Genomic DNA, 59,613 nt, shown 5'->3' on the forward strand with positions numbered 1-59,613 from the left:
GTGCCCCCCACCCCTAACTCTTCCAGCAGGTGCAGCATGATACATGGTCGATGGTATCAAAAGCCACTGAGAGGTCTAATAGGACCAGGACAGAGGAGCAACCCCTGTCCCGAGCCCTCCAGAGATCATCAACCAATGCGACCAATGCCGTTTCTGTGCTGTACCCAGACCTGAAGCCCGACTAGAACGGATCCAGATAAGCCGATTCATCCAAGTGAGGGAGCTGTTGTGCTACCACACTCTCAACAACCTTCGCAACAAAGCGAAGGTTGGAGACTGGACAGTAATTAGCCAACACTGCCGGGTCCAGGGAAGGCTTCTTGAGGAGAGGTCTCACCACTGCCTCTTTCAAGGTGGCAGAAAAGACACCCTCACTCAAAGAAGCATTTATAATCCTCTGGAGCCAACCTCGTGTAACCTGCCGAGAGGCCAGCACCAACCAGGAGGGACACGGGTCCAATAAACATGTGGCAGCATTCAGTCTACTCAGTATCCTGTCCACGTCTTCGGGAGTCACAGAGCCAAACTCTTCCCAGATAATATTCTCAATACCTTCCTCCATCCTCCCCCCTGAATCTACCCACTCAGGCACTTGTCACTTCCCGCCTGGATTACTGCAACGCTCTCTACATGGGGCTCCCCCTGGGGTGCACCCGGAGGCTCCAGCTGGTCCAGAACGTGGCCGCGCGGGGGATTATGGGGTGCTTCCATGTGACACCTCTCCTGCGCGAGCTGCACTGGCTCCCGGTGGTCTTCCGGGTATGCTTCAAGGTGTTGGTGACCACCTTTAAAGCGCTCCATGGCTTAGGGCCGGGGTATTTATGAGACCGCCTTCTGCCACCAATAGCCTCCCACTGGCCAGTACGCTCGCACAGAGTGGGCCTCCTCAGGGTGCCGTCTGCCAGACAATGTCGGCTGGCGACCCCCAGGGGGAGAGCCTTCTCTGTGGCGGCACCCACCCTCTGGAACAACCTCCCCCCAGAGATATGTACAATAACAGACCTCCAGATTTTTCATTGGGCCCTGAAAACCTATTTATTTCAACTAGCTGGGCTGGCTTGAGTTAAATTTTAAATTGATTTTAAATTGGATTGTTTTAATTTATGGCCAAAATATTTAATTATTTTAAACTGTTTTAAAATTTTGTATGTTCTGTTTTTTACTTTGGCTGTTCACCGCCCTGAGTCCTATTTGGAGAAGGGCGGTATAGAAATGGAAACAAATAAACAAATAAATAAATAAATAAATACCCCATCAGAGTCCAGATGTTCCCGAATCTGAGCGATTTTATCATACAGATACTGTACAAAATCCTCGGCTCTACCCTCCAAGGGGTCCTCCTGTGCTTCCTGAAGGAACAGGGAGCGGGTCACCCTAAACAGGCCAGCTAGGTGATTATCTGATGATGCAATAAGAGCAGAAAAATAGTTACATTTTGCCGCTTTTATCGCCACTAGTAAGTCTTAATATGAGACCTTACCAGTGTTCAGTCAGATTCAGACCGGCTGGCCCTCCAACCGCTCTCCAGGTGTCTTTTCCGGTGCTTCATCTCCCTCAGCTCCTCGGTAAACCAAGGAGCCGAGCGAGATCGGCACCGAGTCAGAGGCCGCAAAGGCACGACCTGATCCAAAGCTCCAGCTGCCGCCCTGTCCCAGGCAGCCACCAGGTCTTTGGTCGAGCCGTGAGCCAGAGCCTCAGGAAACAGCCCAAGCTCCGTCTGGAACCGATCCGGGTCCATCAGGCGCCTGGGGCGGAACCACCTCATCGGTTCCACCTCCCTGCGGTTGGGTGTAGCGGTTCGAAGGTCAAAGTGAAGGAGAGAATGATCTGACCACGACAAGGGTTCAGTCACTATATCCCCAATATCGAGATCATTCAGCCACTGACCAGAGATAAAAACCAAGTCCAGAGTGTTTCCCCCCGTGTGAGTAGGGCCATGCACTAACTGGGTCAGGTCCATAGCTGTCATGGAAGCCATGAACTCCCGCGCTGCCTCAGACGCTTCACCAACGGATGGCAGGTTAAAATCCCCCATGACCATAAGCCTCGGGGTATCAACTGCCACCCCAGCTATAATGTTGAGCAGTTCGGGCAGGGCCACTGCCACATGGCAGGGAGCCAGTTACATGATCAGCAAGCCCACCTATATCCCATGACCCCACTTCACCAGAAGGGACTCACATCCAGCAATCTGAGGAACAGTGGCCTCCCTAGGACCAAGATCTTCTTTTATAACAACCGCCACCCCCCTACCTGTGACCTCAGTTGATGAAATGCGCAGAAACCAGGAGGGCACATTTCAACGAGGTGGAACCCCCCTCTTGGCCCAACCAGGTCTCCATAATTCCTGCCAGATCTGCTCCTCCCTCCTGAACAAGATCACAAATGAGGGGGGCTTTATTTACTGTGGATCTGGCATTGCATAACACCAGCCGAAGGTCCGGGCCCTGAGAATCTGGACCACCTGGGGAATGAGAGGAGCTTTGGGGGCCGGAGCGTGCCACCGCTTGAAGACAGCAGGTGCGCACTCCCACAACCAGCTTTGGCTCCCAGCTCCCGCCATATCTGCCCCTCCCACTCACAGTACTGATGTACTGGCCCTCATCATTACAAACTCTAACCCCCTCATTGACCCAAAGCCTTCCGCCTCCCGTACCATGCCCCCCAGCCAGGCCTGGTCCCACCCTCAGTGGGTTATCCTCCAAACCCACAACCCTAGTTCCAATCCAACCCTCCCCCCCAGAACTCCTTAAAAATTTAATTAAAAATTTGGATAGAAAACTCCTCAGCCTCCTTTTCGCTGCATGCCAGTTCCCTGAGCACAGGACTCTCTTGTCTATGGGGATTCTTCAGTCATCCAGATCATGGCTGTCCCAAAGGTACTTTTTTCAAGAGGCAACTGGACTTTCTTCATTTCCAGAAAGTCCAGTTGCCTCTTGAAAAAGCACCTTTGGGACAGCAGTCTCTTGCATTGTTTCGGAGTGAGCAAGGCACATAAGTGGATCCTCCTTCCAATTTGTTTTATTTTTCTCTCATGATATGGCATAGTAACATGGCCTCAATTGTAGACCCACCCCTCTACTAGAAGTATGAAATATTTTGAGCAATATTAAAAAAGAAGAATATATTTCCCTGAATGAGAAATAGAGAACATGTTTTCTTAGGGAGAAAGCAGCCCCCACTGTAGTGTACTGAGCCTGCTCCAAGAGCTGGCCCCCTAGAGGAGTTAAAAGTAACGTTCTTGTTTATGATTGATTGGCCGCCTTTTGACAGCCGGTATAAAAGGCTGTCAGGCAGAGTTGTTGTTGTTAATGAGCCCAATACATGGAGTAGAAATAAATTACCTGTTGATCACTTTGTGCTTCAGTCTCATGAAACCCGTCCAAACAGAAGTATTTTATACCCACCTTCCTTAATAGTGCACAGAAGATTTCAGTACTTAAAAGATAAAGAGATAGATAGCTACCATGTTTCCCTGAAAATAAGACCCTGTCTTATATTTTTTGAAGCCCAAAATAAGACCTTGGCTTTATTATCGGGGCGGGTCTTATTTTGGGGGTGCAGGAGGTGGTGAGCGTGGCCACCTCATGGCTGCTACTGTGTTGCGCTGCTGTGGCAGCACAACACAGGTGCTCATCAGCTGTTTGCTGGGGCAACCAAAGGTGGGAATCTCCCTGGTGTAGTTGGCACTCACCCACCTCCCATCCACCCATCCATCCCTCCCTCATCTGTAAACTCCCACCCCACTCCACCTCTCTGCCAGGCGACCCCAGGCAGCCCCAGATGCCCAAACCCTGCACCCACCCGGCGACCCACATAGCCCAGTATGGTTGGGACGAAATAAAGGTTAAAAAATTGTGGATACCTTCTGCTACAATACCATTAAGAAGGCTGGCGCGAGGCACATGAGGTGCATCACTTGGCCTCCTGCTGCAGAAGTGGCCACAATCCATGGCAAAAACAGCCATGCTTGCTGGAGGCAGCGGCCTGAGCAGACCCGCGAATCAACTGCGAATGGCGGCCTGGGCTGTTCAGCTGATCCATTTAAGGGGCTGAGAAGCCCTGAGGTGACCGGGGAAGGGAAGGGCTGTCTCCTATGCTGGCCATGCCCACCCTGTCACTAGGGCTTATTTTCAGGGGAGGGTTATATTTACACCCACCCCAAAACTCAAGCTTGGCCTTATTTTCAGGACATTTCCTATTTTTGGGGAAACATGGTATATTCATAGGCAATTCCCTGCAGCAAGGTCTGAACAAAGACAGAATGGGATAAGCCCTCACTCAAGATGTTAATTTGTTAATTTTGTCTCTTTAGCTTGGCATTTTGTAGCCCAGATATGCCCACCCACTTTCTGGAGAGCTGAATGACCTCTCTGCTAAAGGGTTCACTTTATGAGCAAGAATAACTTGACTGCTGATAGTTATCCTTGTATTTTAACTATCTTAATTCCTCAATGTGCTCTGGCAACCTGCCTGATTTGTAACTCTGGGTTGCAGGTATTGCTGAGGAAAAGGAAGGCATTCAGTCAGAATGGTTTAGGTTTCCATGACAGCTGTGACTCATTGATCTTCAGTGTGTATTCCCCCATTTCTAATCTAATGACTGCTATTTAGGAAGCTTTTTGCAAGTGAAGAAGCTTTTTATTATTATCCCTCTAGCATAGGCCTTCATTGTATCCCAACGGTTTTGTATCAATGTATCTTCTTTTTTATTCTCCTTAAAGAAAAACTCCAACTCTCTTTGCATTTTCTGTACAAATTCTTTTTCTTTTAAAATTGTATTATTCAAAGTCCATCTAGCTTTCCTTTTTTGACCTTTCCAAGTTACTATCACTGGGTTATGGTCAGCCCATAAGTTAGTGTCTATTTCCACCTGTTCAATTTTCGGAATTAAGTCCATTGTTGTCCATATCATATCTAACCTGGACCAAGATAGTGCCTGTTTGAATAGAAAGTGTATTGTCTATTCTTCCCATTTCTAATTCTCCATATATCTTTCAAATTTATTTTCTCTGTCATTTTAAAGAAAGAGTTTGGCAGTGTTTTTCTATTATGCTTTCCTGTTTTTGTTGTTTTATAGTTCAATTTTTCATCTGCTATTCCATTAAAGTCTCCCATCATGCATATATTATCATAGTCCATTTCGATTATTTTCATATGTAAATTTCAAAAGAAGTCACTCTGGTTGTTATTTGGCGCGTATATTGCAACTAGAAGTATCTTCATGTTATTATCAATTATCTCCACTATCAAAACTCTACCCTCTGAATCTGCATATATTTGTTCCATTTTTATTGAATTTTTAATATATAGAACAATGCCTCTCTTTTTGTGTTACCATAATGATGAATTTTTTTCCCCCAGTTTGGTTTGTGCCAATAATTTTTCGTGTTGCTTTTTAATGTGAACATCTTGCAAACAAATTATATCAAAATTTAGCTTCTCTAATTTATGAAAGACTTTTCTTCTTTTCACAGCCGAATTGAGTCCATTTATATTTATTGAAATTAATTTCGTTGTATCCATATTCATATTTTATATGTAGGATTTATTGCTCTAGTTGATCTTACTTCCCGTTGTTCTTTGGATTCCACAATCCCGCCAACAGCGCCTTCCGTTGATTCAATCATTAACATTTCCTCTTCTGTAGGTTTTGTCGACATCAGTGTAGCTTGTGTTTCTGTTTCCATTGCCACTTCCTTTTCCTTTAAAAAATCTTCATAAAAAGCTCTCGCTTTTTCAATTGTATCTAGCCTGTATCTTTGCAGTTGCCATGTTAAAATCAATCTTTCTGGTAACAGCCATCTAAAATTAACACCCTTTTGAATTAGTATCTTAGTCAAAAATTTATACTCTTTTCTCGCATCTCTCACTTTCCTTGGTATTTGTTTCAAGACTACTACTTCCTTCTCCTTGAATTTCAATGTTTTTTCTCTCGCCACTTGAAGGATTTGTGCTTTGATCGATTTCTTAGTAAATCTTATATGAACTTTTCTTGGTAATTTATTGCGCATAGCATATCTAGTGTGAACTCGATAGATCTCGTCCACACCGTATGCCATCTCCTCTCTAGGTATCTCCAGAGCATCAGCAAGCATAGAAATCATGACATTCGCAAGATTTTCTCCTTTCTCTTCCTCCACATTTTGAAATCTAAGATAGAATTCTGCTCTATCCATTTCCAATTCCACTACTGCACTTCTTTTGTTTTCCACCTCTCTTAGTCTATTGTCAAAATCTTTCATTTTTTTCCCCCTTTTGGTCATCCTTCTTCTCAAGCTTTTGTAGTCTTCCTTCAAATTTTGACATTGCCTGTTGTATGCTAACCACTTTTTCATCTGTCTTTATTAATTGTTGTTCCATCCGTTGAACATTCTCATCTGTCTTAAGTAATTGCTGTTCCATCCTCTGAACTGCACTCAAAATTGCTTGTAGTGACGCTTCTTTCTCTTTCTCTTTCTCTTGTTGTGTCATGGTCTGGACCGGACGTTTGTCCTCCAGATGGAGATGCAAAAGATGTGGTTGCTGCTCCCACTGTTACTGTTTTTTTACTCATTTTATTATAATTCACTAGTGTAGAGACCAAAAGAGGAGATAAAAAATTAAAAGACAAAAAGCAAAAAGGAGGCCAAAAAGGGAAAAAGAAAAAGGAGAGGCAAAAGGGCAAAAGAAAAAGAAAAAGAAAAAGAAAAAGAAAAAAAATATGGAAAAGGAAAAAAGAGAAAAAAAAACCCACCAAAAAAACAAAAAACAAAACCCCAACTCTTCAGGTTCTTCCAAACCCTAATCCAACTAAGATTCCCTTAAAAAGGGAAGAGGAAAAGAGAAAAAAAAGGAGAGGGAAAAAAATTCTTGTATAAGCAAAATATCAAGGAGATAGAAAAAGAATGATGAATTACAAAAATATAGAGGTCCAAAATCAAAAATCCACAATAGGAAACAATATGAAGGGGAGTAAAAGAACCATAGGAAATAAAAAAAAGAAAAAAAAAGGAAAAAGAGAAAGAGAAAGAAAAAAGCTTCAGGCTCTTGAATGCCTAAATCCAATTCGATTCAATCCTTAAAAGGTCTTAAAATAAAAAAGGATCTTTCCTTATATTTTCCCGGAAAGTGTACAGAGAGTTCTCTCTCATACAAGCCTCAAGAATAGAAAATAATAGTAGCTGCCCAAAAGAATGATGATAATAGAGAGGAAAAATTCCCCTTCACACTTTTCCAAGACTCCTACTTCAAAGTTACCAAGAACACCTGAATCAACATTGCAGATAGATACTGTCTCAGATGCTCTCTTCACTTATGCTAAACAAGCTGGAGCTCAGAGCCACTTTGTTATTGTTTTGGCTACAATATATCTTTAATCTTTCTGCCTGGGTACATTGCAACTGAGTTTCTTCTCTTCTTTTCTTTTCCCCAGTAGATGGCAGCACTTCCACTCTCTTAGCTTTCCTACTTTAAAAGTCCAAATCCTCTTTATTGAAAGTTAAAATTGAAAGGAAAAGTTATAAAAGAAAAAAAAAAGAATCAAAAGAAAGGGAAAAAAAAGGCTTCACAATGGATCAATCACAATTCAGACAAAATTCTTTCTTTTCCTTTTTTTAAACAAAACACAGTCCCAAAGATCAATGCCTTCCCTCCTCTTCTCATTCAGTCCAGCCTTGGTCTTAGAAAAAACAATTAGTTTAAAAAGTTTCAATCAGCAATCGGGTTTCAAATAGTCTATTTCAAAATAAATTCGCCACTTAGCTTCCTTTTAATAATCATCCACTCACTCATCCCTTAAGGTGAACTTGTCAGTCAAAATAGAGCTCTCTCACCAGGTCGAATAGCTGTTGTTCCTCTTTATTCCTCCAAAGCTGCCCCAGCCTTGGCAGCCGCAATGGCTGCGTCCCCGCTGCCGGAAAAAGGGCTTTCCTGGATCAATCAGGGACTTTGCGATGTCCCTGAGATCTACAGGAGGTGCCCTCCACTACCACAGTCAAACCTAGACTGTGGGGTCCAAACTGGACCGTCTGGCAGCGGGGCTATTGGGGGCGATTCTGGAGCCCCAAAATCGCGTGTCCCATTTTGCTGGGGCGTCAACTTCCGGTTATATAAAGAAAAGGAATGTGAAAAAAAGACAAACTTTTACAATATTAAAGAATGAACATAAGAGATTTGAAAAGGAACTCCAGAAAGATCCACATAAGAAAGATGTTAAAATGAAAGTGGATATGTTAAAACATAAAATGGACTTACTGGAGAAGGAAGAGCTAGCCCAAAAAATAAGAAGTACTAAACAGAATTATTTTGAAAACGCAAATAAACCGGGAAGGTGGCTAGCATATAAATTGAAAAAAGAAAGGGAATAAAAAAAAATAACGCAACTGATTGATGACCAAGGACAAAGTAAATTTGGAAATAAAGAGATGGGAAAAATAATACAAGAATACTATAGGCAACTTTATAAAAGAGAGCAGGTTGAAGAGGGGAAAGTTAAAAAATACTTACAGAATGCAAAACTACCTGTGATCCCTAAGAACATTGAAGAAATGCTAAACGGGCATATAAAAATGATGGAACTAACAGAAACAATTAAGAAACAAAAAAATGGAAAGACACCAGGACCAGATGGATTGCCTGTTGAATATTATAAGACATTACAAGAATCCTTATGCCTTCCACTTTTGGACGTCATGAATGAAGTAATGACAAATAAAACAATACCCCAATCATGGACTGAGGCTTATATTACACTGATTCATAAAGAAGACACAGACTCACAGCAAGTTAAAAACTATAGGCCTATATCCCTGCTGAATTCGGATTATAAAATCTTTCCCTCAATACTGGCAGAAAGACTTAAGAGATACTTGAATAACTTTATTCATTCAGATCAAAATGGATTTCTTCCAAAAAGACAAATTAGAGATAATATAAGAATAATTTTGAATACTCTAGAATATTAGGAAGCGCACCCTGAAAAACAAATGGCTTTGGTATTTTTAGATGCACAAAAAGCATTTGATAATGTGAACTGGCGATTTATGATGTTACAAATGGAAGAGATGGGTTTTGGAAGGAAATTTATTCAGGCAATTGAAGCTATATATACGAAACAGACAGCAAATGTAATGATTAATGGAGAATTGACCGATGCTATTGAAATAGAAAAAGGTACTCGACAAGGATGTGTCAGAATTCGAGGATCTTGCCCAATAATTACTCAGAGTCTGCTATGATATTAATTATCATTTATTTTCATCTATTCTCTTACAGGAGATATAGCAGAAGAACCAAGAGTCAGGGAGGAGTCGGTATATATACAGAGGAGGAGTGGTTAGAGGTAAGTAGGAGTGGTTACGGGGGTGATGTAGGCAGAATGGGAGGTAACCATAATTATATACACAGGCAAATATATATTAGGCATTTACATATGTAACAAAACCTCCTCTAAATGCCTAAGATAGTTGTATGTTGAGCTTTGACCTTAAATATGAATGCTGCTTGTTAGATAAGGGTTTTGTAAGTATGTCTGCTATTTGCTCACTAGTTTCACAATGAACAGTTTTTAGAAATCCAATATTAGACAACTGCCTTACATGTTTATACTTAATATCAATGTGCCTGGATCTTTGAACCACTGCATCTGATTTGGAGATTTCTATGGCAGCTTTATTATCTTCATAAATGACGATGGGATAATTGGGTTCTTTCCATATTGTAGTTAATAAATCATCAAACCATATGAGGTTATTTGCTGCTTTTGACAAACATACAAATTCAGCTTCAGTAGTAGATGTAGCAACTAGATTTCGTTTTCCTGTATACCAATGGATGGGACAACCATTGAGAAAGAGAATATAACCTGAAGTGCTTTTTCTAGTTTTTACATCACCTGCCCAATCAGCATCAGCATAACATGAGAGTGTGGGTATAGATGAGTTATTTGGCTCTAACCTTAAAGATGCTCCTGAACTATGTTTCAAGTACTTAATGATTTTTTTAACCGCTTCCCAATGATAAATAGTAGGATTGCTTACATATCTGGATAGTAAATTGACAGGTAATGCTATATCAGGTCTGGTCCAATTAGCTATATACAATAAAGAACCTATTGTTGACCTATATAATTTGTTGTTAGTGAAAGGATCGTTTTCATTATGCATGTTCTTTACAAAGTCAGGATGGGGAGGGGTTTCGCAGTACTTAGCTTCATTCATATTACATTTTTTCACTAATTCTAATATTTTTTCTTCTTGGCATAATTGGAATCCCTTTTGTGTTTGTGTGATGTGAACTCCTAAGTACTTGTTTATTTTCCCTAGGGATTTTAGAGAAAAATGTTTGTTCAATTCCTGAGCCAAGATCTCACATTTTTGTTTCTGATTCCCTATATATAAAATATCGTCAACATATATGCGGACATATTCTGTAGAATCCTTATTTTTCTTATAAAAGAAACACATATCAGCATGTGTGGGGGAGAATCCTATTGATTTTAGTATGGTGGACAAACAATCGTACCATTGTTTTCCAGATTGTTTCAGTCCGTATAGGCTTTTATTTAATAGCCATGTGTTACCTTCCAGTGGGTGTATACCTGGAGGAGCTTTAACATATATTTTCTTGTCCAGTTTGGCATGCAGATAGGCAGTTTGAACATCAAATTGATATACATCTAATTTCAAGATTGAAGCAATCACTAAGGCGCATTTTACACTTTCTGTTCTTACTATAGGAGAGTAGGTTTCCATATAATCTTCAGGATATTTGGGGGCAAACCCTTGGGCAACTAATCTAGCCTTATATATAGTTTCATTATTATCTAGGGTCTTTATTTTATATATCCATTTTGTTCCAATTGGAGATTTGTCATTAGGTACTGGTGAAGGGGTGTATACATCTAGTTCCTTTAGACTATTTAATTCCTTTTTCATGGCTATTTCCCATTTATTTCTCTCCTCATGAGGTAGTTTTGTGACTTCTTCATATGAAGTAGGGGTATATTCTCCAGTATGTATTGACATGACAAAATCATTGTATTTGCTAGGTTTTTTGTTTCTGCTCTCCCTGATAGGTCTGTTCTCAGGTGTTATAGACTCATGTAGGTATCTTGCTTCTTTATCAGAGAGAGTGTCTAATTTCAATGATGGGTGATTTTCTTTCCAATCTTTAGTATCAATCTCTTTGTGTTTGGGTTTGATTACTGATTGTGTGTCATGATTTGTACTATCTGAATCTAATTGATTGTTTGTGTTGTGTGATGCGTGAGTTATCTCATTTAGGTGAATCTTGGACCAATTAGTGTGTTCATGAAATGTGGGTGACCTGGAGATTATGAAGTTGTTTTGGTTGTCAATAAATCTATATCCTTTGGTGCCAGATTCGTACCCCATGAATCTGAGTCTTTTAGATACTTTGTCCCCTTTCCTCCTAATTTGTTTGGGGATGAGGACGTCAGCTGTGCCTCCAAAAATATGTAAATGAGATATGCTGGGTTTTCTTTTATACATTAACTCGTAAGGGGTTGAATTTATTGTGCTGGACCATAATCTGTTGATTGTATAGTTAGAATATAGGACGGCTTCTGACCAGAATGCCTTTCCTAGTCCAGCATCTTCTAGTATGCATCTCATCATTACCTGTAGTGTTCCATTCTTTTTTTCTACAATACCATTTTGAAAGGCCGAAAATGGACAAGATGTATAATGAAGTATTCCCTGTTCCCTAAGCCATTTAGAAAAATCCTTGGATAAAAGTTCTGACCCTCTGTCGGTCATAATTTGTTTTATTTTTGTATTATGTTGAACTTCAACCCATTTGTAGAATTCTTTAAATTTGTGAAAGACCTCACTTTTGTGTTTAATTGTGTATACAAATCCAGAGCGACTGTAGTCATCGACTATGGTTAGAAAAAATCTTTTCTTGTATTTTATGGAAGGTTTGAATGGTCCTACTAAGTCCATATGTATCAACTGAAAGACTGAATCAGTGGTACGTACTGATTTTTTAGGTCTGGGTTTTGTTTTTAGTTTGGCAGACTTACAAATTAAGCACTCGAGATAATTGTCACAATTCTTTATTTATAAGCCATTAGTATATTCTTTCATTTTTTGTACTGTGGGGAAACTTATATGACCTAATTTCCTATGTAGGAGATGTGCACAATCATCATGTAATAGCTTCCCTATAGAGGGCTTATCATTTTGAGTTTTTGGTTGATTGTCATTGTTTGCATTGTCATCAGTTGTTTAATTTGGTGCTGTGAGTGTATTGGTGAGATGTTGATTGGTGTATGTTGTGTTGAGATAAGGCAAACCATCAATAATGGTGGTTCTTCCTATACGCATCCCGTTTCTGTTCATGTAAGCTTGGCCTGTCTTAATTTTAATTTCTATATTTAAATCTTGGCTGAGTCGAATCGGAGCCAGTATATTGTATGGAATGTCGGGTGTAACCAGGACCCCCTCTATTTTGCCAATTTCTGGTAAGATTATATCTCCTTTTCCAATTGCTTTGACATTAGCCTGATTGGCTACTTTGATTGTGGAATCTTCATTGACAAATGAAGATAATAGACTAGCATCATATGTGGTGTGGTTGGTTGCGCCCAAATCGATTAACCAGAGGTTTTCCTTTTTGATGTATTTGTTATTGTATCCCCGCTTTGTTAGCCTGTATAGTGATCCTGAATATCTCTCTTTGGAGGTGTCTCTACGTTCTTTTCTGTTGTTGGGGTTTGGAGAGTCTCTACGTCTAAATCTGTGTTCTGGAGAATGTCTATATTTATGTTCTGCTCTGTCTCTATGATAATTATGATCTTTACTTTGAATGGCTTTGGGACAATCCCTTCTATAATGACTCTTAGATCCACATAAGTAACATTCAGGGTGATGATTGTATCTGTCTACAGTGAGTGGCCTTTTATCTGTTTTGTATTCTTTACGAATACATGTTTCTATCCTTTCTTAAATTGTCTTCTGTAATCAGTTTGCTAGCTAGGTTTTCCACTGTCAAGTGCTCTATGTTGAGACTATCTAACTGAGATATGAAATTGTCCCAGCTTTGATCTAAGGAATTAATAATTATACTTTTCATGCTTTCATCTGTTATATTCTCACCTCTTTGAATTAATTCTGCTCTAGTAGTGTTAAGTGCAAGCAAGTGTTCACTCATAGACATACCTATTTTCAGTTTTGAGGAATAAAATTCTCTGGAGATTCTGGTAGTTGTTGCCCTACTTCTGCTGTAAAACAAATTAAACAGTTTTTGTATCATTTCAGTTACAGTTAGGTGGTCACAGAGACTGGGGTAAATACAAGGAGATATGTAGCAATTAACAGATAGAAAGCCCTGTGATGTAAACAATCTAACTCAAAAGACCAGGGTTTTTTGGGTGGATTGTTGATTAGAAATAAAATGTTTTCCTTTAAAAAAATAATTTGCAATTGTTGGTTCCATTCTAATAAATTGGTTCCATCAATTTTAAGTTTGGGAAAGTCAGATGGTAGAGTTCCTGTGTTATATGGTGTACTACTTACAGGCAGGCGCTGTCCATGGTTTACAATATGAGGAAACTCACAATATGGCATTGGAATAGAGTTAGGCAGTCTGTAGTGACTTGCTTCTATGTCTCTCTCTTGTTTCACAGGAGGCAGCTTCTGCGCATGCTCAGCCCTCATTTGAGCTCTGCAGTCGTTGGGGAAGGATCTCTCCACCAGAGCTCCTGCCTGTAGGCCCCACCAGCCTGGGTAGATGGTCGGATCTGGTCCGGAGGCCTCTGGGTGGTCGAAAGGGTCCCGAATCATTGTGCGGTTCTCCTGGATGTCTCTCCAGATCGTTGCTTGAGGCAGAAAGTCTGCAGCGAAGTGTCTGCCATCAATGAAGCTCGGCTCCGCATCGTGATTATCGTTGGGGGGTGCATTGAAGACATCGCCAGTTGCTGGATCGGGATGCCTCTTCGGTGTCATCAGGACTGGTAAGTATTTTTCCTGCCTTTTGGGGATCGGCGCGATGGCTTTTAGTTGTTTAGGTGCATCCCAGCGGTGTAGCGTAGGCATGGTAGTATCGATAGGGTCGTGATAGTCTCTTGAGCAGGCTCTGTTAGGATTTATTTCAGTGTGGTAGCTGTTTGTTGTGCTTTTAAGGATGTTTGGGTTTTTATTTGCGATTTTTATATTTTTACCGAAGGCAGCTGTTAAGACTTGCATTGCCTTCTCTATTTCTTCTCTGCTGGGTAGGTTTTCAGGAGGGTTGTGATTTTCTTCTTCGCTTTTATCGTCGCTGTCTGATAGGTTTTCTAGTGAATAGGCCCTCGTTCCCGCTTTAGTGTTTAAATCTGGGGATTCCCTCCCTGATTGGTCAGCCATTTTAGTTATTATTTCTGGGCAAGATGGCCACTGTGAAAAAGGCGCGAAAGTTGTTTCTGCCCGTTTGGAGGGTGTGAGGTAAATGGAGAGCTCCCTTACCGGATCGAGGTCTTCATGTTCAGGTTCGGGGTCAGGTTTGTTATTCTTAGTCGCTGCTCCACAGTCTTTTATTAGATCTTGGAGTTTTGCGATTAAGTCTATTTTAAATTTTGTATCTCTGTGTTTTATCTTTTGGCTGTTCACCGCCCTGAGTCCTTCGGGAGAAGGGCGGTATAGAAATTTAATAAAATAAATAAATAAATAAAATAAGTCCCCTTCGAGAATAGCCAGGATGTTTAAGAATAAATCGGAGAAATGTTGGAAGTGTCACCAAACTCCAGGATCGTATTACCATATGTGGTGGACATGCGTGGAAGCAAGGAGATTTTGGACTAAAATACATTTGTGGTTAGAAAAAATGACAAAGAGACATATTGACTTTAAACCAGAAATATTTTTATTAGGAATCTTACCAGAGACATTTAATAAAGAATTACAATACTTAATTGTGAACATTTTAACAGCGGCCAGAATTGTATTTGCCAAATACTGGAAAGGAGAGAAGATAATTACCGATGAAGAAATTATTATGAAAATGTTGGACTGTGCTGAAATGAGTAGATTGACATTTGAAATTAGAGAACAGGAAGATAAACAATACTATTTGATATGGGAGATATTTTATCAATGGTTTGATAAAAAAAGTATGGAGATGAGATAGCATATATGAATTGTTTAAATATGTATTTTTAGTTTAAGAAAAGAATAATTGTGATATGAGGAGATTTGGAGAATTGTAAGCTCTCAGTGTACAAAAGGAGAATAAAATACATTCATCAAGAATAAAAAGATACAACACTTAATGATAGTCAAGGTTACTAATAAGATATCAAATCATACTACAAAACAAAAACAATATAATTGAAAGATACAAGCAACATGGTTATGGTAATAAGTGGGAAGAGATAGATACTAGTAAGGAAGAGAAGAACAATAGTAAAAATAGTAATACAACACTGTCAAATAAATTATTTGTGGGAATTAGTTGTTAAGCAGAGTGATAGAATTCCTTGTTTCCAAGAAACTGTCCTTGTGTGTTGTTGTTTTGGTGTGTATAACATCTTTTTGAGGGTAGAAGTTGAAACAATTTATGTCCAGGATGTGAGGGGTCTGCAGATATTTTCATAGCCCTCTTTTTGACTTGTGCAGTATACAGATCCTCAATGGAAGGCAGGTTGGTAGTAATCATTTTTTTCTGCAGTTCTAATTATCCATTAAAGACTGTGTTTGTCTTGTTTGGTTGCAGAGCCAAACCAGACAGTTATGAGGTGCTGATGACAGACTCAATAATTCCTCTGTAGAACTGAATCAGAAGTTCTTTGGGAAGTTTGAGCTTTCTGAGTTAGCACAGAAAGAACATTCTTTGTTGAGCTTTTTTAATGATGTTTTTCAGGCTATGTGTCCATTTTAAATCTTGAGATATGATAGAACCTAGAAACTTGAAGGACTCTACTGTTGATACTCTGCTGTCTAGTATTGTAAGAGGTGGTAGTATAGGAGGTTTTCTTCTAAAATCTACCACCATTTCTATGGTTTTGAATGTATTTAGTTCAAGATTGTTCTGGTTGCACCACAAGGCCAGTTATTCAACCTCCTGTCTGTATGCAGATTCATCCTTGTCTTGAATGAGACCAATCACTGTTGTATCATCTGCAAACTTCAGAATTTTAACAGAGGGATCTTTTGAGATGCAGTCATTGGTATATAGAGAGAAGAGAAGTGGAGAGCGCACACAGCCCGGGGGGCTGCTGTGCTAATTGTGCAGGTATCTGATATGATTTTGACTAGCTTCACCTGCTGCTTCCTGTCTGTTAGAAAGCTTATGATCCATTTACAAGTGTAGTCAGGTACAGCTAGCTGATTTAATTTAGTTAGAAGAATATCTGGAATGCTGGTATTTTTTTTTTTATTTGAAAAGTTTTACAAATACATTTTCTCCCCAGTTTCCCCCCCCAAACCCTCCCCTTTCCCCCCCAAGTCTTCCACAAGATAAAATCCTAATCAAAAATACATTTTATGAAACTTAAACCCCTCCACCCCTGTATACTATTTATACCTTCATAAAACTCAATTAATCTATCCCTACATAATACATTCAGCTAAAAGCTATCTGATATTTCCTGGTTTGATATTTATTCTGCACATAATCTATCCACTTTTTCCACTCCCATACATAAGTCTCTTGAGTTCGGTCTTTTAGATATGCTGAAATCTTCGCCATCTCTGCAAAACTGGCCATCTTCAAAGTCCATTCTTCAATAGTGGGCATAGCATCATTTTTCTAATATTGACCTATCAATAATCTTGCTGCTGTCACCATATGCAATATCAGCTTTGTTTCACCCAATGTAAAACCCTTAACTATACCCAATAAAAACAGTTGTGGAGAAAACTGAAGTTTTTTCTTCAAAACATTTTGCATAACCCACCAAATTTTTATCCAAAAAGCCTTCACTTTCTTACAAGTCCACCACATATGATAATATGTGGCATCTAAGCAATCACATCTCCAGCATTTCGGTTGAACATTAGGATACATATACGATAATTTCTTAGGATCTAAATGCCACCTATAAAACATTTTATAAAAATTTTCCCTCAAATTCTGCGACTGTGTAAATTTAACATTCTGGACCCATATTTTTTCCCATGTTTCCAACATCACTGGTTCTGCAAAATTTTGTGCCCATTTTATCATACAATCTTTAACCAGTTCATTTTCCAAATCTCTTTCTAACAAGACATTATAAACCCTCTTAATATGCATTGGACCGTTCTCTTTTATATGTCTAACCAATTCTTCTTCATGCATCATTATACCAGTTTTTTGATCTTCTTTCCATCTCAGTTGAAGTTGATTATACTGTAACCAAATTAAATTAATCCCTTCTTCCAACAGTATTTCTAATGTCTTTAGTTGCCATCTGCCCCCATCCATAAAAAGAACTTCTTTGTATAAAAACCCCCCAAGTGACATTATATTTGTATTCCACATGATATGACCAAGATCCAGCCATAACTGTATTTTGTAATCCCATTTGAATCGGTGCTTCTTCCAAACTCTCATCAAAGAGTTCCTAAGTATGTGGCTTTTGAATACTTTATCCACTTTGTTCTCATAGAATAAATATACATGCCAACCAAATTCAAGATCATGACTTTCTAGGTTCAATATTCCAGTCTTTATCCTTCCAAACCAGTCACTTGCTTGCGTCAAAGCTGCTGCTTCATAATACAATTGTAGGTTTGGAAGTTTAAGGCCTCCCCTTTCTGGAACATCTTCCATAATTTTCAGTTTAACTCTCGGCTTTTTCTCATTCCAGACAAACTTATTCAGTCCATTTTGCCATTCTTTCAATTGCTTATCACTTTTAAGCACCGGAATCATTTGGAACAAAAAGAGAAATCTAGGCAAAACGTTCATCTTAACTGCTGCTATTCTTCCAAGCAACGACAGCTGCAGTTTTTTCCAGATCTCCATATCCTTTTGTATCTCTCGCCACAACACCTCATAATTATTTTGAAATAATTTTATATTTGAATCTGCAACTTGAACTCCTAAATATTTAACTTTTGATACTATTTCAAAGCCTGCCTTTCTTTCAAGTTCCTGCTTACGATCTTGTGTCATATTTTTAACAATCATCTTAGTCTTTTTCTGGTTCAGTCTAAATCCTGATATCATACCATATTCTTTTATAATGTCTTTCATCTGAATTATTGATTCCATCGGCTGTGTTAGGGTAACAACCAGATCATCTGCAAATGCCCTGGTCCTATAATCCTCATGCCTAATAGCTATGCCATGTAATGAGTTTGAATCCCATATTGTATTCAACAAGACTTCTAATGTTAGAATAAATAACAGTGGGGATAGCGGACAACCTTGTCTTGTTCCTTTTTCAATACTAAAATTTGTAGTCAGACTTCCATTAATAATAATTTGAGCCGTTTGTTGTTGATAAATTGCTGAAACCGCCTGTATAAACTGATCCCCAAAGTCCATTTTTCTCAAAGTCTTTAATAGAAAGTTCCAATCCACTCTATCAAAGGCCTTCTCCGCATCCAGAAACACCAGCACTGCAGATATCTGTTTATTCTTCTCAAGATAGTCCAATAAATTTATTATTTGCCTTACATTATCCTTCATATATCTGCCTTCTATAAATCCTGCTTGGTCATGATGAATCACCTCTTGAATAACTGGCATTAACCTGTTGGCTAATACTTTTGCAAAAATTTTGTAATCATTGTTCAGAAGAGATATTGGTCTAAAATTCTCAGGTTTTTTAGGACCTGCTTGCTCTTTCGGTATCAATGAAATATAAGCTGCTTTCCATGAAGGAAGTATTTTACCCCCTTGTTGTATACTACAAAATACATCTTTAAGATGTTCAATCATTTCTGCCAGTAAAGTTTTATAGTAAACCGCAGTTAAACCATCCGTCCCTGGTGCTTTAGCTGTTTTCAATTGTTTAATTGCAGCAAAAATCTCCTCAACTGTTATTGGTTGACTCATTCTTTCCTTTTGATCACTAGAAATTTTCATAACTCTTCTTTCTTCTAAATATTTATCTATAAATCCAGTCTTTATATCATCTTTAGCATATAATTTGGTATAGTAATCTAAGAAAGCTTCTTTGATTAATTTTTGTTGAAAAATTTCCTTCCCTCCACTCTCAATGCTACCAATGACCCGTGTACTCTGACGCTTCCTCAATGTGTAAGCCAGCCATCTGCCCGGTTTATTAGCGTTGCAAAATGTATTATGTTTCGCAAATTGTAAGTTAGTTGCTGTTTGTTCCGCCATAAGCATATGAAATTGATCTTTCAAAAGTTTTATGGCTCCTCGTATTCTTTCATCTGTTGGATTTTTTATAAGTAGCTGTTTTTTCTTCTTTATCTCTGCTTCCATTTCCAGTCTTTTCTGTTGTCGGTTTAATCTATGTTTAGAATTCATATAAATGAGTACCCCCCTCATATATGCCTTACTCGCATCCCACACAATTTCGATAGGGGTACCCTTATTCAAATTCATTTCAAAAAATTCTTTCATTTGCTTTTTAAATTCATTTACATTTTTTTTCATATCTAAACAAATTTTTATTTACTCTCCATGATCTTCTCTCAGTCTTTCCCATTTCAATTTCTATCCATACCGGGCTATGGTCAGTTAGAGTCCTTGGAAAAATCTTTGGTTTTTTTGTTTTTACAAGTAAATCGGATGATAATAAGATAAAATCAATCCTAGAGAAGGATCTGTGCCTGTCTGAGAAGAAAGTAAAGTCTAAATCTTTTGGGTTATGTATTCTCCAAATATCTTTTAGTTCCAAATCTTCTTTCATATCAAAAAAAGTCTGTGGCAATTTAATCCTTGACTTTGCCATACTCTTTTTTATCTATTTTGGGATCAATTACTCCATTCCAATCTCCCATAATTAAAATAGATCTGTAATCCCATTGCAATATTTTAGAATACAATATTTTATAAAAATTTTCCTGTTGTTGATTAGGAGCATAAATTCCAATCACCAAAATTGGACCATTTTCTGTATAAAGTTCAATTGCTATAAACCTCCCAAAATCATCTGCTTCTATAATTTTAGCCGACAGTCTTTTATTTATATAAATCACTACTCCATTCTTTTTTTCCGAGTTAGAAGCTATAAATTGTGTTCCTAATCTAGAATTTATTAAGTATTTTTGATCTTGTATTCGAATATGAGTTTCTTGTAGGCAAATAATATCATTGTTAAACTGTCTCAGATAATTAAATAATTTCTTCCTTTTCTGTGGTGAATTTAGTCCATTCACATTCCAAGATAAAAACTTAATTGTCATCTGGAGCCTCTTGAAGCGATAAGAACATTTGCTGAAGGCTTTCTTCCAAGTTGATAGTCTTCGGCTTAGCTCCCCCCATGGCTTCATGTGCTTGTGTACCCTTAGCTCCCTTCTTGTCTTGTTGTGGCTTGGACCTCTCCTGTTGTTGTTTTTCTTTGAATTGCTTATAAACTGCTCGAGTTATATGCTGATCTTTAGCTTCACACATCCGGACCAGGTCCAGAGCCACTTCTCTTGTATTCTTAGGTGATCCAGTTACAGTTTCCAGAGGGAGATCTAACAGGGGCTCATCCAGAAATCCCCCTGTAGCTCCCTGCATTTCCATTGCCTCCCGCTCCATCTGTTTACACTGCTCTTCAGTCTCTTGTTCAAACTGCTTCTCCTTATCACTCTCCTTTACTTCCAACACTGAAGATGTACGTGGGGATTTTGTGCCTGTTTTAAAAACTGTAGAATAAAATTCTTCTGCTTTCTCAACAGTATTTAATCTATATCTTTCTCCTTCAAACCTCAATATTATGCCGATTGGAGCATCCCATCTGAATGGGATTTGCTGTTTCTTTAGTTCAGACACTAAAAATCCAAAGTCCTTTCTATCTTTTAACATCTTAGGTGGCAACTCTTTATAAACTCCAATTTCCCTTCCATCCACTTGCACAGTAGAAACAAAGGACCTTTGCAGAATATCATTTCTTATTCTTCTATCTGTAAAGTATATCACCACATCTCTAGGCAATTGTCTCTGTTTAGCCACCCAAGAATTCACTCTGTAAGCTTTATCCATCTTACAAAAAATCTCTTCAGGGCTAGTCTTTAACATCACAGCTAAAGCATCAGCACAGATCCTTCTCAGGTCTTCTCTAGTATTCTCTTTTATACCTCTGAGTCTTATAGCAAATTCCATAGACCTGAATTGCATCATTGTCACCTCATTTTCAATCCTTTGCATTTTATTGTCAACATTAAAAATTTTATGGTCAGCCTCCTTCATTTTAGCATCTACTTCAGATTTGTATTCCTCCACTTTTTTATCAGTTTGCACAACTGCAGCTGACAGACCAGTCACCACTGTCATTAACTTTTTGGTCACCTTGTCATATTGTCACCTCTTTGATTTCTTTAATCTCCTGCTTAATTTCCTGTTGAGATTTTTTAAACTTCTCATCCATATTTTCATCTTGCCTCATCAAAGCCTAAGCAATAAACTCTTTCAAGCTTTCAAGATCAATCTCCTTTCTCTGGCTCTGCTGGCTAGAAGGCTGTTGTTGCAGCTTATGCGTGGGGGATCCCCCCCGTGCCACCTTCGTTTCTTGCTTAGACTGTTTAGAGGCCATTCTGCCACGTAATCTAACTTTTTCAAAGAAGGAAGTCTTTTTTCCCCTTCTTCCTCCACAGAATCCTCTAAAAAATTCCCCCAGGTTTGGTCAAATTAAAGATGAAATTAAGTCAGAATCAGGCTTACTTTAAGAAAATTTCCCTTTCTCTTCACTTGTTACAAGCAGTGATACTTTGTAGCGTATTAAAATAACTATGCAAATCCACTTTCACTTTCAGCTTTCCCTAGCGCTGAAGCCGGGCGCCATTTTCATGAAACTTTCAATCGCTCACTTAAATTTAATCACAGGGCTAGCACAGTACAGCACAGATACTTGCGATTTTGAGGTTCAAGTCCCGATTTCACCCTGTTCAATTAGGAAATTCTCTTTGTTTTCACTTGTAAGGATGGTCACGCCGTCTAGTTCTACAGATGTAGAATCGTCCCCGAGCTTCCGGAGCTTCGGCGAGCTGGATAGGGAGCCTCGCCTGTTTCCTCCCCCAGAAGCAAAAACAGGGGCTCAACCTGTTCTCGCCAGCTCTCCTCGCAATTCCTTTTGGATTTGGAGTTTTCCAAGACGCTTCTCCTTTCTCGAAGCGGCTCTTTACAGACGACTGGGCTGGTGGTCCGAAGAAAGACCATCTGGCGACGACGGGAACCAAACCGGAAGTCTGGAATGCTGGTATTGAATGCTAAGCTGAAGTCTACAAAGAGGACCCGTGCATAGGTCTTTGGAGATTCAAGATGTTGTAGGATGTAGTGCAGAGCCATATTAACAGCATCATCTATTGATCTATTTCAGTGGTGGGTTGCTACTGGTTCTCGCCAGTTCTTGCGAACCAGTAGTGGAAATTTTGATTAGTTTGGAGAACCGGTAAATACCAACTCTGCCTGCTCCACCTATTCTCGGGAGGCATCTATTCGCTGCCTCCCGAGTCCCAGCTGATCGGCTAGTAGGAAAAAATTAGGGTTCAAGAAGAGGAAAAAAACATAAGACACCATAGCTTTAAATTGAGAAGCCAAGAAGCCTCCCAACTGATTGGCTAGAACCGATCTACTCCTTGTAAACCACTCAGTGGTGGTAGATTGGCAATTGAGGTCAAGCTGCCTGAAAGCAGTTTCCAATGCTCTCGGTGGTGGCAGAGTGGCAAGAAACTGTTTAAACTCTTGCCACAGTGCTTCAAAGGGCCACGCTACAGCTGATCAGCGGTAAAAGGCAGTGTGGTGGTAAACCAACAACAAATAGGTAGACCGGTGCACTCCAAAAACAAATGGGTAGACCGATACGGCTCTGCAAGCAGTTAAAAGCCTGGTAGACCAGTATCTCTGCTAAATCCTAAAGAATTGTCATATGACCATTAAACCACACCCACAAAATAAACCACGCCCACAGAACCGATAGTAAAAAAATTTAGAACCCACCCCTGATCTATTTGCTTGGTAGGCAAATTGCAAGGGGTCTAACAGTGGGTCTGTGATTGTTCTCAGGTGGCCAAGCACTAGCCTTTCAAAGGTCTTCATAACTAGAGATGTTAGAGCAATTGGTCTGAAGTCATTCAGTTCCTTGATGGAGGGTTGATGGAGGGTTTCGGCACTGGGATGATAGTAGAGCATTTGAAGCAGGAAGGAACATAGCATATCTCTAGTGATTTATTAAAGATGCGGGTGGAGATAAAGCACAGGCTAAAAAGCAGGAGACCATGAGTTCTAGGTCCACCTTAGCATGAAGTCAGCTAATTGTTCTTGGACAGTCATTGATAGGAAGGAAGAAATGGCAAATTAGTTCCTAAAAAATATGTGCCAAGAAAACTGCACAAACAAGTTGAGGCAGTTGCAATGAGTCAACTTTGACTCAAAGGAACTAAAACAAAAAAAGTATGCTCATATATTGGTTTAAAAAGAAGATTCATGGAGAAATAATGCTTTGGGTTTTTTATTGATAAATCAGATTAAGACATTTAAAAGAGCAACAGAGCAGAAGAAGAGGGAAGAACAAATGTTTTCATGGGTTTGTTAATGAACAAAGTGTCAAGATTGTGGGATATTCTCTGGCAAATGCTCTTTAATCTTCTGCATCTTCAAATTCCACACATATTCCAAGATATCTCAGCTGAAGTCTTCTACCGCTTTCACTGATGGGGAAAACAGAACCAAAAATTAAAAATAAGAACCATAGGAAGTTCATCCACCATCAGGGCCCAGCCAAGCAAAAAGACTAAAATACTTAGCAATATTATTTGTGATCTCCTGAAACTGGCAGGTAGTTCACCCTCTTTAAAATTACTAACATTGACACCATTACATAATCTATCTGGGACACTTTTTTCTGAGGGAATTTTGTAGCCTACTTTAAAGAAGGATCAGTTTTCACATTTATTTTATTAAAACCTAGAAATCCAGGGTTGCCAATACAAAGACTATCTTTTCCAACTGTACGGAGTGAACCATATACTTACACATATATATTGCAGAAGTTACATTTGTTGAGATAGGTGTTGCCATCAGAGCCACAGTGGGGTTGAAACACCAGGTTGCAGATATCGATTGGGTAGTCCTTACAATATTCCTATGGGAAGAAGCAAATGTTTCATTTCATAGGACTACCCTGTTAAGATAAGTTGAATAACCTGAGCGAAACTGATTATCTCTTATATTGTTAAGTTGTAATTCAGCAGCGTTCACTTCTGCCATCATGTATCAACAATGCTGGAAAATGGATCTGGGGTTTTTAGGAATTATAATTTACAGTGTTTATATTGCTATGCAGATAAATTCTGCATGGTTTGCAATGTTCCTCTCAACATTAAATACATATATACATAATATACACTGAAAGAAAAAGCTCCACAACGGTAATATAAAACAGTAACATAAAATTGTTTCATTTATTATGGTTTTGGTTTTATAGTGCATATGTTTTAATTGCATGCTGTGCCCTTAAAGAGTTTAGGAGGGTAAGCAGGTTGGGAGAGGGAGTGGATAAAAGCAGAAGACCTGGCCTGAAATATGTTATTGTATCTGAGGATACAATATGTTGTCCATAAAGGTTGTGGTGGTAAAGAGAGAGAGGCATGAACAGGGGTGGGCTCTACTTACCTTTACTACCAGTTTGCAGTGGGGCCACACGGGCGTTCTTTGCTCATTTGTGTGTGCTCTTCTGCGCATGCGCAGAAGTGTTTTTATGACATCAAGGTTTTACTACCGGTTCTATAGGACCGGTGCGAACTGGGGGCAACCCACCACTGGGCATGAGGTTATTATGCATCCACATTTCTGGGTCCTACACAGGAACTTCATTTAATATCTAAAATCTGATACTCACCCTTAAATCTTGGGCAGCAGTGTCTGTATAAAAAATATGAATGAAAACATTTTAAAGAACTCCATGTTATTTCATATTTTTTATTTTCAATTAACTTGTGTTTGTATGTGCCCTTCTCCATCCCTTCCATTTAAAATCCTTAACCAATTTTAATAATAATAATAATAATGATAATAATAATAATAATAATAATAATAATAATAATAATAATAATAATAATAATGCATTAATGCAAAAGTCCAGTTAAAAATCAGTTGTACCAGTGGTACTCGGCACACTGGGTGTTGTGCCTAAAAACCTAGGTAAGCACTTAAAAACAATTGGCGCTGACAAGATCACCATTGGTCAGCTGCAGAAGGCCATCTTACTGGGATCTGCTCGCATAATCCGCCGATACATCACACAGTCCTAAACGCTTGGGAAGTGTTCGACTAGTAATCTGTGATATGAAACCCAGCATGGTTATCTTGTTTGCTGTGTATACTGTCATTTTTGTGTAAATATTATTATTATTATTATTATTATTATTATTATTATTATTATTATTATTATTATTATTAATGGATTCTGCCACTGAACAGGCAGTTAGGCCTCTTTCCTACCCCCCCATTCCTGATTCTGCCATTCAACGGGCAGTTCGGCCTCTTTCCTACCGCCCCCCTCATTCCTGATTCTGCCACCGAACAGGCAGTTAGGCCTCTTTCCTACCCCACCCCACCCATTTCTGATTTTGCCACTGAACAGGCAGTTAGGCCTCTTTCCTACCCCCCCATTCCTGATTCTGCCATTCAACAGGCAGTTAGGCCTCTTTCCTACCCCACCCCACCCATTCCTGATTTTGCCACTGAACAGGCAGTTAGGCCTCTTTCCTACCCCCCCCATTCCTGATTCTGCCATTCAACAGGCAGTTCGGCCTCTTTCCTACCCCCCCCCCCCATTCCTGATTTTGTCGCTGAACAGGCAGTTAGGCCTCTTTCCTAACCCCCCCCCCCATTCCTGATTCTGCCATTCAACAGGCAACCCCAAGGGTGTCATCTTGATGTGGCGGGAGGCTTAACTGCTCCACGTCGGGTGTTGGGGAACCTGGGCATCTGTCGACAAGTGGGCTACAGGCCACAGGTCCCATAGCTTGAGCAACCAGAGCATGGGCCTGCAGAGCTACTGGAAGCTGAATAACCTCAGAAGCAGCAGAAATACACCATGTCAGAGAAACGCACAGTAAGGAAATGCTACTACAAAGCAGAACCAGAAAAATGAGGCTATCAGAAAAGGATGTACAAATTATGGAAACAAGAATACCCAGACTCAAGGATAACTGAATTATGATTAGCCAATCAGCGATGATTCATCACTCGGAACAAAGTGCTCAGTGAAGTCAAACTTGAAGAAATTGTGAAACGGGAACACAGATTACTGAACAGCAGTCTGCTGAAGTGGCAGCAGAAAATACTCCAATAACATCTGGAACAACTGAACAACTGAATTCGAAGAAAATGCAGATATTTTGCAAGATCAGGATCAGCAAGGGTCTGAAGTCATCATTGACGCACCAGGAGTACTCAATGCGAGGCAGCAAGAACTGAAAGCTAAAATCTTGGCACATGCTGCAACAAATGCGGAAAGAAGAAGGCTTCCAACATTAAAGACTGTGCCTAGAAAACATTTGGTGCCATTGATGATAGATGCGAACTATGCACTTGCAGTAGTCCAGATAACATCAATTGAACAAACAAATCAGCTTGCCTACAGTACAGCAGTCATAGTAACAGAAGAACTGGGGATTCAACAGCTGCAGCCCCCTAGAAAATTGACTGGAAAACTTCAGTGGAAAATCAGGTTGGAGCTGAAAATCAAGAGTCTGCGAGCAGATGCAAACAACTTGAAGAATTTGCAGGAGAAAAAGCTGAAGAACAGCAAGATCAGGAAACATCTGATAAAAAAATATGGACTCAGCACAAGAAAAATTGTTGAAGCATTGGAAATTGTGAAGCAGCAGATAACAGTGACAGCAAGAAAAATTGAAAGATACGAAGTCAGAGTCATCCAGTACAAACAAAATCAATTGTTCCAATCAGACCAAAGACGGTTTTATCAGAGCCTGAATCAGACGGGGGATATGAAAATTGAAAAACCTGAGAAAACAGCAACTACTCAGTTTTGGAAAGACCTGTGGGAAACTGAGAAATGTTACAACAAAAATGCTGGGTGGATCAGAGATTTTGAGATGAAATTGTCCAAGAACAAAATGGACCAACTGAGAATAACTACTGAAATGCTAAGCAACAGAGTGAAAAAAGTCAAGAACTGGACATCGCCTGGCAATGATCAACTGCATGGCTTTTGGCTCAAATACCTGACCAGCCTGCATGGAAAAATGGCCGAACAATTCAATGAGATACTGCAGACAGGAAACATTAGAGAATGGTTAACAGCTGGAAAAACCTATTTGATACAGAAGGATCCAACAAAGGGGCAACACCTGCAAACTACAGGACAATAACGTGTCTGCAAACCATGTTCAAGCTGCTGACCAGCATTATAGCTGACAGGATCCAGGACTACCTAGAAGCAAGTAACTTCTTGCCAGTAGAGCAGAAAGGAAACAAACGAGGAAGCAGAGGCACAAAGGATCAGCTCCTGATTGACAAACTGATTCTAGAGAACTGCAAAAGACGAAAAACAAATCTGCATACAACTTGGATTGATTACAAGAAAGCATTTGATTCACTACTGCACAACTGGATCATCAAGTGCCTGGATGTCATCGGAATATGCAAATGCATTGGTGTTGTGGCTCCATTACCTGAGCCAGTGTCATCGGAAGGAGAGGATTCCGAGAGTGAAGGAGAGGAGTTGGAAAGGCCTCCCTCTCCAGGACCCTCCTCTCTGGCAATGCCTTCGGTGTCCGCTGAAGGGCAAGAGATAGGGCTGGGGCCAAGCACGTCCACGCAGCCACAGATGGACAGTGATGAGGGTAATGAGTCTTGGCTGGATCCACGCCAGAGTCGCAGAGATAAGCGCGCGCAACAGAAGAAAAGGCGTGTCCGAGATTAGGCTGAGTCACTGGACCACACCCACAGGATATAAAAGGGAGCGTGGTCGCCAGTCAAATCTTGTGACGAACAAAGCTGAAAGCTTCCACGCCATTCTGCATTGCCGGACTTTTGCTATAGACTTTGCTGGATTATCTCTGGACTTGATTAACTCTGTAATTATTGAGCTGTTTCTTTTGATGTATCAGAAGTGGGGAGAAGTTATCTCTCCTCTTCGTAAATAATAAACTCTTGGCAGGCAGCCACTAGGTTGTTGCCAAGTTCCATTATCATAAGGAAAAGGATTTTGCCGGCTGGTTTGGTCTTTAACTCTTGAACGTCTGTTGGTGTGTGTGCGTGTGGTTGGGGACAGAACAATTGGTACTTTCATTGCAAATGCGATGAAGTCCTGGAAAACAGAACTGTTTATTGGAAGTGAAAGCTATGGACTGGTCAACATCAAAAGAGGGATTTTCCAAGGTGATTCTTTGTCACCTCTGTTGTTCATCATCGCTATGATCCCCCTGTCAACAATTTTACAGAAAACTAACCCGGGTTATCAAACTGCTAAAAACTCACAGAAAATCTCTCACCTGCTGTACATGGATGACCTGAAGCTATATGGAAAATCGGAAATTGAGATCCAGTCACTGACCAATACAATTCAAAATGTCAGCACTGACATCAGCATGGAGTTCGGCCTGAACAAATGCGCCACAGTGGCACTGAAGAAAGGGAAGATCATAGACAGTGATGGAATTGAAATGCCCAAAGGACAAACCATCAAGTGCCAGCAACCCGAAGCCTACAAATACCTGGGCATACTGCAGCTGGACAACATCAAGCATGGGCAAGGGCAAGGGCAAGTGAAAAATGTGGTCAGCAAAGAATACACACAAAGGGTCAGGAAACTTCTAAAAAGCAAACTGAATGGCAGTAACACCATCAAGGCTATAAATATATGGGCCATACCCATCATCAGATATACTGCTAGGATCGTGAACTGGACACAGGCAGAACTGGACAGCCTGGATAGGGAAACAAGAAAACTGATGACCATACACTATGCATTGCACCCGCATAGTGATGTGGACAGGCTATATTTGCCCAGAAAAGCAGGAGGCAGAGGACTTTTGCAAGTGAAGCAAACAGTCGAAGAAGAGAAGCATGCTCTGACAGATTATGTGAAAGGCAGTGTTGAACCAGCTTTGATGGAGGTCAACAAGAGGAAGCTGCTCAAAGTGCAGCAAATCAAGAATCAATATAGGAAAACAGCGATGCAAACTCGGGCTGACAGCTGGTGTAATAAAACACTGCATGGACAGTTCCTTGAAAAGATCCAAGGAAAAGTAGATATGGAAAAGACTTGGTTATGGCTGACCAATGGAACATTGAAGAAAGAGACAGAAGGCCTGATTCTTGCAGCCCAAGCACAAGCCATCAGAACAAATGTAATCAAATCAGAATAGAAAAATCTGCTGATGACCCCCAAATGCAGACTCTGCAAAGAAGCGGATGAAACCATTGACCACATACTGAACTGTTGCAAGACAATAGCTCAGGCTGACTACAAACAACGTCACAACACAGTCGCTCAGATGATCCACTGGAACTTGTGTCACAACTACCATCTGCCTGTAGTAAAGAACTGGTGGGATCATAAGCCTGAAAAAGTGGTCAAAAATGAGCATGCAAAACTGCTGTGGGACTTCCGAATACAGACTGACAAAGTTTTAGAACACAATACCCCGGATATCACAATTGTGGAGAAGAAAAAAGTGTGGCTCATCAACATTGCCATACCTGGTGACTGCAGAATCGACGAGAAACAACTTGAAAAAGTCACCAGATATCAGGACTTGAGAATAGAACTGCAGAGACTCTGGCATAAACCAGTGCAGGTGGTCCCAGTGGTACTTGGCACACTGGGTGCTGTGCCTAAAGACCTAGGAAACAGTTAAAAACAATTGGCGCTAACAAGATCACCATTGGTCAGCTGAAGAAGGCCACTTTACTGGGATCTGCTCGCATAATCTGTCGATTGGTCCACAACACACCTGACATAACAATAGTTGAAAAGAAAAAAGTATGGTTCATTGACATTGCAATACCTGGTGATGCATGGATTGAAGATAAGCAGCAAGAAAAAAATCACAAAGTACCGGGACCTGCAAATTGAAGTTGAGCAACTGTGGAAAAAGAAATCGCGTGTTGTCCCGATTGTAATTGGAGCCCTTGGAGCAATACCCAAAGGGCTACCCCGCTATTTAGAAATTCTTAATTTGCCGGACTTGAACATTTTGACTCTACAAAAAAACCACCTTACTCAGAACAGTTTACATCCTCCGACGATACCTTAACAGTTCCCAGGTCCTTGGTTAGGACTCGAGCTGCTGAGCTATTAACTAGCCTCAAAGGCTGTGAATCTCACTAAAGATTAAATAATAATAATAATAATAATAATAATAATAATAATAATAATGATGATGATGATGATGAAATGACTCCCTTTCACCCCTACTTTTTATACTCTCAATGCTACGACTGACAATCATTTTGAAGAAGATGAACTGTGGATACGAACTTGCAAAGAAAGGACTGAAAATCTCGCACTTGATGTACATGGATGATTTGAACTTGTTTGGTAAAACAAAAGCTGAATTGAATTTATTAATTGAAAACACAAAAGAATTCAGCCAAGACATCGGTATGCTGTTTGGAATTGACAAATGTGCAACAATAGCAACCAAAGCAGGTAAGATCATAGAAGAGGATGGAATAGAACTAGAGAATGAAGAAATGATAAAGGCAGTAAAATCAGAAGAAGGCTACAAGTACTTGGGGATTTTAGAAGCCTCTGACTTAATGCATAATAAAGTCAAGCAATCAACTTCAGCCAAGTACAATCAGCGAATTCGTAAGATATTAATGTCCAAATTGAGTGGAGGAAACATCATAAAAGCCATAAATACCTGGGCTATACCTGTGATTAGATACTCTGCAGGAATAATTGACTGGACCCAGATGGAGTTAGACAATTTGGACAGAAAAACAAGGAAGCTTCTGACAATGAATCATGCCTTGCACCCTAAAAGTGATGTTGACTGATTATATTTACCAAGAGCAGAGGGTGGTCGAGGACTCCTACAAGTAAAGCAGACTGTGGAAGAAGAAAAACGCAGCTTGAATGATTACATCCAGAAAAGTGAAGAACCAATGATTAAGGAAGTAAATAAAGGAGGCTTTTTAAAGACAACTAAAACAAAAGCAGAATATAAAAAAGAAGTAATTGAGCAGCGAGCTGAAAATTGGAAAAGCAAAGCTCTGCATGACCAATACTTGAAAAGTATTGAAGGCAAAGCTGACCAGAAACTAACTTGGAACTGGTTAAGATCAGGAGTACTGAAAAAAGAAACAGAAAGCTTTATTTTGGCAGCTCAAGAACAAGCCCTAGCCACAAACTGCATGAAGGCAAAAATTCAACATGTTACCACCAACAGCAAATGCCGCCTCTACAATGAGAAAGATGAGACAGTCGACTACCTGATCAGTGGATGCAGCAAAATTTCACAAACTGACTACCTACAACACTATGACCGTGTTGCTAAGATCATTCACTGGAAATTGTGCCAGAAGTTTGGATTTGAGTATAGCAAAAACCACTGGGAACATCAGGTTGAGAAAGTTTTAGAGAATGAGAAATTCAAGATCTTGTGGGACTTTAGGATTCAGACTGACAGGCACTTGGTCCACAACGCACCTGACATAAAATAGTTGAAAAGAAAAAAGTATGGTTCATTGACATTGCAATACCTGGTGATGCACGGATTGAAGATAAGCAGCAAGAAAAAATCACAAAGTACCGGGACTTGCAAATTGAAGTTGAGCAACTGTGGGAAAAGAAATCGTGTGTTGTCCCGATTGTAAATGGAGCCCTTGGAGTAATACCCAAAGGGCTACCCCACTATTTAGAAATTCTAAATTTGCCGGACATTTTGACTCTACAAAAAACCACCTTACTCGGAACAGCTTACATCCTCCGACAATACCTTAACAGTTCCTAGGTCCTCGAGCTGCTGAGCTATTAACCAGCTTCAAAGGCTGTGAATCTCACTAAAGATTAACCAATAATAATAATGTCAGAGTGGCAATCAGCCCCATTACCTTTTTGGGGTAATTGCCTGAGTTAGAGGTGAATCGTGGAGTTCTCCTTGTGTATACTTTTTGCAAGAAAATAAACCCGAAGATATATTTTCTAAGAAAAACTCATTTATTTGTTATAAAGAAAATAAAACATCTCACTAGTCTAATTAGTTACATCTTGGCAATGTTCCTGCCAGACCTCTCCTGGCAGGAGAACAAAGAAAGTTTTTAGAAGAAAGTGAAGGAATGTAGACATGCGCAGTTAGCTTACTGATCAGAAACTTGGCAAGCTACGGTAAGTCTTAGAGTCCAAAAATATGAGTTCATCTGGTAAATACAAAAACGCAGTGACAACCCCTTCTTTTGACAATTGAGCGAATATCAGGTACATCATCAAATAAAGCACATCTTCTTACACATATACTTGTGTTGAGCTGCTGGAAGCGGTTTGTTGAGCATGTCTGCAATCTGATTATGTGTAGATACATACTGCAATTTAACAAAACCTTTTTTCACGAATTGTTTTATGTGTTGATAATGGATGTCAGTGTGTCTGGACCTAGAACTTGTGAAATGTGATTCAGAAATATAAACCACCGATTCATTGTCTTCCATCACGGTGATCAGTCTGATTGGACGTGTCCAGATATCTGTGACCAAAGCATCAAACCAGGTTAGAGAATTACATGCATCTGAAACACAAGCATATTCAGCTTCGGTAGATGAACAAGAAACAAAATTCTGTTTACGCACTTGCTAATAAACAGGCCATCCATTTAAGAACATCATATAACCTGAAGTATTTTTACGTGATTTCTTATCACTTGCCCAATCAGAATCTGCATAACAACATAATTCTGCATAATCAGTATGTGTTGGTTCTAACAATAATTTCACGTTTTTAGTGTGCTTTAAGTATTTCAATAATTTCTTAACACATGTACAATGAAACTGTTTTGCCTTACCTATGTGTTGAGACAAGAGATTAACACTAAGTGCAATGTCGGGTCTGGTCCAACTACTAATGTACAATAGTGACCCAATAATTGAATGATAAAGTGTTTGATCCTCGAACTCAGGACTTGCTTCATGTGTCAAGTTGTGAAAATCTGTTTGCATGGGTGTCTTTGTTGTGTTAGCATCCTTCATGTTGCAATGATGCAAAATTTGTTCAATTTTATCTTCTTGTGAAAGACTAAACCCCTTCTGTGTTTTTTCAATCTAAATGCCTAAATGAGTGCTAATATGACCTAAAGATTTCAATGTAAAGTATCTCTGCAAAGCTTTGGCAAAAATTACACTTATTTGCTTATTTGGACCAATATAAACAATATCATCAACATAAACAAGAACTATCTCATATGCATTGTTAGATCTTTTTGTGAACATGCACTCATCAGTTTCGGACTTAATAAAGCCCATTGAATTTAGTTTGTCAGTAAGACATAAGTACCGCATTAAATCAGACTGTTTCAGACCATAAAGACTTTTGTTTAGAAACCAGGTATCCCCTTCTCGCTGTCAGAACCCTGGAGGATCTCTCACGTAGATCTCTTCATCTAGGTCTGCATGTAGATAAGCCATGTCAACATCAAACTGGAAAGCTTCTAAACCAAGGATAGTTGTGGTGGCTAAAGCAATTTTTACACTTTCAGTTCGGACTGTCGGTGAGTAGGTATTTGTGTAGTCCTCAGGATAACGTTGAGTGAAATCCTGAGCTACAAGTCTGGGCTTGTACAATGACTCACCATTTGGCTTCTTTTTGATTCTGTAGACCCATCGAGTGCCAATGACCTTTTTATATGCTGGAGGTTTTGCAGGTGTAAACACTTTGAGTTTCTTTAGACTCTCCATTTCAACCTGCATTGCCTCATACCATTTCTCTTGCTCTGAATCAGGAAGATGTTTGATTTGCTTGAACGTATCAGGTGGAAGTATAACATTGCAAATCAAAGGCAAGGGTGCTTTTGTCAGTTGCCAAGAATATCATTGTGGAGGGATTCCCTTTGTGGCCCTCTTGGAATGTCTCAGAACAATAGTCCATTCTTCTTCTGCTTTGTCCTCATCCTCACATTCGTCACTAGTGTCAGCATCTGCGGCTTGTGAAGACGGAACATCAGGTTGAGAAGAACTAGTGGAATCTTGATCATCAATCTGTGCAGCATCAGCAGCATCATCTCTAGGAAAATAAACTCCAGGATCATTGGAATGAATCCTGGACCAGTCAACATCTTCCTCAAAATTAGCAGATTGGGAAATCACTATTACATGTTTAGAGTCAATGAATTTGCTCCATTTTGAGTTATCATCAATACCCATAAATCTCAGTCTCTTTGCTGCTGGACCTCCTTTTCTTCTTTGAGCTAAGGGAATGTTCACCATAGCATATGAACCAAAAATATGGAGGTTCTTGAGATCGGGCTTGTACCCATACAACATGAAGAAAGGAGTCTGATTTATTACACTGCTCCAAGTACGGTTGATAGCTTCACCCCAGTATGGCATACTAAGGTTGGCGTCTTCTAGGAGACAACGCATCATGGTTTGCAGGACCCCTTGTCGTCTCTCTATGACTCCGTTATGAGCCGGTGTGTAAGGAGCTGATGTCTGATGAAGAATTCCATTCTTACGCATTCAGTCCTGGAGACATGAATTCAGCACCACGATCACTCTGGATTCTGGCGATGCAAACTTGGTATTGGGTAGAAACAAGAACAGCAAAATCTTTAAAGATCTGAAAGATCTCAGATTTTTCTTTCATAAGATATACATATCCATTTCTAGAATAATTATCAACAATTGTTAAAAAATATTTTCTACCACCAAGTGTTGGCAGAAAAGGACCAACTATGTCAGTGTGAACCAAATCAAAAATGCATGTTGACAGGCGTGTAGCGCATTTGGGAATGGCTGCTGCTATGGATTTGGCCTTTTTGCATACAGCACAATCCAAAAACACCTTACACCCCTTTAGATCCAAACCTTTTGTGAACTCCGGCATCTTCCTAAGAACATGGAAACTGGCATGCCCCAATCTTCTATGCCATTTATGGATACACCTAGAATGCAAAGGTTTACAAGTTAGTGAATTCTCAACATTAACAGTTTTATGAGGAACCTCAGGCTTGCTCTGAGCAACCTTTTTCCTTATTTTCTTTTTGATGGCTTTAGGAGCCTTTGGAGCAGCAACAGGATCTCTCTCTGGAGCATCTCTCTCTGGGTCTGTGCTCTCCTCTTTTGGAGTTTGTATACTTGCCTGTGTTTGCGGTTTAGGCTTTGGCTTTAAGTAATAAACACCACCAATTAACATGGTTGCAGCAACAATATCTCCATCTTTAACTATGTAACTTGCTTTCTCGAGGTGGTGAACCTGGAACTTTAATGCTCTAGACAAGTGACTCTAACTAAGCAAATTACTAGTTGCTGTTGGTATATAATAAACATCAGGAATGAATGCATCGAGCTCTTCAACATAAACAGTTCCTTTTCCTTTGACCTGACAAGGATGATTGGAAAAAGAATAAAGTTCATGTAGTTCAGGTTCAGGCTCGTACATCTCTGTGAAAAGTTCCTTTCTGTAAGTAACATGCAACGCTGCACCACTGTCCAAAGTCCACAGGAGTCGTCTGTCATACTCTGGATGAGGTTGTGGATCATTGGTTAAAGCCAATGTGGTGAGTGGAGCTTGCGAATCACATCAGGGACCACGACGACCTCTGCCTCTGCCTCTGGAGTCTGTTCCTCTGGGCTGGTACATGACGGGACCTGGAACTCATTGGGGACAATCCCGGGTGGCATGTCCCGTACGATTACAGATGTTGCATCTTGGCATCCTTGGAGCGTAGGTCCTTCCTTGGAAGGGACGCCTAGTTGGAGCTCTTGATGTGGGTGGTCCTCTCAAGTGTGGCGTGGCAAGCATAAGTGCTTCTTCTTCAATTAAAAGTCTGCATACATTGTCCACTGTGCATTGAGCAATAGGCACTAGATTAATCTTTGTAATGGCATCTTTCCATTCATAATTCAATGAGTTAATAATAATGCTGATCATTTGAATATCATCAATATTATAACCTCTTTCTCTCAATTCTCTTCTGATTCCTTTCAGTTTGGTCAAATGTCCTCCAATTTGTTCACCAGGTTTCAATCTCGAACCATGGAACTCAGACATGAGCAAACATGAAGATTCAATTGAAACAGGCCTGTAGCAATTTTCTAATTGGGCCCAAATTTGTTGGGCTGTTGCATCAGGCAGAAAAGTAACCTGCAATTCAGTATCCATGGACATCAATAATGTTGTGTAAGCTTTAGTCTCTAAGTCTCTTATTGCAGGAGTCCATGGCTGAGCAGGAGGATTAAAGATCATACAGTGAGTACCTTCCCTGCGAAGTAATAATCCAATCTCACTGATCCAGGCCTTATAATTCTGTCCTGACATCTTTAATTTTGACTCACCAGCCAGTGGAGCAACAGAAAATGCCTGGTGAGGAACATGCATTTGGTATGCTGGCTGTGCCGGTAAAAATACCTGTGGTATTTGCTGTGCTTGTTGTGGAAGTAAAGGCACTTGTTGCGCTGGAGGTGGACCAGGAGCTGGTCCTGGTTGTACAGCTGGAGGCACTTGTGCATGCATTTGTAGTTGAGGCTGTTGCAGTTGAGCTGCAATATTAACATGGCCTGCTGGAGACTCAGTCATTTGCCTTTGCTTCATTAAGTTTTGTTGTGCTCCATCTAAAAGGACACCAGCACCACCAGGGGGTGCTGAAGATTGAGCCTGTGGAGACACTTGTGGCAATGCAGTCTGAATATCTGAGTGAGTTAAGGACATCTCTGATAAAGTCTGCTGCAACAATTGTAATTGCTCTCTCAAATTGGGATGCATTTCAGCTTTCTCTAGTAAATTACTTTTGCCAGCAGATGGTGCTGCAACTTTAGTTTCGGGCAGCTCAGATAATTTTTCTGTATATGTGGCATTTGTAATTTGATCAGAGAGAACATCATGTGGCAAATGTGACGTGTGCACAGCTCTCTGTTCTGATTGGCCTGACACAAAATCCACCAGGGGGTGTGTCTTTGGCTCCGAAGGAGAAGACAAAATGGCATTTTCAGAGATTTCAAAAACACGAGACTCTCTCTTATCTTGCTCAAACATAGATAAAGCCATTTTTGCCTGGGATAGCTCATGTTCAAAAAATTTTATTAGATCACTATAGCTTTTTACAGCTAGTTCATGAATGGAGAGTTCGGAGCTGTGAGGAGAATAATAGTTCACTTCTCTCTCTGTGTGGGAGTGAAAATGCTTCTCCGTTTGTGAAAACTTTGGCCTTGCACCAAGCATTTCAAATTTAAAAGGTTCTGGGAAGACTGTTTGAGAGCATGCATATTCAGAAGGAGACATCACTGACCTCAGTCGTAGTACGTTTTCTTCAAAAGCAGCTTTTGCCACAGCTTTTCTGTTATTTTCCTTCTGAAGCCTTTGTAAAATTCTTTTCACTTCTTCATTAGAGAGAGCAGAGATATCTATATCTTCAGCAAAATGCATTCTGTATTTGTTTTACTTCTTTTTCAGCATATTTGCAAAAATAATTAGCTTACCTCAGTAGCTAAAAACTAATTGCCTATGCGCTCATCATCAAAAGTAACAAACAAGGAAAAAGCCGTAAATCAACCATCCTCTACTACCAGGTGTCAGAGTGACAATCAGCTCCGTTACCTTCCTGGGGTAATTGCCTGAGCTAGAGGTGAATCGTGGCATTCTCCTTGTGTATACTTTTTGTAAGAAAATAAACCCGAAGATATATTTTCTAAGAAAAACTCATTTATTTGTTATAAAGATAATAAAACATCTCACTAGTCTAATTAGTTACATCTTGGCAATGTTCCTGCTGGACCTCTCCTGGCAGGAGAACAAAGAAAGTTTTTAGAAGAAAGTGAAGGAATGCAGACATGCGCAGTTAGCTTACTGATAAGAAACTTGGCAAGCTACGGTAAGTCTTAGAGTATGAGCTCATCTGCTAAATACAAAAACGCAGTGACAAATACTACTACTACTACTAATAATAATAATAATAATAATAATTAGTATTATTATTATTATTTTATTTTTTATTTTATTATGCAATAGCCTTGCACCCTAAAAGTGATGTTGACCGATTATATTTACCAAGAGCAGAGGGTGGTCGAAGACTCCTACAAGTAAAGCAGATTGTGGAAGAAGAAAAATAGAGCTTGAATGATTACATCCAGAAAAGTGAAGAACCAATGATTAAGGAAGTAAATAAAGGAGGCCTTTTAAAGACAACTAAAACAAAAGCAGAATATAAGAAAGAAGTAATTGAGCAGCGAGCTGAAAATTGGAAAAGCAAAGCTCTGCATGGCCAATACTTGAAAAGTATTGAAGGCAAAGCTGACCAGAAACTAACTTGGAACTGGTTAAGATCAGGAGTACTGAAAAAAGAAACAGAAAGCTTTATTTTGGCAGCTCAAGAACAAGCCCTAGCCACAAACTGCATGAAGGCAAAAATTCAACATGTTACCACCAACAGCAAATGCCGCCTCTACAATGAGAAAGGAGAGACAGTCGACCACGTGATCAGTGGATGCAGCAAAATTTCACAAACTGACTACCTACAACGCCATGACCGTGTTGCTAAGATCATTCACTGGAAATTGTGCCAGAAGTTTGGATTTGAGTACAGCAAATCCACTGGGAACATCAGGTTGAGAAAGTTTTAGAGAATGAGAAATTCAAGATCTTGTGGGACTTTAGGATTCAGACTGACAGGCACTTGGTCCACAACACACCTGACATAACAATAGTTGAAAAGAAAAAAGTATGATTCATTGACATTGCAATACCTGGTGATGCACGGATTGAAGATAAGCAGCAAGAAAAAATCACAAAGTACCGGGACTTGCAAATTGAAGTTGAGTTACTGTGGAAAAAGAAATCATGTGTTGTCCCGATTGTAATTGGTGCCCTTGGAGCAATACCCAAAGGGCTATCCCCTATTTTGAAATTCTAAATTTGCCGGACTTGAACATTTTGACTCTACAAAAAACCACCTTACTCAACGATACCTTAACAGTTCCTAGGTCCTTGGTTAGGACTCGAGCTGGTGACCTATTAACCAACCTCAAAGGCTGTGAATCTCACTAAAGATTAAATAATAATAATAATAATAATAATAGTAATAATAGTAATAGTAATAGTAATAACAACAACAATAACAACAATAATAATTGTAGTACATTAATGCAAACATCCAGTTAAATGTATAGTACTAATAAAGTTGACAGGTTGATATTATTAGGGAGTTGAAGATTGTCGATTTCTGTAGGAATTCTGCTTATGGTAAACCTGAAAGGACCACTTTATTCCAACTATGGGAATGCTGAGCACTGGTGATTACAGCAGGGCTTCACCACTCCCCAAAATGGAAGGTGATCTTGTGATCTCTTATTTGTCTAAAACTAAATAAAAAACAGTAAATAAAATCTATGTAATGGACTCACTTCCTCACAATGCCTAATCAGCTGTCTATTGACCTTGAATTGATTTTTAGGACAACTATATCTGGAATGAAAACATACAAAATTATTGAAATAGATCCATGTTATCTCCTATATTTTTTAATTTTTACTTGTAGGCTTGTATGTGCCTTGTCCCTTTGCTTCCTCTCTGAAATGAAAATCCTTAACCAGCTGAGCAACAATTATTTACAGCTGAATAAGCTGCCAGTAAAATTGCCAATTCTTCATCAATAACCTACAATTTTTATTTGCTTCTTGTGCCGATTCCTCTGACCAAGAATTATTTCTCTCTGAACCAGCCTTGAAGATATCTGTGGATTATTGTCTCTTTTTTCCTGGGGATAAAGGGCTCCTCAAATCTTTCAAAAAAGGAAAAATTGGATTAGTAAGCAGAACTTACTGGAGTACAAGAAGAAGAGCAGCAGAGTGAGCAGCAGAAAGCTCCCTGGCTTCATGATTCCTCACTGAACTTGGCTGAAGTAGGACTCTTCAGAGCAGTTGATGCTGAAGGTGAGGCCTCAAAGCTTTCCCCTGCCCTTCCACGCTATATATGCATACCCTCACTACTTTGATAATGAAATCTCCCCCTTCCAGATGCAATTGGATGTGGAATTGGACTGTTGCTGAAGTATGTTGAAGTATGTGGCAAAGTGTTCAGTTTGTAAACTTCCTTTTACACAATTAACCCAATATTCAAAAAGCATATGGCAACCAGCAACCAATTAAACTCCAGCTGGACTTGATGGGATGGGTAAAATAAGACCCTGTCTTATATTTTTTTGAAACCTGAAAAAAGCGCATGGACTTATTGCCATGCACTCAAAAGGCCAATTGGGCTTATTATCAGGGGATGTCTTATTTTGGGGAAAACAGGGTATACAAAATCCTATTATTTATAAACAGGCATTTTGAGGAGTCATGTCATTACCCCAGCTGTAAATCACCTGATAAATTCTTCCTTAATTATATAAGATAGTATATTAAGACCTTCCAGACCAACAATCCGCTCAAATTAAAGCATCCCAGCCCAAGGTTGTCTAACGTCTTCTTGAATACATTCTACAAAGAAGAAGATATCATGTCTCTAGATAACTGGTTTGAACTACTATTATTCTTATAGAAACTTTACTTTCTCTAATATGAAGCCATGTCCTACAATCTAGAGGGAGGCAGAATAAGTGTTGACCTTTTTCATTTTTCATTCTGTGAAGAATATTATCATATCTTTCCTCTGTCTATGAAACTTTCAACCATTCATCATTGTTCTGTAAGTCTCCCAGAGTCAGCCTATTGGGGAGATGGGATTATCGTTTCTGATCTTTTCTTGTCACAAACTGTATAAAACCTGTGAGGAAAAATGTCTAAACAATGCAAAATACATTGGGACAATTAGTTTTCACCCTAAAAATTATATTTCTGTTGAAGGTACTTAAAGCCATATTTGTCTTTTGTATGTAGCAGATTATGTACAAATTTGTAATTACGCAGCACTATTCTAAGAATCACTAATGATTTTTCACAAGGACAGGTGTTCCCTATCCTGTATCTGTGCATCTAATTTTGTATTAAATTAAGTTAAAAAATTAAGTTAAAAACTTGCATAAATCTCTGCTTCTACATTTTATTTCCAGTCAATTTTTCTTATCTTACGTTGTTTTGTATTTTATTTGACCCTTCTAAAATTTTAGACATTCCATCCATTTCTGTATCTGCCAATTTAATAACTTTAATTCAGCCCTTAATTCAAGACATTTCTTAATATATTGTTGGCACTCCATATGATACATTATTTAATAATAAGACATTGCATATACTATTAACTGTCTAAATCACTAAAACTTTCCAAAATCTGACTAAAAGAGAAGGTAAGTGTTTCATAAGGATAGTCTATGTTAAATTCTCAGTCTGATCATTGCAAGAGATTTACATTCATGAGGTGGGCAGATATATAAATATGATAATTAATTAATTTACAGATTTCATCATCACCATTTCAACATCTAGCATATTGTGTTTTTTTAAAAAATGCATCTGCTTCCAAAACTTCCAGATTCTTGTATCAAATAATTTTATTACATTTTACAAAGCATACACAATATATATAATGTGAAGTTACGATAATGGCAAGAAATAAAAGGATCAGGAATTAACTCCTTAGTTACCTTTGGAAAAATGGTTGGTCTATTTTTTGTGTAGAGTAATACCAATAGCAATAGCACTTAGACTTAAATACCATTTCATAGTGCCTTACAGCACTCATTAAGTAGTTTACAATGTCAGCACATTGCTCCCGACAATCTGGGTCCTCATTTTACTAACCTTGGAAGGATGGAAGGCTGAAACAACCTTGAGGCCCATCAGGATCGAACTCCAGGCTATGGGCAGAGTTTGCCTGCATTACTCATTCTATCTACTGCATCACTGCATATGCCCTGTAAGTCTTTGCAGTTGTAGACAAACAGATGATGGGAGGGAACAGGCAGGCGGCCGCAAAATAAGACTTCCTCCGAAAATAAGACCTAATGGGTTTTTTGGTCCCCCCAAAATATAAGACCCTCTCTTATTTTCAAGGTATATAATTATATTTGTATCCTTTGCCTCTGCTTGCTGCACTTAGAAAGCTATGTGTTTTAGAGAGTGTATATGTGTATGTGTGTTTATGTAAGTGATTGAGAGGGAGACAGAGACAGAGAAAGAGCTTTTTAATAGTGATATTTGTATTCATGTGCAAATGGTATGTGAGTCAATGATGTCTCTAGTGTGGGAGGAGGAAGAAACCGGTGCTGTATATTTTTGGATTATTTATTTATTTTATTTATTTTATTTTATTGAATTTCTATACCGCCCTACTCCCGAAGGACTCAGGGCGGTGCACAGCCATGAAATAAAACACATAGATATACAAAATTTAAAATCGAATAAAATGAATTAAATAAATTTGGCTGAATTAATACCCATAATTTAAAATACCCATATTTTAAAATACATTAAAATTTTAAAATTTACACTTAAAAGGGAGAGGATTTAGGCGAGGCCAGCTTGATGAAATAAAAGCGTCTTCAGCTCGCGGCGGAAGGTGCGCAGATCCGGAATCCTCCGTATCTCTGGGGGGAGCTCATTCCAGATCGTCGGTGCCCCCACAGAGAAGGCTCTCCCCCTAGGGGCCGACAGCCAATATTGTTTGGCCGACGGCACCTGGAGGAGCCCCTCTCTGTGGGAGCGTAATGGTCGGTGGGAGGCTGTTGATGGTAGTAGGCGGTCCCGTAAGTAACCAGGTCCTAAGCCATGGAGCGCTTTAAAGGTGGTAACCAGAACCTTGAAGCGCACCCGGAAGACCACCGGGAGCCAGTGCAGCTCACACAGGAGAGATGTTACATGGGAGCTCCATGTTGCTCCCATAACCACCCGCGCGGCCGCACTCTGCGCCAGTTGGAGCCTCCGGGTGCACCTCAAGGGGAGCCCCATGTAGAGAGCATTACAATAGTCCAGACGAGAGGTGACGAGGGCATGAGTTACTGTGCGTAACGAGTCCCGATCTAGAAAGGGACGCAACTGGCGAATCAGGCGAACCTGATGAAAAATCCTCCCGGTCACAGCCATCAAGTGCTCTTCTAAAGACAGCCGTGAGTCCAGGAGGACGCCCAAGTTACGAGCCCTTTCCGTGGGGGCCAATGATTCGCCCCCAATAGCCAGCGATGGTGCCAGCTGACTATATCGGGACGTCGGAAACCACAGCCACTCGGTCTTGGATGGGTTGAGCCTGAGCCCGTTTCTCCCCATCCAGATCCGTACGGCCTCCAGGCACTGGGACATCACTTCAAGGGCATTGTTGGGGTGGTCCGGGGTGGAGATGTACAGCTGGGTGTCGTCAGCGTACAGATGGTACTTCACCCCGAAACCACGGATGATCTCGCCCAGCGGCTTTACATAAATGTTGAACAGAAGGGGCGAGAGAACCGATCCCTGCGGCACCCCACATATAAGGGGCCTCGGGGTCGATCTCTGCCCCCCTGTCAACACAAACTGCGACCGGTCAGAGAGAAAGGAGGAGAACCACCGTAAAACGGTGCCTCCCACCCCCAACCCTTCCAGCCGGTGCAGCATGATACCATGGTCGATGGTATCAAAAGCCGCTGAGATGTCTAACAGGACCAGGACAGAGGAACAACCCCTGTCCCGAGTCCTCCAGAGATCATCAACCAACGCGACCAATGCCGTTTCCGTGCTGTACCCAGGTCTGAAACCCAACTGGAACGGATCTAGATACGACGCTTCATCCAGGTACTGGGGTAGCTGTCGCGCAACCACACTCTCAACAACCTTCGCAACGAAGCAAAGGTTGGAGACTGGACGATAATTAGCCAATACTGCCGGGTCCAGGGAAGGCTTCTTGAGGAGAGGCCTTACCACCGCCTCTTTCAGGGCGGCGGGAAAGACACCCTCACCCAACGAAGCATTTATAATCCCCTGGAGCCAGCCTCGCGTCACCTCTCAGGAAGCCAGCACTAACCAGGAGGGACACGGGTCCAACAAACATGTGGTCGCGTTCAATCTACCCTACTTCAATCTATTATACAGGTAGTCCTCGATTTACAACCACAATTGAGCTCAAAATTTCTGTTGCTAAGTGAGACATTTGTTAAGTGAGTTTTGCCCCATTTTACAAACTTTCTCAAATTTTGATCACATGACCATGGGGATACTATAATGGTTGTAAGTATGAAAAATGACCCAAAAACCCAGAGCTGCTGGCTGGGGGATTCTGGGAGTTGAAGACCACCCATCTTTAAGCTACCAAGGTTGAGAAACACTGGCATAGAGTCTTGCTTTGCAACAACTGCAATTCTATAAGATTGTACAATGAGAATATTTTTTTTAAAGAAAGTTTTTTATTTTTATTTTTTTAGACGCACAGACAGACACACATACAATGTATTTCTTCTGAACAGAGTATTGGCCGGAGAGAATAAATACTATGGCAAGAAGGGAATATATAAATAGTGTTGAAATGACTAAAAATTGTTTAAATTTGTGAACCGTACAATGAGAATATTATTGTTGCTAAATCTGTTTGTATTTTGCTTTTTCCTCATTATTATCAAATACTTCATTTGTTTCTTTGTTTTTTTTTGAGGTTTATACCATTGTTCAACTTTTTTTTCCTAAATAAAGGCTTGATTCATCCATATTTCTTCCTCAGTTAAACATTTACATGTTTCTCTAGCTTGAACCCTCTGCTGCTATGTCATTATTGTATTTTAATGGTGCATTATGACCTTTTAATGTTAACAGTTGTTTAAATTTCACATTGTTTCAATTGTTATGCTGTCTGCATTTATAATTTTTTAAAATTTGTCTTGTTTTTATCATTCTTTCTTTCAAATTATGTATTCCACTTTGAAATACTTTGAAATAGAAGCAAACTAAACTTTGAAATAAATATATACATGTATGTTTATACAGTTCTGGATTATCCACTGGACACAGGCATTCAGTTTTCAAGACTCTATGAACAAATTATAGCCAACGTCTCAAACACCTAGAAGTATTATTTATTTATTTATTGCTTGTTTGTTTGTTTGTTTGTTTGGTGTGTGTGTGTGTGTGTGTGTGTGTGTGTGTGTGTGTTAGAATGGGCAAATCCTCCCAGAATAGAGAATTTCCTGCCTATTGAGGGCAAAAAAAGAAGGAAACGACAGAGAATGAGGTGGCTGGATGGAGTCAATGAAGCAGTCGTTGTGACCTAAGATGAACTCAGGGGATTGTAGAGGACAGGAAGGCCTGGAGGAACATTGTTCATGGGGTCACAATAGGTTGGACACGAATTCACGGCTAACAACAACAAGTTTTCTATGGAATATTCATATATTGTGGCATAAATTAGTCCTAGAATTTTCGAAGTATTTAAAAGGCTTTACGTTCAATTTTTGTTTGAATCAATTTTTGATTAATGTTACATTATTTTTGTCTGGTAGGTGAAAATAATAGATTTGGATCTGCTAGGCGATTCAGGAATAAACAGCAGTTCACATCAACTCCCAGCATTTTAATATAAGCAGCAACAAATTCAAAGTTTTCTATGATTTTGTGGAATAGGTCATAAGCTCATTTCATTTCTTTTGACGTTCAAAGCAAATTCTTGCCTCTTAAAGTTTTCTGTTCTTACTGTATCTGTTTGTGGTACTAAATTCTATTTGGTGGTTTTTGTGGGAGTTAGAAAACAACAAGGTTTGCCCTGGAAATCTGAATTTTTGCCCATTTATCCGTAGTCTAATTTATTCAGAACTTCTTTAGTTACATTTTTGTTCTTAGAGATTTGGAATGTTTCTGAAATCCATCGTTGGTTTCTTCATTAACCCTGTGATCTAACTGAATCTTTAGTTTTGCAAAGCTGAATTTTTGGTGTCAAAAGAAACGGAGCAACAATTGCATAGTTTTTAAACCACACTGTGTTGCAACATTTCCTGGCTGTACAGCTGGGCCCAGGATAGACATATAGCTTTGGGTGGTTGGAATAGACATGGACTGGAGAAGTAGTATTGAATAACATGCTCATATGTAAAATGAGCAGAATTATTTTCAGGGGCAGGGATCAAAATTTGCTTTTGGTGACATGTGCTGCTGACAAATTTGATTAATTAATAAGAAAAACTGCAATATGGGTTGTTACCACTACATCAACTATTGGGGAAAAAGGTGCCATGGGTATAGGGGTGCAGAGAAGCAGCTGCATTTGTGGGGGTAAAAAGATTAATTTCCTTGGATAGCGTCTTAGTTTAGTTTAATGAACGTGTGCCACTAGTTCTGACGTGTGATGCATCCTGGGGTGAAATCTAAATTTTTTTGGCTACCAGTTCTGTGGGCATGGCTTGGTGTGGCTTGGCTTGGTGGTCATGTGATTGGGTGGGCGTGGGCAGTTTGACATCATTCACATCACTCTGCTGTGCATGGTGCACTTGGAGAGCGAGTGAGCAAGACAGCTTTCCAACGTTTGTTTGTGTGTGTGTGTATGTGTGTGAGTGTGTGTATGTGTGTGTGGGAGGGAGGGAGGGAGGGAGGGAGCGAGCGATCTGAAGCCAAGGCACCCAAACTTCTGGCAGCAGCGGGGCAGCTTCTGAGCAGCCAGCTTCACCTGACCTACTCCCTGAGTCTCGCCATTCTCCTCACCCTCATCCCCAACCCAGTCAAGCAGCGGCTTCCCTGCTCAGCCCCAACAAGCTATGCATCCATGGGGTCCGTACCAGCATCCCGAGAGAAGCAGAGAAGATCATCTCTTGGAAGCAGACAAACAGAGGTAGCAAGCGTATGCCATGCTGTGGGAAAAATGAGAAGTCCTGCCGCTGCTTGAGTGGGGTGGGGGGGGTGAGGAGAATGGTGAGACTCAGGGAGTAGGTCAGGTGGAACTGGCTGCTCAGAAGCTGCCTTGCGCTGCCAGAAGTTTGGGTGTCTTGGCTTCAAATCGCTCCTTCCCTCCCTCCCTCCCTCACATACACACACACACACACACACACACACACACACACAGAGAGAGAGAGAGAGAGAGAGAGAGAGAGAGAGAGAGAGAGAGAGAGAGAGAGACAAACAGAGGTTGGTCTTGGTCGCTCGCTCTCCAAGCGCCCCATGCACTGCCCATTTGAGGAAAGGGCACGCACAGCTGGGCACGTTTGGCTGCAGAAGGAGGCACAGCACAATGGGGTTGTTTTGTTCACCAAGGTGGTAATTCGGGAGGGCAGGCAGATGTCTGCAGCTGACAACTATAATGAATAGGTCCACCTGCCCTCCCGAAGCATCACCGCGGCGAACAAAACAACCCCATTGCTATGAATGCATAGCTTGTCGGGGCTGAGCAGGGAAGCCGCTGCTTGAGTGGAGAGGGGGAAGTAAGCTGCTAGCTCCATCCCCGCAGCCCTGCCATGCTGGGCTGCCTTTCACGTGGACTTCTGCTTGCCTTCCTTCGGAAGCTGGCCACCGGGACACCAGGAAGGCAGTATGGAAGGCAAGCAAGTATGGCAGGACTGTGGGCCATGGACCACTTTGGAGATGTGGCCAGCCAGCCATTGCTCCTGGTTTGGCGAACTTGCCTCAATCTCCGCTACCTACTCGCTTGAGCCAGTCTGAACCTGGAGCATTTCACCCCTCTGTCAAGCTTCGTTGTTATCTCCAAATAAATGAATTTCCAAACGCCCAGTCTTTGAGGAAATTTTTCTCTTTATTTTGAATAACGAACTGACCCTGACTCAATGCATAGTTAGCACTGAACTTTGCCCCCCCCAAAACCTCTCTTTCCGGTTCCCAATTCTTTGCATCTCATTGGCCATCTTCCAAGCCACTCTACTCATCCCATCTCTGTCATTTCACAGGAATGCCCCCCTCCCATCCCATCTCCGTGGAGACGGTTCTTCAGGGGAAAAAGTAGGTGAAAGTTCAAGCCTCTCCTCTCTTCCTTATGACAGCTTGGAAGCTGACACCCTGATGCATCCCCATTTGGAGTTGGGGGAGTTTTGAGTCATCACCTTCCAGACAATCGTGAGGCTCCAATAGCGTTCTTTTCCAGGAAAAGGCTAAGGAAATCATTATTAGAGACTCTACACAAAGGCCACCCCAGAATTGTAAGGATGAAGGCGTTGGCCCGTAGTTATCTGTGGTGGCCAAATATAGATAGAGATATTGCGGAGCGGGTGGCGTGTCAAGCATGCCAGGAATCGAGACCAGCACCTCCTGCAGCACCACCACGGGACTGGGAAACACCTAAAGGCCCCAGGTCTAGAATACATCTTGATTTTGCAGGGCTGATAAAGGGGTTGTCCTTCTTAATTGTTGTGGATGCCTATTCCAAATGGCTGGAGGTGGCCATAATGAGGTCAATCACGACAGACGCAAACAAAATGTTTACGACACATGGGTTGCCGGATGTGTTGGTATCAGACAATTTACGGCAAAGTCATTCGAGGTATTCCTAGTAAACCAAGGAATACGTCATGCCCTGGTTACGCCATTTCATCCCGCAAGTAAGGGGCAGGCGGAGCAAATGGTGCGAATGACAAAAGAGGCCTTGACTCAAATGGGTCCAGGGGACTATCAGGAGAAACTTGATAAGTATTTGTTCAACCAACACGTCACTCCCTGTGTAGCCACCAGAAAGAGCCCAGCCGAATTACTTATGGGTCGCCGGCTGAGAACAAATTTAGATAGAATACACCTTGATTATTCGACAGAAACCCTCACAGACTGGGAAAGTACAGTCAGAACCTTTGAGCAAGGTGATCTAGTATATGCCCAGAATTATACTGGTCAACCCATATGGGTGCTGGCACAGATCACAGATGTTACGGGTCCCCGTTCGTACCGGGTGGAGCTCGAGGATGGGCGCCTGTGGCACTGACTTATCAATCAGCTTCGGAGCCAAGTGAGGGGGACAGCCATTAGAGAGTTGGAAGAAATAAACCGGGGTGCAATCCAGAAGAGCGAGAGGGACATCAAGGCAGTGAAAGGTTATCTGAAGGGCTGAGGCCAGTGCAGAATGAAACACCTGTTATTGAGGGTCCATTGCCACGGAGCTTGTCTCATTTTTCCCCATCTCCAACTGAGGGATATGTTCGGGGGAGCGGCATAGAGTATTTGTAAGCCATCTGATGTAGTTGAAGAATCATCAAGAATGCAGTCGATGTGTGAGGGCCTGACAGAAATACAGGAGACCCGCCAGTTGACGCGAAGCTGCCATAGACCAATGTATCTGGATGATTATGTTTGTGGTATACGAAGTTTCCCCAAGGAAGGGGGAAGGGGTGTTATCTCTGCGCAGGCATGAGCAGAGATTTTTCTTCTGCCATGCAGGTATGGGTGGCAGAAGAATTTTTTAATGTTTTAATAGTATTGGTTAAAGGCTGATAGTTTTCCTTTAAAAGGGGCTATCAACCGGAAATTGCATGTTGGCTTTACTGAGTCATTATCTACAATAAACATTGCTGTTGGAAGTTGGCTTCTCTTCTGTATTCCTACTCCCACACATTCCAATTCCATTGGGCAGTGGTGGGCAACTTTTGTGGCTCCATGATCCCTTTTTTATTCAGTCCTCTCAAGTCCCCAATAACAAAATTACCAAGAGGCATAGTTTCCCTATGAAAATACAAACATTGAATTGTATGCCCCAAACAGCTTAAATCTCCCAATGCCTTCCTAGCCCGGAGAAGCAGAAAATTTTGGTTCCTGACCTCTCCCACTCTGCATAATCAGCTGCAATAATACCCACATTGCTCCCAGTCAGGTGCATCATGGTTACCAAGATGCTCAACAAACTTATCATGGAGAGTACTAGTGGGCTTTCTGAGAAGAAAAAGAGATTCTTCGCCGATAATTATTTTACCATCACTCTATTCTTTCATCACTTTTAAACAACTTTGAGCTACTTGGGCAGAGAAAGAAATTTTTAGAAAGATTTACCTACTCATTTTAATGTCCGATAGTTAGAAGTAATCATTCTTGATAATTATCCATCATTTTGGTCCACGTGCTCCTTCAATCTTCCTATCTATATGGAATTTGAAAAAAAAATAATAATCTTCCCTATTTTCTATTACTATTTCCTCTACAGATTCTATGTAAAAAACGGATCTTTACATTAGAATCAGTTAATAAGAACCAAATTTTAAAGAAGCCTATTTGAAACCCCTTCTATAATTTCTATGAAATTAGACATCCTTGATTCTATGCAATGATCTGGCATTTCTGAAAATATTGACCACATTTAGTGAAAAACAAAAATGTCTGGAGCACATTTTTAAAAATCAACTTTTAAAGGAGTATAACTTTTTGTACTGATTTCTATGAAATGTGTCACAGTTTATTCATTCTTGCCACCCTAGTTTTCCTGCCAACCTTGTCTCGTTCAACTAAAACAAACTCAAGGTTTTTTTGATGGGAAATTTTGACATTATGGGAAGCTGTGATTTTGGTTTGTAATATTTAGAATCCTTTAAACCTATGGAACACAGGGCACACATGACAATCAGCTTCTTATGTGCTGTTCACTATGAACAACACAACGTGACAGCATTTAATGAAACATGATTTAAGCCCAGAACAGGAAGAACACTTTAGAAACAAACTCAATCTTGCTCTGTCTTAACTTTCTGGAGCATAAGTGCCTCATAACCTTCTGACCAAAAGGGGGCATTTCTGTGTAAGTAGAGAATGAATAGGCACTGACCCTTCAGCATTTCATTACTGAAAAATAAAAGGAAAAAGAAAGACAGGAGGTGTGTGGACAAGAGGATACAGTATGTGTGATTTCTAATTTATTCCTTTATACTGTGACCGATCTGCAATATTGATAAAGACTTAGATCCTTTAGAAACCATATGGTAAACATTTATGTTTGCCTTGTATGATGTATTGTATATAGGGAAACTATTTTTCCTTAAATGTAGTTAAACATCTGTTCGGGTTTTGAGAGTCTTTCATTCCCAGCATGGCAGCTGGGTTGTGCAAGTTCTTGAAGTCCAATGACTGGACGTCTGTATAGAAAAGGACCTTCAGATTAGAGCAGGGGTGTCCAACCTTGGCAACTTTAATATCTATGGACTTCAACTCCCAGAATTCCCCAATCAGCATGTTAAACTCCACAAGTCTTAAAGGTGCCAAGGTTGGACACCCCTGTATTTTTGCCATCTGGATTGCTCCTCACTTCCTCCTTGCAGAACTGCAAAGCGTATTTTGCAATGTTAAGTGGAGACTTGAGGTAGGATTAATTAGACCCCTGCAAATTCTTTAAGTGCAAAGATCTGCAGTCTGCTACTCTATGGCTGCCTTGCTGAAATTTCAACCTCACAAGCTTCCCCTCTTGGTGGCATGGAATTAAGGATAGATATGGGAGCCTCCCTGCACTTCCACTCATTCCCTTAGAATCCCCATATCTGTCCCTTCAGTGTTGCTCTCATTATCAGTCAAAAACCTTTAGCAGCTCCCTAGAAGGTATGGTAGCTCCCATGTAATCCACAACCCTTCCTAAAATGTCTCTTAGTTAAAGGGACAGAAGAATCAACCAATTTTGTTTAATTCTCTCCTAATTATAATTCCATGAGGTTCGAACAGGTGGACAGTTCATTGATAAGGGGCTCCCCCGTGATGCACCTGACAGAGCCCATGTGGCTAGAGATAGGCCAGCATCAAGAGACCATCATGATAGTGCTGAAAATGATGGAGAATGTAATTCTGGGGCTGACCTTTCTGAAAATACGCCCATGTGAGCCACTATGAAGATGAGACCAGGAAAGCCTGACTATCCTCAGCCAAGACACTGGCAAATATGTTTATTAAACAGATCAGCTACATGGAGTGCCACGCCAAGTGATTTCAGACAGAGGCATCCAATTCACCACTAAATTTTGGAGGGAATTCCTGAGGTCCGTCGGATAGTCTCAAGGACTTAGCTCAGCTTTTCATCCGAGTATGAACGGAGCCAGAGAACGTACAAATGAAATAATACATAAGATGTTAAGTGGATTACCAGCAAGAGAATTGGGTGGACCTGCTGTCTTTCGCGGAAGTGGCATACAAGAACGCAGTGCATAGCAGCACCGGACTGGCCCTCTTCAAAGTCACCAGTGGCATGGATTTCGTCCCCATGCCCGAACTGCCAAGAGAGCAGCCTTCTTCCATAACTCTAACTGAATGGATGGAGTCATTAAAGAAGGGCTGGGGAAACACCAAAAAGGCGCTAGCAGATGCCGCAGAGGCTTACAAAAAAAAGGCAAGAGGTGGCAGAGCCAAAGAGACAATGGGAGGAAATAGCAATGGACTTTATAGCTGAGCTGCCAAAGAGTGGGGGAACACAGTGATTTGGACTGTGATTGACCTATTCTCCAAGCAGGCACACTTCATATCCTACATCGGACTACCCTCAGCCCACCAGCTAGCCAAACTCTTCCAGAAGCACATCTACCGCCTGCATGGAGTACCGTGCAGAATCATCTCAGACAGAGGACTCCAATTCACGGCTAAGTTCTGGAGGGAATTCTTGTGGTCCATTGGGTGTTCTACCATGAGGGAATGTACTTTCTGCAGAAGTGCTTTTTCTGTCATGAGGAAAAACTTACTGATTTATGTGGTACCTGTAACCAACCAGAGGTGGGCTGCTACCATTTCGCACCGGTTCTCCCAAACTGGATGTTAATTTTCTGAGCAGTTTGGAAAACCAGATGTTGGAAGAAATCTTTTCCCACTTTACAGGGTTAAACCTGCAAGGGATGCAGGAAGGAAAGATTCTACTGTGCCTGTATTTCTAGTCTAATCCTTATCTTAATTGCCGCCCCTGCAAGTGTTTTCAGAAACTGTCCAGACTTTCTGTCTGTAGTTTAGCTTCTCCAGAGTTCCCCCCTCCCCAGAGTTTTTTTGTGATACTTTTATTCCTGGGGCTTGAACAACTATTTACAGAAGGGTTGGCATAGCCATAAAAGAAATGGCTGAGAGGCAGGATGCAAGCTTGGCATTCTGTCTGATTTTTTTACTGCCTTTCTGAGGGCATGTAATTTTTCCTTAAATCTGGATGATTACCTTAGGATATATTGTGAGGTGAGTGAGACCAGCTAGTATCTTTAAGTGGTGCAAATGGAATCTAATGTTTGACAGGTGGCTCTGATCTTTCTGGATGCACAAAAAGCGTTTGATCAAGTAAACTGGCAATTCATGAAGGAGCAAATTAAAAGTATGAATTTCGGTGAGAAATTTACAGAAATGATAACATTAATATACCAGAACCAAAAAGCATGTATTTTGGTAGACGGGGATCCAACAAAATTTTTTGGAATAAATAAAGGAGTAAGGCAGGGATGTCCGCTGTCACCCCTACTTTTTATTTTAACGCTGGAAAATCTGTTAATTAGAATCAGGGCAAACAAAGAAATACAAGGACTAAAGATTAAGAGAGAGGATTACAAGGTCCAAGCTTTTGCGGACGACCTTGTCTTCTTCATAGAAGATCCAATAGAAACAACCCCCAAACTAATAAAAGAAATTGAAAAATTTGGAAAAGTAGCAGGCCTAAAAATTAATAAAGAAAAGACAAATATGATAACAAAAAATATGACAACAAAACAAGTAGAGAAATTAGTAAAAGATTCAGGATTACAGGCAGTTAAAAAAGTGAAATACCTAGGGATAAATCTGATGGCTAGAACAGCAACAATAAAACAGGATAATTATGAACCTTTAGTACAGAAAATAAAAGAGGATTTAGATAAATGGGGGAAGGCTGTCTTTGTTGGGGAGGATAGCAGCGATAAAATCAAATATACTCCCAAGGCTCCTTTATTTATTCCAAACAATCCCAATAAAATTGGATAAGAAATTCTTTGATAATCTGGAGTTAAAATAACTACAAAATTTGTGTGGGAAGGGAAAAAAATCAAGAATAAAATTAAATATATTACAAGATGATAAAATTAGAGGCGGATTTGGTTTCCCTGCATGGCAAAAATACTATAAGGTGGCAAGCTTACTATGGATCAAAGAATGGATAACCCTGGATAACCAAAGACTGTTAAATCTCAAAGGACATGACCTAATGAAGGGATGGCATGCCTTTATTTGGAACTCCGGAAATAAAATATATAAACATTTCAACAATCACACCATTAGGAAATCCTTAATTAACACATGGCAACAAATTCAACACAAACACTACATGAAAATCCCCGGCTGGCTATCAACAATAGAAGCAATTACTCACCCCAATTTATTATCAAAACAAAAAATATTAAGATACAGAGAAATATTAGATATGCAGGGTAAATTAAAAACTAGGGAAGAACTAAAAGAACAAGGAATAGCAATAGACTGGTGGCCCTACTCACAATTAAAAACAAGATACAGGAAAGATCAGGAGGAAGGAGGAATAGACTTAAAACAAAATCGATTGGACAAATTACTAGAATCTAAAGAAGGGACATTAATTTTGAAAATTTATAAATACTTACATGAATATGATTTGGCAGAAGAATTGGTTAAAGGGCAGATGATAGCGTGGGCGAGGAACATTGGGCACAGCATACAGTTAGAAGAATGGGAAAGAGCGTGGGAAAACAACTACAGCATGACAAAATCGGTGGCCTACAAAGAAAATCACTATAAGATGTGGTATCGATGGCATCTGGCCCCCGCAAGATTAGCGAAAATGTACCCGAATGTAAATCTGACCTGTTGGAAATGCAAAAAAGCACAGGGAATTTTACCATGCTTGGTGGCTCTGCCCAGAAATTAAGAGATATTGGAACAAGATAAAAACATGGATAACAGAAATAACAGAATACGAAACTGAATTAGAACCCGAATTTTTTTTATTAGGCATGATTAAAAAGAATATTAGAAATGATATAAAATATTTAATACTTCACATAATCACGGTGGCTAGATTAGCGTTAGCACAACTTTGGAAAGTCGATCGATTGCCAACAGACCAGGAGCTAATACAAAAAATATACACATGTGCAGAAATGGACAAACTAACTTTAGAGCTACAGGACAAGGAGGACTCAAAATATTATACAACATGGAATAGATGGTACCAATGGATAAACCAGAGGAAGGGAAATGGGTAGAGATGAAATTTAGAAGAAATTAACACAATTAAAAACAGCACTGTCAGAGGGATAGAGAACGAAATATGTCACTGTATGTTTGTATATATGTATATATAATAACGGAAATTAGTTAGTAGGTGAAGTTGTGCACGGTACATGTAAATTTGTTTCTTGATTAAGAGAAACATGTATGTTTTAAATGTTTTTAACAATGAAAAAGTTTTGTTTAAAAAAAAAAGGAATCTAATGCTTGCTTCTCCTTGTCAGTTCACTGAGCACAGGAGTCTCTTGTCTATGGGGATTCTTCAGTCATCCAGATCATGGCTGTCCCAAAGGTGCTTTTTTTCAAGAGGCAACTGGACTTTCTTCATTTCCAGAAAGTCCAGTTGCCTCTTGAAAAAGCATCTTTGGGACAGCAGTCTCTTGCATTGTTTCGGAGTGAGCAAGGCACATAAGTGGATCCTCCTTCCAATTTGTTTTATTTTTCTCTCATGATATGGCATAGTAACATGGCCTCAATTGTAGACCCACCCCTCTACTAGAAGAAGGAAATATTTTGAGAAATATTAAAAAAGAAGAATATATTTCCCTGAATGAGAAATAGAGAACATGTTTTCTTAGGGAGAAAGCAGCCCCCACTGTAGTGTACTGAGCCTGCTCCAAGAGCTGGCCCACTAGAGGAGTTAAAAGTAACATTCTTGTTTATGATTGGTTGGCCGCCTTTTGACAGCCGGTATAAAAGGCTGTCAGGCAGAGTTGTTGTTGTTGTTAATGAGTCCAATACATGGAGTAGAAATAAATTACCCGTTGACCACTTTGTGCTTCAGTCTCATGAAACCCGACCAAACAGAAGTATTTTATACCCACCTTCCTTAATAGCCCACAGAAGATTTCAGCACTTAAAAGATAAAGAGATAGATAGCTACCATGTTTCCCTGAAAATAAGACCCTGTCTTATATTTTTTGAAGCCCAAAATAAGACCTTGGCTTTATTATCAGGGCGGGTCTTATTATTTTGAGGGTGCAGGAGGTGGTGAGCGTGGCCACCTCATGGCTGCTACTGTGTAGCGCATCAGCTGTTTGCTGGGGCAACCAAAGGTGGGAATCTCCCTGGTGTACTTGGCACTCACCCGCCTCCCATCCACCCATCCATCCCTCCCTCACCTGTAAACTCCTGCCTCACTCCCACCTCTCTGCCAGGCAACCCCCAGCAGCCTCAGATGCCAAAAGCCTGCACCCACCCGGCAACCCACATGGCCCAGTATGGTGGGACGAAATAAGGGTTAAAAAATTGTGGATAGCTTCTGCTACAATACAATTCAGAAGGCTGGCGCAAGGCACATGAGGTGCATCACTTGGCCTCCTGCTGCAGAAGTGGCCTCAATCCATGGCAAAAACTGCCATGCTTGCTGGAGGCGGCAGCCTGAGCAGACCCGCGAATCAGCTGCGAATGGATGCCTGGGCTGCTCAGCTGATCCAATTAAGGGGCCGAGAAGCCCTGAGGTGACCGGGGAAGGGAAAGGCTGTCTCCTGTACTGGCCATGCCCACCCCGTCACTAGGGCTTATTTTCAGGGGAGGGTTATATTTACACCCACCCCAAAAATCAAGCTTGGCCTTATTTTCAGGACAAGTCCTATTTTTGGGGAAACACGGTATATTCATAGGCAATTCCCTGCAGCAAGGTCTGAACAAAGACAGAATGGGATAAGCCCTCACACTAGATGTTAATTTGTTAATTTTGTCTCTTTAGCTTGGCATTTTGTAGCCCAGATATGCCCACCCACTTTCTGGAGAGCTGAAATGACCTCTCTGCTAAAGGGTTTCACTTTATGAGCAAGAGTAACTTGACTGCTGATAGTTATCTTTGTATTTTAACTATCTTAATTCCTCAATGTGCTCTGGCAACCTGCCTGATTTGTAACTCTGAGTTGCAGGTATTGCTGAGGAAAAAGAAGACATTCAGACAGAATGGTTTAGGTTTCCATGACAGCTGTGACTCATTGATCTTCAGTGTGTATTCCCCCATTTCTAATCTAATGACTGCTATTTAGGAAGCTTTTTGCAAGCGAAGAAGCTTTTTGTATTTTTGTACAGGTAATCCTTGACTTAAAACCGGTCTTTTAGTGACCATTCAAAGATACAATGGCACTGAAAAAAAGTGACTTATGACCATTTCCCACACTTACGACCATTCCAACATCCCCATGGTCATGAGAGGGCAGGCGAGGTGAAGCACCCCTTGACATAAGTGACATCAAGTTGCCCATGCTCACAGCCAGTCATTAGGGCAGAGAATGGGTTGTTAAAAAATTTGCAGCCCACCACTGTAATCAATCTTTAATTATTGCCTCTTGCCAATAATCCAAAATTATTATCAATGCATAGCAATATGTACCCAATTGCATATCTACCGGTAAGGAGTTATTGTGCCTTTCAAAATGCAATAAAACTATAAATGCCAATGTGAGCCAGTTTGGTGTAGAGTGGAGTGGAGTGGAGTGGAGTGGAGTGGAGTGGAGTGGAGTGGAGAGGAGGGAAGAGAAGAGAAGAGAAGAGAAGAGAAGAGAAGAGAAGAGAAGAGAAGAGAAGAGAAGAGAAGAGAAGAGAATTCTTTATTGGCCAGGTGTGATTGGACACAAAGGAATTTGTCTTATGTGTATATGCTCTCGGTGTACATAAGGAGAATAAAATACATTCATCAAGAATAAAAAGATACAACACTTAATGATAGTCAAGGTTACTAATAAGCTATCAAATCATACTAGAAAACAAAAACAATATAATTGAAAGATACAAGCAACATGGTTATGGTAATAAGTGGGAAGAGATAGATACTAGTAAGGAAGAGAAGAACAATAGTAAAAATAGTAATACAACACTGTCAAATAAATTATTTGTGGGAATTAGTTGTTAAGCAGAGTGATAGAATTCCTTGTTTCCAAGAAACTGTCCTTGTGTGTTGTTGTTTTGGTGTGCAGTGCCCTATAACATCTTTTTGAGGGTAGAAGTTGAAACAATTTATGTCCAAGACGTGAGGGGTCTGCAGATATTTTCATAGCCCTCTTTTTGACTTGTGCAATGTATCCTCAATGGAAGGCAGGTTGGTAGTAATTGTTTTTTCTGCAGTTCTAATTATCCATTAAAGACTGTGTTTGTCTTGTTTGGTTGCAGAGCCAAACCAGACAGTTATGAGGTGCTGATGACAGATTCAATAATTCCTCTGTAGAACTGAATCAGAAGTTCTTTGGGAAGTTTGAGCTTTCTGAGTTAGCACAGAAAGAACATTCTTTGTTGAGCTTTTTTAATGATGTTTTTCAGGCTATGTGTCCATTTTAAATCTTGAGATATGATAGAACCTAGAAACTTGAAGGACTCTACTGTTGATACTCTGCTGTCTAGTATTGTAAGAGGTGGTAGTATAGGAGGTTTTCTTTTAAAATCCACCACTATTTCTATGGTTTTGAATGTGTTTAGTCCAAGATTGTTCTGGTTGCACCACAAGGCCAGTTATTCAACCTCCTGTCTGTATGCAGATTCATCATTGTCTTGAATGAGACTACTGTTGTATCATCTGCAAACTTCAGTATTTTAACAGAGGGATCTTTTGAGATGCAGTCATTGGTATATAGAGAGAAGAGAAGTGGAGAGCTCACACAGCCCGGGGGGCTGCTGTGCTAATTGTGCAGGTATTTGATGTGATTTTGCCTAGCTTCACCTGCTGCTTCCTGTCTGTTAGAAAGCTTATGATCCATTTACAAGTGTAGTCAGGTACAGCTAGCTGATTTAGTTTAGTTAGAAGAATATCTGGAATGCTGGTATTGAATGCTAAGCTGAAGTCTACAAAGAGGACCCTCACATAGGTCTTTGGAGATTCAAGATGTTGTAGGATGGAGTGCAGAGCCATATTAACAGCATCATCTATTGATCTATTTCAGTGGTGGGTTGCTACCGATTTTCCCCGGTTCTTGCGAACCAGTAGTGAAAATTTTGAGTAGTTCGGAGAACCGGTAAATACCACCTCTGCCTTGTCCTGCCCCCAATTTATTCTCTGCCTCCTGAGTCCCAGCTGATCGGCTAGAAGGAAAAAATCAGGGCTCACTTGACAAAAAAGAGAAAAAAAACCCAAGATACCGTAGCTTTAAATTGAGAAGCCAAGAAGCCTCCCAACTGATCGGCTAGAACTGATCCGCTCCTTGTAAACCGCTCAGTGGTGGTAGATTGGCAATTGAGGCCAAGCTGCTGAAAGCTGTTTCCGATGCTCTCGGTCGTGGCAGAGCGGCAAAAAACTGTTTAAACTCTTGCCGCAGTGCTGCAAAGGGCTGCCCTACAGCTGATCAGCGGTAAAAGACAGTGTGGTGGTAGACCAGTGCGCTCCAAAAACAAATGGGTAGACCGGTACGGCTCTGC

The 59,613-nt window shown here is 40.4% G+C and overlaps 1 protein-coding gene and 1 pseudogene across 1 annotated transcript; one reads left to right on the forward strand and one right to left on the reverse strand.

Annotated features, from left to right (window-relative positions):
• Nucleotides 1-23,520: 23,520 nt before the first annotated feature.
• LOC148115482 (ovomucoid-like) lies at nt 23,521-40,140 on the reverse strand. Its single transcript, XM_087885076.1, has 4 exons — nt 40,031-40,140; nt 24,926-24,948; nt 24,060-24,169; nt 23,521-23,735 (listed from the first exon to the last, which is right to left on the reverse strand). The coding sequence occupies exons 1-4, from the start codon at nt 40,083-40,085 to the stop codon at nt 23,666-23,668; spliced, it is 258 nt and encodes an 85-aa protein (XP_087741202.1). The 5' UTR covers nt 40,086-40,140; the 3' UTR covers nt 23,521-23,665.
• Nucleotides 27,440-34,206, forward strand: LOC148115483 (uncharacterized; annotated as a pseudogene).
• Nucleotides 40,141-59,613: the final 19,473 nt, after the last annotated feature.

This window comes from Pantherophis guttatus, chromosome 2, assembly GCF_059756535.1.
Source record: "Pantherophis guttatus breed Tessera chromosome 2, ASM5975653v1, whole genome shotgun sequence".
In the NCBI taxonomy this organism is placed as follows: domain Eukaryota; kingdom Metazoa; phylum Chordata; class Lepidosauria; order Squamata; family Colubridae; genus Pantherophis; species Pantherophis guttatus.

Bases quoted from the DNA above. Each gene is read 5' to 3' on its own strand.
- LOC148115482 (XM_087885076.1), bottom strand. From the start codon at position 40,085: ATGAAGCCAGGGAGCTTTCTGCTGCTCACTCTGCTGCTCTTCTTCTTG. The intron at 24,949-40,030 runs GTAAGTTCTGCT...TTTTTTATACAG, and splicing joins GCTCTTCTTCTTGTACTCCA to ACACTGCTGCCCAAGATTTA. The intron at 23,736-24,059 runs GTAAGTATATGG...TTTCCCCATCAG, and splicing joins AACTTCTGCAATATATATGT to TGAAAGCGGTAGAAGACTTC.